A 69697-nucleotide genomic window follows, 5' to 3' on the forward strand; every position below is an offset into this window, starting at 1 on the left:
GGGCTGCTCAGCCCTGGGGCAGCCCCACGGGCGCCATGTCCAAGCTCAGCCCGGCCACCGGCAGAGCCGCCGCCTTCTCACATCCACCTTTGCCAGCACAGGGCGGCAGGGCGGCCAGTCTCCTCCCTGAGGTGACGCTGCCCCGCATTGGTCCCCTGGGCTGTCACTCTGCCCTGCTTTGGGCCGCCCTTCCCTGAGCTGATCCCGGCTCTGATTGGCCCCCAGCTGGTCAGATTCCTGCACTGCAGTGCCCGCCCTTCATCTGAGGTGCTGACCTCTGATTGGCTGCTTGAGCTGTCACTCTGCCCGACACCTTGCCCCTCATGTCATGGCCTCAGCAGAGGAGGATGCGATGGCGGGAAGCGCCAAATTCATCTTCAGTGTCCAAGGGTTTTCTCCTGGTCTTATGCTGACGACTCACACTGGGACGTGCATAATCAGCCTGTGTTCTGTCACCTTCAGCAGCTGCTTCTTTGGCGGAAATGGCTTCAGAAGCTGATGGAGTAAAAAGATTCTCCCCCTCTTGGCTCAAGTTGGAAGGAACCTTCCTGGATTCTCCACAGGCAAGCAGAGCTTCCATCACTGCGGGTCCCATCACAAGATTTCTGAGGTCCAGGGGCACTGCACAAGATAAAACCACATTTTTCACTTGAAACAGTCCATCTAGAAGATGAACGTCAGGAGTAAATGCCCTGGAGGAAAAAATGGGTGGCTACTGGAAAACTCTGAGTCATGTTCCCTTTAGAAACTCAGTTCCCAGAGAAAGTGTTTGTTTGGGTTTTTTCCTCTTGATTCTGCAAGTCCTGCATTAAAAAGCTGCTCGCAGCGCATCTGTCTGATCTGCTGCTCTGAATCACATCAATAGTCAAAACCGCTGTATTTGCTTCCCTCCCAACTGGAGCAAAGTAAACACCTGGATTTCACGCTCTTTCCCAAAGAGCTGATCGTAGGAAGTATTAATAGATTAGTATTAATAGACAAGTAAAACAATGATAAACTTTTATGTAACCTTGTTTCCATCAGAGTGCACTCACTTCACCTTATTTCCTCTGACAAGCTGTTCAGCTGGCCATATGTGAGAGATTGTAAGATAATGTCTTGAGGACCCGTGTTGGAACGTAAAATATGGGAAAGCAAGATGTGTGGTTCAAGCCACCTGGATGATAAATGAAGATCAATACTGACATGACCATCTGGATGGTCAAAGACATAATACTAACATAATAATATATAAAGGACCTTGGACAGATTACTTAGAAGTATGTTTCTCATAATTTTAAAAAGTTATAGCCCAGACTGGCGAGAATGGTATCTCAGGCTGGATAACCGTCCCAAGTGCATGGGATGTGTGAATGTCCTTGGGCCTGGTCTGTGAATGAGTGGAAAAACAAGTGAGACAAACATCACATGAGTTTAGTGTGTTTTTAATAACAATTAGTGGAAAAACACCTTTTGTAAACATCTTAGTCCAGGCCCGTAGCTGTAAATCCTAGAAATTGTGAATGGTGAATAAAGAAGGCAGCCTAGGCCTAGGTCAGGTCTCTGCTTGGCCAGGCTCTGCGCTCCTTCCTGAACAAGATCTCTGCCTCTGCGTGAATTTCTGTCCGCGTCCTGCAATGCGTCATTTCTAATTGCCGCAAAAAATCCTGCAGGTGATCTGGAACTGTGAGCAGCACAGACCACACGGCACCGTCTCAACAGCAGAAGGAACTTTCCTGCCCAATAGGGTTTGTTCCTTCCCTTCACGGCTTCTCCCCTCAGTGTTGTCTTTATCTCCCTGGGCAGGCTGAGCGCTGACCCTGGCAGGCGGCAGAGTCTCTGCCCTGGCACAGCCCTGGGGTGCAGGGACCCTGCTCTGCAGGACAGCCCTGGGCACCCCTGCCTGCACATTTACATTTACAGCCCACAGCCATCCTGGGGAGAACGCAGCATTCACGTCTTGTCACTCTGACAGTGCAGAAGGCAACCCCTGCTCTGCAGCTCATCCTCTCCTCTGCATCAGGGAATCTCTAAGAGTTGTCCTTACGTCTCTTGTAGGCTCTGCAGTGTGACAGCTATCAGAGTCTGCCATGATTTGCAGATGCAATGTCCTGCAGCCACAGGCTTAATATTTGTGAAGATTTCTCTCCCAGTGATGTCTCAGCATCCTCCACCCCATGTTGTCTTTAACCTCTCTCTGCCTGTCTCTGTGCCCTCGGTGCTGCAGGCAGAGCCCTCAGCCCTGCTGCGTGTGCAGAGGAGCTGCTCCTGGGCAGAGCTGTCTCTCTGCAGCGCTGCCGCTGCCATGAGCTCCCTGTGTCCCAAGAGTCTCTTGTCCTCCTGCAGGTAAATAATGGAAAGGGGCTCAGTGATCCCCTCTGCCAGTTCCCTCAGAACCTTTGGGTGTATCCCATCTGGCCCCACAGACTTGTGGTATAGCAGGTTGCCAACGATTTCCCCTTGGATTATTGGGGCTTCACTCTGCTCCCCATGTCTGTCTTCTGCTTCAAGGGGCTGGGTATCTGGAGCACAACTGTTCTGACTGTTAAAGACTGAGGCGAAGAAGGCATTTAGTACCTCAGCCTTTCCACCTTTTTCACCCCCCACCACCTGGATTCCTCCTTTTGTGCTCTGCCCGCTCCAACAGTCTGTCACTTGGTTATATGGCCAGTTTATCCTCAAGCCACTGAGAGCTTCTGTAAGCGGTGAGACAGCACACAAAGCACATCCCCTCTGCTGCCCGCCCTTGGAATTCCCTAGAAATCTCTACAAAGCCACTAAAGGAGCAGCTTCACTGCTGTTGAGATCAACCAGCAGGTGAACATGGGGCTCTGGAACATACCACAGGGCAACAGGGCAGTCCCGAGGGGACAGGAGGGCAAAGGGGGACGTGGAGACACGTGAGAGCGCCCAGGTGCCCAGGGCTGAACAGGCCTGTGCCTCCCAATGGGACATGCTGCCCCTCGCTCCCCAGGCGCAGGGTCACAGTGGGGCCCTTTGTGACCTCACATTGTGACACCCACTGCCCTGCATGTGCTCAGCGCAGCTGCAGCCCCAGCCCACACTGTCCGGCAGGACGGTGACGAGACAGGGTGTGAGCACGGAGCTGGCGAGAGCCCCCGAGCGTAGCCCACGTCTTTGATTGAGTTTGCGATTTAGAGAATCTTTTTGGTTGGAAGCGAACCTTTAAAATCATTGAGTCCAACCATACCCCTACCTGAGCCGCCCCTGGCAGACTCCCCTCTGCCCCTGGCAGACTTGTGCCGAGCACTCCCCAAGTGCAGCCCACGTCTTTGCCGGCTGCCCTTGGCAGACTCGTGGTGTTTCACCAAATCTTCCCCATTCCTCACCTATACCTCCTTCCCAAACCCACGAGATGGCAGACAAACACCCCACCTGCCGCATGGTGGCCCTGGAGGAGGACAGGGCTCCCCAGGAGAGCAGCTCTCCAGCAGAGCCCCAGGAGATGTGCATGGCCCAGCACCTGGAGATGGGTGAGTGAGGGGCCCTGAGTGTCTGGGCAGGGCGGGGGCCAGCGAGCGCTCCCTGCTCAACACCAGGATCACGTTTCCCTGCACGCTGGCAGGGGGGTTCCACAGGTGTTGGCCATGATGCTGCCTCAAGTCCAGGGCTGCTCCGAGCTGGGAGCCGGCCCCAGCACAGCCTCTGCGGGCAGAGGGGACCCAGCTCCTGCTCCAGGGCACGGGCAGCGAGAGGCAGCTGGGCGGGCAGGAGGCATCCGTGCTGTGGGACGGGGACCTTTCCTGCCCATCTCAAGCGAGTTCCTCACCCGCTGCACTGGGGGCTTTCCCCGTCCTGCCTGGCTCCAGCACCGCAGCCCGTCTGCCGGGCACCCTCCAGCCCTGACACGCACGGGGAGACTGTGCCGGGAGTTGATCCAGGTCAAGACTCCAGAGGGAAAGGAAGGTTGCTCAGAGCACAGAAGTCAGAGTGCGGATTTGTTGCACTTTTGGCAGAGTGAGCAGAGGGACACGCTCTTTTCCAAAACTGTTCCTTGACCAGGAACTTTCAAGAGCAGTGTTAGGCTTCCCCCAGTGTTTCTGCATGGGAGGTTAGAGCATGTGTTCCTGGGTGCTCTGTCCAGAACTCAACTTTTCAATCTGCTTTTGTGCAAGAACATGGACTCATCTCTCTTCCAATGTGGTTTCTTGGCAGTCATTGCTGAGGGAATGGCTCCGCCGCAGAGGATCCTCTTTCCCCCAGAGAAGATTTGCATGGCCTGGCAGCACAGCCAGAGAGCTGGAGCGGGACTGCACAACCTGGGCAACACGTGCTGGCTCAACTCCATCCTGCAGTGCCTGACCTACACCCCCCCTCTGGCCAATCACCTGCTCTCTGGGGAGCACAGCTGGGCCTGTCAGTACTTTTGGGAACATTCCTTGTACATCTGTTGAGCAGGGCCCAAGGGCTGCCAGAATCTGGAAGCTGATCTAGGAGAAAAGTGGCCCTTCTTTGTCAGCTCCCTGAGTTGGTGTTGTCTGAACACTCAAGCCTAGAAGCAGCTTGTTGTATCTGGATGTGTCCACTTCAGAAAGGCACCTCTTTCTATCCCAGGCTCTTGGTCCCTGTTCCTGCAAGTTAAACTCCTTTGCTTACTGCACAGAAAGCTTCCGTCAGTTCAGCATCCCTCTGAAGAAAGCTTTCTGTGCATTAAAATGTCCTGGGCTTGTTGGGACTTGGGCACCTTGGGAGGAATGGAGAATTCTTAGAACTGCAAGACCCCCATTAGGTTTCCCATCCCTGTGCATATTTTGCAAACCTCAGGAGCTTCCCTCTCCCATTCCTCCCTCCCTCTCCAGGTCGCCAGAAAGGCTTCTGTGTGATGTGCAGGATGGAAGTGCACGTTCAACAGGTCCTGCATTCCTCAGCCAGTGCCATCGAGTCTTGGGCTGTCATTGATTTTCTCACAGGTGAGTCAGTGCAGGTGCTGTGACATGATTGATGCCGTTCTTGTAGGAGAGAACTAGTAATTTCTTCTTTCGTAGAAATAGGAGAAAATTTCCAGCATGGCAGGCAGGAGGACGCCCACGAGTTCTTACGCTGCACCGTGGATGCCATGCAGAGAGCTTGCCTGAGCGGAAACAGCGAGTAAGTGCAAGCAAATTGTGTTTCCAGCGTTCCCAAACCCTTTGGAGTCCTTGATGTCCTCCCCTCAAGGAGAACTATGGCCAGGGCTTTCAGACAAAGCCAGACTCTGGGAGGAGATAACTCCACCTTCCCATTGCTTTGCAGCTTGGACATGTCCTCTCAAACAACTACCATCGTCCACCAGATCTTTGGGGGCTTTCTGAGATCCAGAGGTACTTTTCCACTGCTATTGCTCTCCTTGGAATCGTCTGTGCCCTCCTGTTCTCGCATGCCTGCGATAACAGCCGATGGTGTGACTGGCGCAGTGGGTGTGAAGAGCGTAACCCGGCACAGTCAGTCGACTTCCCCCGTCACTGAGCATTTCCATTTGCCTTCCAGTCACATGCTGGAGCTGCCAAGCGGTTTCTGATTCCTACGAGGCCTTCCTGGATGTTCCTCTGGATATCAAAGTAAGAGAGTTTGTAATTGTGCTTGAAGACGTCCCAAGGCCCCTGTAGCTTTCCAGATCCCAAACAGTTGGCTTAAAAACGTAACTGACAAGAGAGGTTGGTGGTGGGCGGGAGGTGGAATGGCCTGTGTTCTGCAGAGGCCATGGCAGTGGTCTCACTGTCGGTGCTGGTTTCAGCTGGACAGGCAGACGTGCCCCTCTCTGCACTGTGACGTACCCACCTCCTTCTTCCCTTGCCCTCCCTCAGCACCCGTCTGGCTCCCAGGCTCGTGGGGGTGTTGTTTCCATCACTGGTGACACCCATACCATCGTAGCTGAACTGTGCGGTGCCACAAAGAGGTGGCTCTGGAGGACTCTCGGAGTCCCTGGGAAATGAGGGAGATGTTCAGCATCACACCCTCTTTCTGCCTCCTGGGCACTGCTTGCGGGTTCACAGTGGGTCTCCTCAGCGTCATCAAGCTCGTTTTTTTGTGTAAACTTCTCGTAAGTGTTTGGGTGTTGGAATTTCCCAGAGCTCAGGGCTCTCCCTTCTCACTCCTCCAGGCAGCCGCATCTGTCACCGCAGCTCTGGAAGACTTTGTGAAACCTGAGCACCTGGATGGCGAAAACTCCTTTAAATGTAGCAAGTAAGGCTATTATTGATGATGTATTCATACTAGATCCTGTGCAAAGGTGTCATTGAGCAGAAGTCAGCTTTTCACATTGGATTAAGGCACAGTAATGAGACGCAGGCTTTTTAACAGGGCGTTATGGTACTGAATAGCTTTAAAAGAGTGAAAGGATGTGTGAGACAGGAAAGGCTGTCTGGCCTTTGGGGGAAAAAATGGTGTGTTTCAGCCCTTGGCTCTGTCCTGGCTTTCAAGGTGTGACAAGATGACTGCCGTCTCCAAGAGGTTCACAGTCCATCGTGCGCCCAAGGTTCTCACGGTGTGTCTGAAGAGGTTTGAAGCTTTCACCGGCGACAAGATCAGCAAGGTGTGTGCACAACTGGAGTGCAACGTTCTCTTCCTGGAGCGGGTTTCCCAAAGCCGGACGCTCTGTCACAAGCTGCTCATGTTGAGATTTTCACGTTCCCTTCTGGGGACAGTTCCCGTGGGAAGACAAGTGTGTCCTCTGCTCCCACAGAGCTGCTTTAGTCCATATGAGTTTCCTGCCACCCAACTCGGGACATATTGCTGTGTCCTGAAGTGTTCCAGGGTCAATGCTGAGCCCTCCTGGTCTCTCCGTAGGTTGTGGAGTATCCCCAGTACCTGGATCTTCACCCGTACATGTCTCAGGCAGCCGGAGAACCGCTCCTCTACTCCTTATACGCCGTCCTGGTGCATGGAGGTGGCAGCTGCCGTGCAGGACACTACTTCTGCTACATAAAGGTGAAAAGTGACTTCCTTCTGAACAAAGGAAAAATGTATCCTGGGGAAAACTGACTTTCCTGGCCGTGTTACTGACAGCCAAGGATTTGAGGGGAGAAGGTTTCCTCAGGGGCTGGAATGCATATGTTTTGAACACCGCTGGTTCGGCAGTTTCTGGCCTGTGTTTTGTGGAGAAGCCGTGCCATTCATCTCCAGATATCGACTCTTTTCTTTGCAGGCCAGTGATGGACTGTGGTACCACATGAACGATGAGACTGTGGATCTTTGTGACAGTGACACAGTCCTCATGCAGCAAGCCTATTTACTGTTTTACATCAGGTAATCACAAGTTTTAAACTGTGTTCAGAACACATTTCCTTTTCCTGGCTTTGCTATTTTTCTTCTCATCCTGTGGAGTGTTTCTGTCATAGCATGCAATTACCACCTGCATCCTTCAGCCCAAACACATTTCCCATTTGTGGTCCTAGTTGCATCTTCTCTCTGTCATATAAACTGTTCCAAGAAAATGCCGGAACCCGGAGGAGGCTGCAGGAACAGCCCTCAACAGAGATCCCTCTTTTTTTCCCCAGGTGCCCTGATTTGGAGGTTGGACAAAGGGCTTCTTCCTCACCAGCACCATCAGAAGCCCGTTCCCTCCTCAGTCAGTGGGCAGCCGGCAGCAAGCAGGTGGGTTCTGTGGGACAGCAGCATCTGCCCCGTAGGACTAAGGTGGCTGTGGGGAGGTGGTCAGGGCAGCAGATGGACAGTGGATTTCTTTTGGGGATCTTGGCAGCGCTCTCTTTTCCCTCCCACACGGCAGCTTTCTGCACAGTTGCAGCACGGCTCCCACTCCCAACATCCTCCTGAATCCATCCCATTTGTCCTCCTTGGCCCCTCTGCAGCCTCCAGGGGCCTTTGAGAGGCCATTAGCTGTTCCCTCCCAGCTTCTGGGGGTTCCCCACTGGTGGGTCCTGTCAGGAGGAAAGGGCAGGAGCTTCTCACAGCTCTCTTTGCAGGACATGGCGGGGGGCATGGAGGACTCTCCAGAGGACAGCAGCTCATCCGCACCAGCCATCACCAGCCAGCAAAGCCAGGCAGGTGCCCAGGAGGCAGCTGCGGGCTGGCCGTGCCCCATCTGGCCAGCAAGGATCAACAGCAGCTCCTCCGTGGGCTCCTGCTTGCGTCGCTTCTTCCATGGCTTTCTCAGGCTGGTGTCCACAAGGAAAGCTGCGTGCCCGCTGCGCTGTCACCCCCGTGACCGTGTGCTCCACTCTGCACGAGAGGACAGCAGCAAAGAGGAGCGGGGATTCAGCCCTTCAGCCCCCTGCCAGGAGAACAGTGCCAGGGAGAGGCCCAGGAGCAGATCCCCGCACTGGGGCAACGATCTCCGCAGCTGGGTTGTGGAGACCGCGGACTATGAACATTCAGACGGGAGGAGGGGGAGAAGCAGTCCCCTGAGCTGTGACCGCACTCACAGGGACAAGGCAGCTCCAAGACCCTCCAATGGCAGCTCCCAGTCTGCACCAGCCCCTCCAGTGCCCTCCAGCAGCAGCTCCCAGTCTGCTCCTGCCCCCAGAGCTGCTCAGGGGCAAACCCGGCCAAGGCGGAGAGATCGGAGCAGATCCCCGCGGCGGGACTATGATCTCCACAGCCGGTTTCTGGAGATCACAGACCAGCATCACTCAGCAAGGAGGACGAGGAGCTGGAGAACAAGTCCTCCACAGTCTGACCGAGCCCTAAGGGGTGATGCGTCTCCAGGGCCCTCCAGCGGCAGCTCCCGGTGTCGTTCCTCACGCAAAGCTGCTCGGGGGCACACCCAGCTGAGGCAGAGGGAGCGGAGCAGATCCCCGCGGCGCCGCTATGATCTCCACAGGCAGTTTGTGGAGATCACGGACTGTGACCCCTCAGCACAGAGGAGGAGGACGAGCAGGAAGGCTCCAGTGCCCTGCAGAGGCAGACGAGGAAAACGGTCGGTGGTGACGGGGGCAGATTGCAGCCTGGATGAGGGAGGACACAGCATCTGACGCCTGTGATGCTGGAGAGGAGGAAGAGGAGGAGGAAGAGTCCAGGAAGCAGCAAAGCTGCCTCAGCAGGACCAAGCTGCCCCAAGGGCACCAGCAGCCAGTGCTGCCTCTGGCAGGAAGAGCTCAGAGAGCCCTTCCAGAGCCACGGGCAGCTCTGCCGGCCGGCCCGCCTGCCCACAGGCCCCTGGAGGAAGAGCTGCAACCTGCGTGCCACGGCTGGGACTGCTGCTCAGAAACACTCACTGGGCACCAGCGGGCAGAAAAGCCAAAGCCACGATTAAAAACAAACTCCTGTTGGCCTCGTGTGTGTCATTCATGGGGTGTTTGCTTCTCTGTGGGTTTTGAGGCAATTGGAGAAATCCCCATTCTGAGAAGTCTCTGTGGTGGGTTTTGGGAGCAGTGTGTTGTGTGTGCCCATCTTGTTGTTTTTGGAACTGCTCTGGCACCTGACCCCAGCAGGGGAAGGACTCCGAGACAGCAGCCTACGAATCCTACGACAGTGGAACAAACTGGGCAGCCATCAGGGGCGGGCTGTGCTGGCTGAACCAATCACACCTGGTGGGAGTGCGGCACATGGATGATTGACAAATGCTCTGACCAATCATTTGGTGGGGACAGCAAGTGGGAAATCCCAGACAGCCAATCAGAGGAAACAGTGCACCAGGGAAGGCGGACACTGTGGAGGGAGTGACCCCTCAGGCAGCCAATCAGAGAGAGGATTGCCTCAGGGCAGGGTGAGCCCCAAACCAGGGCGGAGTCACAGCCCAGGCAGCCAATCAGCTGCAGGATCAGCTCAGGGGAGGAGACTGACAGCCCTCCCGACCAATGGTGGTGCAGCGCAGGCGGTTGCTCTGCAGGCGGCCAGGGTGAGTTTTGCCATGGGCCTGCGGAGCTGCCCCAAGGCTGAGCAGCCCCCGGCCCAGCCCTGGGGCCCTGGGGATGTTGTTGCTGCCTCTGGCTCAGGTGTGCGTGGGCTGCTCTGGCCTTGTTCTCCTGGGCGGGGGAGGGGGCAGGGGGCACTTGCTGGAGAGGAGCTGCTGGGGCTGGAGCTGGAGAGAGCAGGAGAAGGGGAAGCAGCTGGAGGGTGAAGTGCAGGGGATCCCCACAGCTGCTGCTGCAGCTGCACAGAGACAGCTGCCCCTCTGGGTGAGGAAGAGTCCCTGTGAGCAGCCTCAGCAGAGCAGATCACACACCTGCACCGCAGGGTCTGTGTCAGTGAGGAGAATTACTGTACGGCCGTATAGTGTGTGTGTGTGGTGTGTATCCGGGAAGCCACGTGCTGTAAGAGCTGTCAAACACCGATGTGTTCTCTTGGGTGCAGGATGGGCGAGCGACTGCAGCTACAGAATAGGAGGGGAGGAAAAGACAGACGGACAGAAGTGCCTGAACTCCACAACTTGCCTGGCAGTGCAGAGAGCAGGAACTGTGGTGAGTCCTGGGCCCTTGGGGTCATTTCATCCTGTTTTGTGTTCCAGTTCTCCCTGCTCCCTCCTCTTTCCTGCTGTGTCCTTCTTCCTCTTCATCTCTTCTCTCTCTGTCCCTCTCTGCTGCTTCCTCACCGTTTCCCCACCCTTCTCCATCTCTGTGCAGGGTTTCTCGTATCTCCCTCTCTGTCTCCACCCCTCTGTGTTTCTCATCATCCCTGGTTTCTCTTTGTCATCATTCTGGTCTGTTGCTCTGTCCTGCTCCCTGCCCCATCATTTCTCACTGTATGTCTCTGTCCTGCTCCCTGCACCTGTCCTGGTTTTCTTTCTGTCTTCCTTGCCTGTTCCCAGTCCCATCCTTTCTCACTGTATCTCCCCTATCCAGCTGGCTCTGCCTTTTCTTTGTCTTCTCTTCCTCTTTCCTGCTCCTCAGCCCTCTTTTTCTCTTCCTCCAGCTCATTTCTACATGTTTTTCCTTTCCAGTCTCTTCATTTTCGTCCAAACTTTGCTTTATTTCTCAGACTTTCTTTTTGTCTCTCCATCTGTACATCCCTCTCCCTGTCTTTCTCTAGCCGCTTCCTGCTTCTCCTCCTCCTCCCTCCCCATCCCTCTGTCCTGCTCATCAGCCCTGCTGTTTCTTCCTCCCTGTTTCTTCACAGCTCCTTGTCCCTTTCTGCCTTGATCTCTCCATCTCTCCATCCTTTTCCCTGTGTGTTTCTTTCTCTCTCAGCTCCTCTGTCTTCTCTCTTGTCTCATTTGTCTCTCTCTAGTCCTCTGTCCTTCTCCCCAGCAGCTTCAACTGAATGACCAGGGGTCCCTGCACTCTGGTGTTTCCTCATCCCTGCCCTGGGGAAGATCTGTGTCTGTAGGGCTGGGCATCATTTAGGAGCTGGTCTCCTTCTGGGGACAGCAGAGCTGGGTGCAGCTGCAGCAGAGGTTGTTCTCAGCTGCTGCTTATGCAGCTTGTTGGAAGAGCGGCTGTGGGCCTTCTTTGGAAGGGAGGTTTCTTGTTCTGTGCTTCCTGCTCCTTGGGACCCTGCACAGGAGCAGTGCTGGGGTCTGCAGGGATGGGTGCGACCTGCTGTGACTCCTGGTGAATGTGAACTCAACTTGTCCTGATGTCCTTGAATGAAACCTGACTGATCGTAGATGGTTTTCTTGCCTGTTTCAGTTCTAAACTACATGTTTGGCACTGAAGAACATGAGAGTTTGTGCTGTTTTCCAGATGTCAGTGACTGTGAATCAGCTGAGAACATCACTGCCTTAGGTACCAGGGCAGGTGGTCTGTGATCAGGGATGTGGACTTGTATGGCAGTGCTTTTATAAACATTTTAGGGTCTTGCCACTTGAAAGCCCTTCATTTTCCTAGAAATTTTAGGATGATATTTCTTATTCGGAGGTTCAGACTCTGGTTGGACTTGATGTTGAATGGTCCATATAATGGGGTCCATAAAATAAGAATCTCGCTTCCTTGTTGTTTTCTTACACTGTCTGAATTTGGTAAGCGAGAGCAAGAGTGGTTGACAGTGTCTGTTTGTTGAGAGTAACGTATTCCTGACTCTCCCTCTTTGTATGGTGAAGGTTTCTGCCTGCACTATGATTTTGCTGGGCTGTGAGGCTGTGTTGGAGCAGCAGAGGTAAGAAGTGGTGGCTTTAAAGGCATTGAAGCTGTGGTAAAACTAGCAGGTAAAGCTCGTTTCTTCCTAGAGAGCTGCCTAACACAAATAGTTACAAGTAAAGATCCTTGAAGTTGGCCTTTTTTTTTTTTTTTTATATTTACTCTTAATATGCAGCTTTTGGTATTGATTGTTTGATTGATTAATTGATTGATTGATTTCTGGGAAGCAAGAAGTGAGAGCCTGTGCACTCCCATAGGCAGCGCTGCCTCCCAAAATAGGTTCACCCTTCTCCACTTCTGTTCCTTCCATGCTCATGTAAAACAAGGCCATGCAGTCGTGTGCAGATGTGGTGATTCCAAGGTGACTGTGAGGTCACAGCCCCAAGGTGACGTGCTGTGCTGTGTCTCGGCAGCAGCAGCATCCTGGTGCGAGCGTGGGGGCCATGGTCCTCACCCTCGTCCTCCTGCTGGTGTCCCTGCCAGCCCGGGAGGCCCAGGCTGCTCCAGCCGAGCGCAGGGAGCAGGTGGGCGGGCAGGGGCAGCACCCAGCCCCGAGCAGCTCAGCAGGGCAGCAGTGGGGCCAGGGCTGGGGCTGGGGCCGGGAGAGCAGCCGGGCTGGGCCGGGCAGGGCGAGCCAGGCAGCACCAGGGTGTGGGCAGGGGGCAGACGCCCCGCAGGGAGGGGAGAGGGGCTGCGGCTGCTTCAGGGGCAAGTTGTGGGCAAGCGGGGGCTGGGAGTGGTGGCACAGGGGCAGAAACCAGCACTGAGTCCCTGTGGGGCCCTCCCTGCCCCCCAGCCTCGTGCCACACGGCCCCATCCCAGGGCACGCTTTGAGCCTTTGGGCCTGTTTCAAATCAAAGCTGGGATTGCTTTGGCCCTTTGGGCCAGTTTTGAGCTAAATCTGGATACATTTGTGCCCTTTGGGGCCATTTCTGCCTAGATCTGGGAGCTCTTTGGCTTTGCAGTCCAGTTTATACCCAAATCTGGGGGTGTTTGGGCCACTTTTTTACCCAAATCTGGTCATACTTTGACTTTTTGGTCCAATTTCACCCCAAATCTGGAGATGTTATACCCCTTTTTGGCCAGTTTTGATCCAAATCTAGTGGTGCTTTGGTTTTTCTGGCTCTTTTTACCCAATATACGCAGATGCTTTTGCCCATTTTTTCCCCTAATGGAGGTGCTGTGTTCCCAAATATGGGATATTTTCACCTTTGCCAGCAGTTTTGCTCCCAAATGTGGATGTTTTTGCCGCTTTTGGCCACTTTTTGCACAAATACTCAGAATCTTTTGCCTATATTGGCCAATTTAGCCCCCAAATATTTGGAATACTTACGCATTTTTCCAGTTTTCTCCCTAAATAGGGCTATTTCTCTGCAATATATGGGCATTGTTGTCCTAAATATGCTGTGCTGTGTTTTGTTTTGTTTTTTCTCTCTTCTTTATATCCTCTTTTACCCGAAATGCAGGAGTATTGCTCTGTGAGCCTGGAAACCTCTCTGATCTGTGATGACTCCAGCCCATGGCATTGGCAGAGCTGATCGAGCTTCTCAGCTGGATCCTGGTTATGAGCCTTGGGCTGTCCCAGGGGTAAGTTGTCACTCTCTGTCTGCTTGAAGGAATACACACTCATGTTTTAATAGGTTATTCACGTGTGATTGTACCCAAGATCATCTCAGAGGCTTTTCAAAAGCTTTTTGTGCCTTGGTGGTGTTACACAGACAAGAAAACCTGCTAGGTCTCAGCAAAAAGTCACCCATGTTCCATTTCTAGCTGTGGGAACGTACACCTTTGTATGTGTCTTGTGTCATTACCTCACCCCCTCCCATCACTGCAGGTGACTGAGGAAGAAGGAGATCACAACATGCCATGGAAGCTCCTCCCCTGTGTTTGACTCTCTGTTTGGTTCCTGCAGTCCATGGTGATCAAGCCTCTCGGTGTAATCCTGGTCCTGAGCCTGGGGACAATCCCAGGAGTAAGTGTTCAGTCTTCATTGGTCACTGGCCTTTTGCATTTGTTAATATTTGGTTTATTATTTGTTAACATTTTCCTGCAATAGTTGTGCCTTGCAGTAGCCAGCAGGCTCTTTGCTAGAAGAAACATGGATGATCATTTTTTGCCCTGGTGCTCCATGCTCCCACCTTAGTGTGGGTTTTCTTTTGTGCGTGTGCGAGGTGTCCTGGTCAGAAGGCCCTGAGAGCCCCCATGTTTGTCCATCTGGTCCTTGAGGGGTGTTGCATGTGGCCTGGACACAGTGGTTTGGAAGCTGCCAGGTCCCAGCCAAGGGGTCTGCAGCCCCTCTGCAGCTTTGGCAATTTCAGCGTGCGTCTGGGTCCCATGTTATTGCCTGACCCCCGTCCAGGCACTGCAGGTCACTGAGGACAAGGTAGATCACAACGTGAAATGAAAACTCTTTTCCTTTCTGCTTGATTCCAGCCATCCCTGTAGGCAGCGGCTACTTGACTTCTTGACTTGAGTCTGTCCGTGAGCCTCGGGGCGATCCCACAGGTACGACCTTGGAACAAATGAGCGTTTCCATGTTAATTTTCTGTTCCTGTGAAATTTAGCTTGCTTCTTTCTTGGCTGACGCTCGGTCACGCAGAGGGGAAGTGGGTCCGCCTCAGTGCTGTGCCTCAGAGGGCTCTGCCTTGCAAAGCTCTTTGCCAACCGCTCCATCTCTGTGCTGCTCGCAGTGCCGGCTGCCGAGCCAGCGGCAGGTTGGGTCTGAGTTTAGAGCTGGGTGAGCTCCAGGGAGTCCTTTCTCCTGACAGCTCCAGGCCTGGTCAGTGGCCACTGCAAGGGCTGGATAAATGTTGGCAAGATGCTCCTGACGGGAAGGGAGAGAGGAGCTGCCACTGGGATGGGTTTGGATCCTGAGGACACAGCGGTGGGTGACAGGGGTGGCCATTGCGGAGGAGCAGTGTGAGCTCTGGTGCTGCTGTCTCCAGGCTGGCTCACCAGACCCAGGCCACCATGCTGGTTCACCAGATCTTTGGCGGATCCCTGTGGTTCCGTGGTGAGCGCTGGCTGCCAGGTCCTGGGCCTGTGACTCTCAGGGCAGCGGTTTCCCTGAGAGCCTTGCAGTACAAATCTTTTGGGAAAACTGCTGAGTGTGTGTAACTTATCCAGAGGTGCAGCTGGTCAGTCTTGTGGTTCCTGTGGGTTGTGGCGTGTGTTGTAGTGATGGAAAAAGCTTTTGGCTGGGGGCCCCCAGCTCTTTGCCACCAGTTGAGGAACCCATGTTGGCAGTTATGTAGCAGCACTTGCTGTCCCAGCACACAGTGGAATTACACGCTGTGAATCCTGGTGCCGACATCCCAGAGCCCAAAGCTGGAGAGGGCGCACACGGCAGCTGCCTGTGCTGTGCTGGGGTGGTGTTGGGTGCAGGTGTTGTGCCAGGGTGTGCTTCCTGCTCTTGCTTTTGCAGTGAAGTTCTGAGTGTGCAAGAGCATCTGGGAGAGCTCTGACCCTTTCCTGGACCTGGTGCTGGAGATCAGATAGTGGGGCAGGGTGTGGGTGGGGGAAGCTCAGCTCTCACAGGGGATGTTCCTGCAGCTGCACCGTTACTGCTCTGGAGGCTGCTTAACTGCCATTGTCAGGCAGGGTGCAGGCAAGAGGGAAGCAGCTTCTGTTGTTGTGCTGCCTCTGTCTGGCAGAGCAGAGCCTGTTGCCTGAGCACGAGCCACGACTCCTCCATTGAGGCTCCATGGGACTGGGGACAGTACAGCCGTCCCTCATGGCATGCTGGCCAGTGCCTGGCTGGGGGCAGGCTCAGGGGTTTGGTGCAGTCTGTGGCCCTGTGCTCATGCTCTGTTTTATCTCTTGGGGCCAGCGTCTCTGAACAGGTGAAAAAAGCTGTGACCAACAGACCCAGGTCTTCACCAGTGACAGGCCAGGTGAGTCCTGAAGGCTGTTCTGGGCCAGAGCTGCAGGAGCTGCTGCCCCTCTGCCTGCTCTGCGAGGGCAGGTGGGCTGCAGCTTGGCAGGGAGGCAGGCACTGCACCCAATGGACAGGGGTGAGGGAGGATGACTTGCAGGAAGGATCCTGCTCAGTTAAGAGTTGCTGTGTGAGCTTGGAGGGGATGGGATTGTAGTATCACCCTGTGTCCTTGGCACAGTGATTCAGCCTGGAGGCCCAAAAAGCTGCTCACCCTCCTGCAGCTGCCTCCTGTGCCCAGAACAGTTCAGAGCTCCTGCAACAGCAGCACAAGTAGAGCCAAAGCAGAGCTGTCCTGGCAGAGCTCCTGGGAGAGCAAGCAGCCACCTACCTCAGCCAAGCTGCTGCTGGAGCCCATCCCCAGCCAGGAGCCCAGGGGCAGTGGGGAGAATGCTGAGACCCTGGAGAGGGACTCCTGCAGCAGCGGTGCTGCCAGCCCAGCGCATGGCACAGCGTGGATCTGCCCAAAGCGTCCCAGAAGGCCCAGGGTGGAACCAGCAGCTTCTGCACATCTCAGGAATCAGGCTGTGGCATGGACCTCCCTACTGGCTCCAGCACCAAGATGGCTGCACCCAAAGACTCCAAACTGGCACAATTGAAATAGTCCCTGTTGGCCAATGGTGCTCTGGAGCTGAACATCACCATGTCACCACCACCAGCCATGAAGCTGGTGCATTGTGCCAAAAAGTGAGCCTGAGCTTCTGCCTGGAGTCTTCGACAGGTGCCTTGTGTCTTCTGAGCTGAAGATTGTGTTGGGTAGAGTGTGGACTGGATGCTGGGTGTCTTGCTAAGCTGGAGGCAGACAGGGAGAGCCCCTCAGCCCCAGGGCTGCAGCAGTTGCTCTGGTTTGGGGTACAGGGCCAGGTCCCCGCTGTTGTTCCCGTCCCTGATTAAGGCTGGCGAAACGCCTCCTGTCTTCTTGCTCAGGACAGAGGGGCGGCTGTGCCAGTCCCTGGAGCGGGGTGGCCTCACCAATCTTCTCTGAGTGTCTTGTCCCCTGGGGCCATGGGAGCAGGTGACTCCCCAACTGGAGGCTGCAGAGTCTCCTCCTTTCCAGGCAGGGGCTGGGACCGGCCCTCTGGGCGCCGCTGTGCAACCAGGGCTCAGGACAGTGCGCTGGGGTTTCTGTTGTTTAAATTTCCTTACCTCCTTTTTTCGTTTCTGCTTCTAAGAGAAAACACTTCTGATTTGTTGACCACCCCCCACTTTCCTCTCCCCTTCTGTGTCTTTACCCTGCCTTTTTCTCTGGGCTCACCTTCTTATTTTCTTCTCTTGGCTCATGGAAACCTCTTTTTTTAGATCACCAAGTTTGTTGTTTTTTTTTTTTCATGTCAATAACTGCAGCGCAGCATCCTGTGGAAGGCAAGCAGAAGTGACCATTGCACACCACCTCATTCACAATTTTCCACCCACACCTACCCCATGGACACCACCCACCCCAACTCCTTGGCCTTTTGGCAAGTCGAGGTAAGTGGTGCCAGTCGCTCCCAGGCTCCTACACGGCAGCAATGCCAGTAGTCCACGAGGCAACTGTCTGACATGGCAGGTGGCCCGCGGGAGTGATTTCAGCAGCCACCTCTCCTGTTCTCTTGGATTGGCTAAGATGGGAGCAGTTGGGTGCTGTGCTTGTGCACTGTGCAGTGTGGAGGAAGAGGGGGTCTTCTGCTCCTGACCTGGCCTTCAGATCATGTCAGCCTCTTTTCCTGTTCTGCAGGCTGTCCTCATCTGCTCTCCGTTGGCCAAATCATGAAAAGCTGACCTTCAGCTTCATCCTCAGCTCAGCCCTTTGGCTCCCAGCCTCCCCGTGACCACCTGTTCCACTGCCCACCCTTCGCACCACCTTCCTTCCTGCAGCAGCGAGAAGGAGCCCAGCCAGGTCACCCCTGGTTCCTCCAGAAAGTGTCAGTGTAAGCAGACCCGTGGAGCAGACAGCAGCCCCTGTGCTCTGGCTCTGAAGGAAAAGGATCAAGTCTCCAGCCCCCAAGGAAGAAGAAGAAGAAGAATCTCGCAGGAGGGCTCAGTGTCCCCTGCGGGGAAGGAGGTGGCAGGCAAGGGTCCCAACGGTGGCAGGGAGGCACCCAGCTGTCAGCACCGAAAGATCAGGCCCGTGGTGCAAGTGTCAGGCCCCAGGACCTGTCTGGACACAGAGCCCATCTGCCCCCTCAAGAGGAAGAAAAAGAGGAGAATGGAGGAGACAGAAGAGTGCTGCTCAGGGTTAGAATGAGGTTTAGCATTAGGGTTACAGATTGTGGGTAAGGGTTAGCATGAAGGCTTGGGTTTAGGTTTACTGTTTAGGGTTTGAGTTAGTGATAGGGTTAAAGTTAGGTTTAGGGGTTTAGATTAGGATTAGAGTTACAGTTTGCTGTTAGGTGCTAGGGCTAGACTTGGGGTTAGTGAAGAGTATTATGGTAAGTAGTTAGGGTTAGGGGTAGGGACAGAGTTAAGGTTGGGTTTTGGTTAGAGGTAGGTTTATGGTTTAGGTTTAGAGTTAGTGGTTAGGATTAGGATAGGATTAGGGATGAGGAATTGGCATTGTAGTTAGTGGTATGGTTTGTGGATAAGGCAAATGATTAGAATTTGGGTTTGGGATTAGGATTAGGGGTCTGGTAGTGCTTGGAATAGTGGTTAAGGTTAAGAGTTAGTGTTAGAGTGATGAGTAGAGTAAGGGTTAGAATTTGGGGTAGATCTGGGGTTAGCGGTTAGGACCAGGATCAGAGTTTTGCTTAGGGTTATCATTTGTTTGTTATGGTTTCTTGACTAGTGTGTATTAGGTAGCTTTAGAGTTAGGATTAGTGTTTAGGGTTAGGTTTCAGTGTTAGGGTTAGGGGCTAGGGTTAGAGGATATGTTAGATTGAGAGTTAGTGCTACAGGTTAGAGTTAGGATTAGGTTTGTATTAGCGTCAGAGGGGGCTAGTGTTTCGTCAGATGTAGGGATAGGGCTTTGGGTAAAGCACAGGGTCAGGATTAGTGTTACCAGTTAGGGATTAGGAGTAGTGTTAGGTTGAGATAAGGTGTATGGTGAGGCTTAGATATGGGTTAGGGATTAGAATTAGAGTTAGCATTAGGTAAGGTTTCAGGTTAGGTTTAGATTACAGGTAGGTTTAGAGGTTAGGGTTATAGTTAGGATTAGAGTTTGCGGTTAGGGTAGTGGTTAGTTTTTGAGTTCTAATTAGAGGTAGGGTTAGACTTAGCCTTAGGGAAAAGAATTAGTTGTAGGGATAGGATTTGGGTTAGTGTTAAGGTGTAGGGGTTATTGTTAAAGTAAGTATGAGGTTTAGAATGAGGCTTGCAGGCTAGGGTTGGGGTTAAGGTTTAGGAGTTAGGTTTAGAATAAGTGTTAGGGGTTTGTTTTCGTGGTCAGAGTTAGAAGTAGAGTTAAGGGCAGGGTTATAGTAAGCAGTTAGGACTTAGGGTTATGGTTATAGTTAGGCTTAGGGTTAGATTAGGGTTATTGTTAAGGTTTGGTGTTAGGGCTTTGGTTAGGGCTAGAGTTAGCATTAGGTTTCAGATTTAGACTTAGGGTTAGGATTTACAGTAAAGTTTAGAGTTAGGGTAAAAATTAGGGCTTAATTTAAGGGTTAAGTTAGAGTTAGATTGAGAGGGTTAGAATTTGGTTTAGGTTTAGCATTTAATTGAGGGTTAGGTTTTAGATAAGGTTGAGGGTTAGTGTTAGATAAGGTTTTGGGTCAGGGGACAGAGTTAGGTTTAGAGTTTGGGATAGGCTTAGGGAGCATGGTTAGGGTTAGTGTTTGGGGTTAAGGTTTTGAGTGGGGGTTATGGGTCAGGTTTTGGGTTAGAGTTAGTCTTAGAGCTGGGATTGAACTTTAGGCAAGAGGTTAGAGTATAGCATTAAGAGTTAGGGTTAGGAGTTTGTGTTTGGGTTATATGAGGTTTAGGTTAGGGTTACGTGGTAGGGTTAATGTATAGGGTTAGATTTAGGGTAAAGGTCAGTGTTAGGAGTTACAGGTAGGGTTAGGCTTAGGAATTAGGGGGTTGGGTTAGATTTTGGGGTTAGGGGTTTGAGCTAGGGTTAGGGGGAAGGGTTACATTTAGGGTTAGAAATAGGGTTAAACGCAGGGCAAGGGGTCAGAGTTAGGGTTAGAATTCCTGTGTTTGAGTTAGATGAGGTTTAGGATTAGGGTTATGTGTTAGAGTTAGGCTTTAGGGTTACGAGTTATGGTTAGTGCTAGAGTTAGGAGCTAGGGATTAGTCTGAGAGGTAGGGTTTAAGGTTCGGGTATGTGTTTGCATTGGGGTTTGGGTTAGGTGTTCAAGTATTAGGGGTAGGATTTGATTAGTGTTGGAGTTCGAAAGTAGTGTCAGTGGAAGTGGTTAGGGTTAGGGGTTAGTTTTAGGAGGTAGGGCTAGGGTTATGTTTAGAGTCAGGTTTAGGGTTAGAGTTAGGGGTAGGGTCAGGGTTTGATTAGGATTAGGGTTAGAATTAAGGTCAGGACTTTTGGGTTTGGGTTAGGGGTAGAGTTTGGTTTTAGGTTTAGGCTTAGATTTGTGATTACAGTAAGAAGGCTAAGCATTAGGTTTAGAGTTGGAGTTTGAGTTAGGGGTTTGCATTAGTGTTCCATTAGGGTGAAGAGAATTGGGTAGAATTAAGGGTTAGGCTTAGGGTTGAGGGAGTAGCATTAGTGGACATAGTTAGGAGTAGCTTAGGTGTAGGAGTTGGGGCTTGGGGTAAGATGTAGGGGTTGAGGTTAGAGTTAGGGATAGGAAATATAATTAGAATTAGAGTAAGGGTTAGATTAAAGTTCAGGGGTTAGGCAGTAGTGTTAGAAAAGGTGGTTAGGCTTAGGTTTTAGAATTCTGTTGGAGATAGGGGTTCGGGTTCATGGTTAGGGAGTACCGTTATTGTAAATGGTTAAGATTAGCATAGGAGATTAGGTTTAGGGGTGAGGCTAGAGTTAGGGTCAGGATTCTGTTTAGAGGTCAGGTTAGGGTGAGATTTCATGTTAGGGTTAGTGTTGGGTTAGGCTGGTTTAAGGGTTGTGGTTAAAGTTAGTTTAGTGATAGGGTTATGGTTAGGTTAAGGTTAGGGTTTAGGTTTAGTGTTAGGACTAGGTTTCAAGTTAGGGTTAGAGTTAGTGTTAGGGTTTAAGCTTACCGTTAAGGTTATAGTTAGTGTTAGGCGTCAGCATTAGGGTTATCATGTTTATATTAGGGAGTAGTGTTACGGTTAGTGGAACTGGTTAGGGTTAGGTAGGGTTAGTTTCAGGGTTTAGGGGTTATTGCTCAAGTAAGGGTAAGGTTTAGATTGATGGTTACTGGCTAGGGTTAGGGTTAAAGTTTAGGGCTGAGCTTTAGAGTCAGCTTTAGGGGGTTGGTGTTAGGCTTAGGTATTAGGGAGAAGAATTAGGGTTAGATTGAAGGATAAGATTATGGCTAGGATAAGTGGTTAGGACTTAGGTTTAGGGTTATATTTCCTTTTAGGGTTAGATTGGAGTCAGTGATTGGGTAGCGTTACCAGTTAGGGAGAAAGGTTAGAGTTAGCGTTTGATGTTGGCATTAGATTTTGGGTTGGGGGTATTGTTAGGTTAGGGTTTGGATTTCTATATATGTGATGTTGGTCTTAGGGTTAGAGTTAGGGGTTTGACTTAAATTTTAGGATTAGATTTAGGATTGGTATTTAGGTTTACATTTAGGCTTAAGTTTTAGGATTTGGTTTAGGGTAATGGTTGGATTAGGGTTAGTGTTAGGGGTTCCGGAGTTGTCTTAGCGGTAGAGTTAAGTTTTGGGGTTAGATTTAGGAGTAGGGTTAGATTAAGGTTTAGGGTTAGCATCAGGGTTAGGGCATTGAATTCATTTCAGAGTTAGGGTTAGAGGTTGGTCTTAGATTTAGCCTTTGCTTTAGGATTACAGTAAGTGCTTGGACTAACATTAGAGGTTTAGATTTAGGGATAGGTGTTAGGGGTAGTGTTAGAGTTTGATTAGGATTAGGTTTAGGGTTTATGGGTAGGGATGTGTTTAGTGGTAAAGGTTAGTATTAGGGTTAGTGTTAGAGGTAAGGATTAAGGTTAGGGGTTAGGGAATAGTTTCAGTATAAGCAGTTAGACTTCATGTTTAGGGGGAAAGGGTAGGAATATGATTAAGGTTAGCCCTATTTGTAAGTATTACAGTTACAGTTAGGTTTAGGTTAGGGGTTAGAGTTAGAATTAGGGTTAGGGTTAGAGGTCAGCTTAGGGGTCACTGTTGTAATTTTGATTAGATTTAGGGTTAGAATTAGGCTTAGATTTTAGACTTAGAGTTAAGATTTGAGTTAAAGATAGGGATTAGGATTAGGATTGGGGTAAGGGTTGGATTAGAGTTAGATGTTGGGGTTAGGAGTTTTGTTATTTGGATGGTCAGGTTTAGGTTTTAGATTTATATTGAAGGGTTAGGGCTAGGACACTGGGTTAGGGTTAGAGGTAGTGTTAATGTTATTTTTGGGATAGCGGTTTAGGGTTAAAGTTTATCTTAGAATGATGGGTTAGGATTTAGCATTAGATTAGAGAAAGGTTTAGGTTAGGCTTTAGGGTTAGGCTTAGAGTTTGAGTTAATGGTTACGGTTAGATATTAGGGTTGGGTTAGTGTTAATTTTAGTCTAAGTGCTTACGGTTGGTGGCTGGGTTCATGAGCTAGGGATATGAATGGGACTAGGATTAGATTAGGGTTATGTTTAGGTTAAAGTTTGGTTTAGAGGTGAATTTAGGTGTTAGGTGTAGATTTCAGCTTAGAATTAGGGTTAGTGTTGGGTCTGGGTTAGGGTTAAGTTAGATTAGTTTCAGCTTACCATTAAGGTTAGGTTAGTGATAAGGTTAGTGTTAGTTTAGGGTTATAGTTTAGGATTGGGGTTAGGGTTTAGGGTTTCTGTTAGGGTTAGAGTCAGGGTTAGGGCTCAGTTTTAGATTTATGGTTAGAGGTAGTTGTAGAGGTTAGGGGTAAGTTTACGGTATGGGTTGGAATAATGTTCAGTTTCGGGGTTAGGATGTAGTTTGGATTTACATTTAGGGTTTGGTTAGTGTTCAGGTTAGAGTTAGGGTTAGTTGTTAGTTCTAGATTTACACTTAGGGTTAGGTTTACAGTTAGGATTAGATTAGTGTTAGGATATAGTTAGTGTTAGGGCTAAGGATTAGGTTTCAGAGTTAGGGAATAGTGTTAGTGTAAGCAGTTAGGGTTAGGTTTTAATATTAGGGTTGAAGGGTAGGACTAGGGTTAGGGTTAGAGTTAGGATTATGGGTAAGTATTAGATTAGGTTTAGAAGAGGGTTAGAATATAGGGTTGGAGTTAACGTTAGTGGTTAGTTTGGTGTTTTGGGTTAGATTTAGGATTATGTTTTAACTTTAGATTTAGGTTAGAGTTAGGGATGGGGTTAGCACTAGGGTTAGGGTTAGTGTTCGGCAGTAGTGTTAGTGGAATGGTCAGAGTGAGGTTTTAGATTTATACTGGAGATGGAGGTTGGGGTTAGCATTAAGGGTTGCAATTCTGGTTAGTGGTTAGGGGGCAGGGTCAGTGTAAGTCGTTAGGATTAGTGTAAGGGGTTAGGTTTAGGGGTTAGTTGTCGGGATAGCTTTAGGGTTAGGATAATGGGTTAGGGTTTGAATTAGGGTTAGTTTAGGGTTAGAGTAAGTTGTAAGAGTTGCAGGTTAGGATTTCGGGTTAGGGCTTGGTTTAGTGTAGTGTTTGTTTTAAGGCTGGTGTTAGTATGATGGGTTAGAGTTAGTTTCAGGGTTAGGCCAGGGTTATGGGTAAGGGTTAGAGGTCACATTAGGGTAAGCTTTCAGTGGTTTGAATTAGGGTAAGGGTAGCGTTAGGGTTAGTTTTAGTGTAAGTGGTTAAGGTTAGGGGTAGGGATAGGCTTAGGTTTAGGGTTATACTAGGGTTAGTTTTTGGGTTGAGGGGGTTTGGTTTAGGTTAGATTTTGTGCACGAGGTAGGGTCAGGGTTATGTTTGGGTGAATGTTATGGTTAGGTGAATGATAGGTGTAGGGTAAGTTTTAGGTTTAGGGGTTAGGATTATGGTTAGGGTAAGGGATGAATGAGTGTTAGGGTTACGGCCTAGGGAGTTTTGTTATTTGAATGGTCAGTTTTAGGTTTTCGATTTATATTGAAGGGTTAGGGCTAGGACACTGGGTTAGGGTTAGAGGTAGTGTTAGTGTTATTTTTGGGATAGGGGTTTAGGGTTATAGTTGGAAAGATGGGTTAGGATTTAGCATTAGATTAGAGATAGGTTTCGGTTAGGCTTTAGGGTTAGGCTTAGAGGTTGAGTTAATGGTTAGGGTTAGATATTGGGGTTGGGTTAGTCTTAATTTTAGTCTAAGTGCTTACGGTTGGTGTCTGGGTTCATGAGCTAGGGATATGAATGGGGCTAGGATTAGATTAGGGTTATGTTTAGGTTTAAGGTTTGGTTTAGAGGTGAATTTAGGGGTTAGGTGGAGATTTCAGGTTAGAATTAGCATTAGGTTAGGTTAGTTTAAGTTAGTTACAGCTTGCCATTAAGGTTAGGTTAGTGATAGAGTTAGTGTTAGGTTAGGGTTAGAGTTTAGTATTGGGGTTAGAGTTTAGGGTTACTGTTAGAGTCAGGGTTAGGGCTCAGTTTTAGATTTATGGTTAGAATTAGTGGTAGGGGTTAGGATTAAGGTTAGGGTATGGGTTGGAATACTGTTCGGTTTTGGGGTTAGGGTGTAGTGTTAGGGTCAGTTGAAGTGGTTGGGTTTAGAGGTTAGGTTTATGGGTTAGGGACAGGAATAGGTTAGGGTTAAGTTGAGATTTAGATTTAGGTTTATGATTAAAGTTAGAGGTAGGGTTAGGGTTTGAGTTTAGGCTTAGACTCAGGCTTTGTTTTAGGATTAGAGTGAGGGTATGGGTTAAGCATTATGGTTAGATTTTTTTAAGGATAGGTGTTAGGGGGTAAGCTTATAGTTAGGGTTAGGTTGTGAATAGGGTTATGGTTATGGTTTAGAGGTTAGGATCAAGGTTGAGGTTTAGCAATGAATGTTCATATATGTGGTTATGGTTACGGATTAGTTTTATGGGTTAGGGGAAGGGTTAGTGATTAGGGAGATGAGTTAGTTATATAGTTAAGGATAGGGCTAGGGTTAGCAGTTATGACTTAGGGTTAGGGTTTCAGCTAGGGTTAGATGATGGTTAGCGTTAGAGTTGGCATTACCAGTTGGGGGAAGGGTTAGAGTTAGGGCCTGGTGTTACGGTTTTATTAGGGGTAGAGTTAGCGTTAGATGTTTAGGGTTAGACTTGGAGTCAGGGTTAGGAATTACAGTTAAGGTTAGTGTTAGGGTAAAAGTTAGGGCTTAGGTTAAGGGTTAAGTTAGGTTTATGAGTTAGGATTGCATTTAGAGTTAGGGTTAGAACTAGGGTTATCATTTAGATAAGGGTTAGTTTTGGAGAAGATTTAGGGTTAGGTTTAGATTAGGGTTAGGGAGTAGAGGTAGAGTCAGGGTCAGGGTTAGAGTACAGGTAAGGTTTAGGGGTAAGGGCCTATGGTTAGTTCTTGGGGTTAGGCATTTGAGTTAGGGTTAGGGGTTAGTTTTCAGGTTAGGATTAGGCTTACTGTTAGGGTTAGGAGTTAGGGTTAGGGTTAGAATTGGGGTAAGGGCTTGGGGTTACAGTTAGATTAGTTTTAGGTTAGTGTTAGGGTTTGTGGAAGGGGTTTATTTAGGGTTAGGGGTTAGGGAGTAGCGTTATTATAAGTGGTTAGGATTACTCTAAGGGGGTAGGGTTAGGGGTAGGGATAGGGTTAAAGTTAGAATGATGGGTTAGGGTTGCAGTTAGGATTTGGGATTAGGGGGTAGAGTTAGGTTTTTGGACAGGGGTTTGGGGTTTAGATTAGAGTCAGGGTTAGGGTTTAGGATAAGGATTAGGCTTTTGGTAATTATTGGGTTAGTGTTATGGGTTGGGGTTATGGAGTAGTGGTAGTGGTTAGGAGTGGGTTTAGGTACTAGGGTTAGATTTCGGGTTAGGGTTTGGACTTACCTTTTGGGTTTGGTTAGTGTTCAGGTTAGAGTTAAGGTTAGTGGTTAGCTTTAGATTTACAGTTAGGGTTAGGGTGATATTTCAGGTAAGAGTTAGGGTAAGGCTAGGATTAGGGTTAGTTTTAGGGTTAGGGGGGGGTTTGGTTTAGGTTAGATTTTGGTCAAGAGGTAGGGTTAGGGTGGTTGGGTTAATGTTATGGTTAGTTTTAGGTGAATGATAGGTTTAGGGTAAGTTTTAAGTGCAGGGGTTAGGATTAGGGTTAGGGTAAGGGATGGATAAGTGTTAGGTTAGGGCTTAGGCAGTGGTGTCAGTGGAAGTGGTTAGGGTTGGGGTCTGGCTCAGGGTGCCAGGGGGATTTGTCAGGTACCAAGGCCTGGATGAAGAGCTCCCTTCTTGGTCGCACACGTCCAAAAGACAGGGACACGTCTGTGACTGATCTGCCTGGCGCTGTCCCACCAGCAGTGGCAGATGCATCCTGGAGAGGAGTGGAGCTGCCAGGCACTGTCAGAGGATCTCCCTGAGGTGCCACTCGCTGCCCACCCAGACTCACACACTGTCCCTGGCTGGGACAGATACACCAGCTACAAGCTCTGGACACAGGACACAACAGTCCAATTGCAAAGACCATCCCTCCTGTCCTGAAAGACTCTTATGACCCCTGGAGCCCAAAGCCATGGACCACATGAACTCATTGGACATTTTAGAGGCGTGGCCTATAGACTGAGGAATGAGATCTGTGTGTATATCCAGAGATAGGAAAGTGCTGTTGATTAACTGGAATGTATTGGAGAGTGTGGGACCCGGGCACAACACAGATGGTACAGAAGAAGGGGGGGGCACTGTCCTGGTTTCAGCTGGGAGAGAGTTAATTTTCTTCCTAGTAGCTGGTAGAGTGCAGCGTGTTGGATTTAATCTGAGAAGAATGTTCATGGCACAGGGATGTTTTGGTTGTTGCTAAGCCATGTTTATACCAAACCAAGGACTTTTCATCAAGGAGTCTGGACATGCACAAGAAGTTGGGAGGGGCACAGGCAGGACAGCTGGCCCAAGTGGCCAAAGGGATATTCCACACCATATGATGTCATGCTTGGTGTGTAAACTAGAGAAAAGTTATCTGGGGGAGCGCTGTTTGGGATCTGGCTGGGTGTCACAAAATGGGTTGTGAGCAATTGCATTGTGCGTGACTTGGTTTATATCTCCTGTTATTATTATTACGATTTTTGCAATCACTACTATTACTATTACTATAATTATTTTATTTATTATCATTATTATATTATATTTATTGTAGCTGTTGTACCTATTGTAGCTATTGTAACTATTGTTGCTATTGTTGCTGTTGTTATTGTTTTCCCTTTCTGTCTCATTATACTGTCTTCATTTTAACCCAAGATGTTTCTTTCTTTCCTGATTCCCTCTCCCATCCCACTGGGCTGGAGGGAGGAAGAGAAGGGCTGTGTGTGATGTTCAGCTGCCTGCTGGGTTAAACAAAACAGTCCTGGTGAAAGGAGTGATCGTGCAGGTGTCCCAGAGGAAGAGGTGAACCTGAGGAGGGCACAGGGTAACAAGGGCCCTTCAATGCCAGGACAGGCTGTGAGGAGCCAGGATGCCAAAAGATGTCAGACTGGAGAATGTTTCAGGACACCATCCTGGTTCAGCCCTCCCCTGCCCTTTGTGCCATGAGAGACACCCCATGGTCCTGCCCAGCCTTGTCCTGGGCTCCTGAGCCAGCTGGGAAGATGGAAAGGGCTCAGCAGCAGTGATCCTCCTCCAGCTGGGTCTGTTTCCCAGCCCAACCAGCGTGGCCAGAGCAGAGTCACCCATGGCCCCAGGGCACCACAGCCCCTCGCTCTGCAGAGCAGCATGGCCAGCTCAGGGCCCTGTGGGGAGCACAGGGAGGGAACCAGGACCAGCCGGCCAGGCCAGGCTGGACACCCTCACCTGGGGAAAGGGATGTCCCTGGAGAAGAGCAAGGCAGCATTTCTGTGCCTGCAGGGAGGAATCCAGGAGGAAGAGAAACCTCTTTCTGCACACACTCATTGGGGTCAGGCTGCTCTGTTGCTGGAGCAGGACTCTTGTTCTGGTCTGAGGAGAGGGGCTGGCACTGATGGACACAGGTCATCTGTGGTGGGGACCTGCTGGAGTTGAATCTGCTTTTCCTGTCTGTCCACACCTCCTCAGGAGACCCTCTGCATCGGTATCCATGGGGGAATCCTTCTATCGCAGTTTCAAAGTGCTCACTGCCGAAACAGTGTCATCCTGACCAACTTCTCTGTCATCCTCACTCACACAAGATACATCAACCTGTTGCCCATGTCATTGAGGAGCTCCATATATCTGAGCTGATCCTTCAGACAGGGGGATCCCTCTGTCCTCACTCTCCCTGGGACTCTCTCCAGCAGACCCTGTATCCTTCAGCTGAAACACCACAGCTCAGCAAGCTGCCCCACCTCACCTCATACAATCCAAAAATGTCACAGTGCTTTGACAAGACATGGGGCTCCTCCTGGCAGTGGATGTTCGGAAGCTTGTTCACTGCTACAAAACCTGGGTTTCCACCATCCAGAGGGACACAGATTGCCTCTGTGATACCCCTCGTGTAGAGCCAGACCTAATGAACAGTATTTGAAACAATACCTCAGAGTCTCAGTCCATTTCTTTCTGGGTTCATACCAGACCAGCTGGTATGAAAAAACTGGGGAAAAACACTCTCCCAGCACTCTTGGATGCAAACCCTCTGGTCCCAAGGGCTGGTAAGGCTGCAGTTTGCTCATGAAACCCCTGGCTTGATCCCCATCCACCACAGCTGTTGCCCTCCAGAGTCCTGCCTGGAAGCACAAAGGCCTGGAAGACTTTGCTGCTGACAACTGAGGCAAAGACACAGAGACATCTTAGGTCTACCTACACCTTGTCTTACTAAATTCAGTAGTAGTCTCACAGTATTTAGGATTCTTCTTTAGCTGTTTCTGGAATAGCAACAGCTTATCTTGATGACCTTCAATTCCTTTTGGAGTTTTAATTGTGTTTTGATATGAACCATTGCTGTGCCTGGAGGACGCTGTTCTTGAAAACAAGATGTATCCAGACATACTGTGAAAGTATTTGGTCTTTTCATTGATTGTATCATCAAGAGACTGAGTGAAGATCCCTGTGTGATGTGCTGCTTGTCCATGCAATGCCTGCAGCTGTTGGGTAGAGAAGAGACCAACCTTGCTTTTCTGATGACATCTGATACCTTGGACTGATTGTATCCGTCAACGGTACACAGGCAATAAATCACATTCTGCAATGCTGTCTGGGGCAGCTGTGATGCACCTGCCCTGAATGGGAATGGATTTTCTGTAGGTCCTGTGTGGTCCATGTCAGCCTTGGCTTCTCATGTGGGCCTGAATTGGAACATGAAATGGAACATCTACCCTGTGTTCTGTCAGGCAATGTCGGGATGACCATGGGACAACTGCCAATGTAGTCACTGGAGAGCTTGGAAATTCATCTGATGGACATGAGAGAGAACGAGCTGGCCCTATGGTACAGGACTGCAACCATTCCTATGCATACCAACATAAACTGCCATAACAATAGTGAGCAGGAAAAGGGCCTTTTGACTTTTACTTGGACATGAGCTGTCATTTCATTTGGCCAAAGGACTTTCCCACCAGGCTCATGTATGACCCCCAGGATGTCATCCTGTCTCTATGAACTTGTCCATAGCACCTTTCAGTTACCTGCAGTGTATCTGGTACCACCTCTGGAAACACAAATGTCACCAGTTACTTACAACATCTCACTCCTGCCTCTGTCTCCCTTAATTAGCACAGGAGTGGAGAAAAGAGGCTGACATGCTTCTTTGTGTGTCTATTTTGAGAGCTCCTAAACAAAGGCAAGAGGAAGGAATCCCACCGCATGTAGGTGTGTGGCAGGGATGGCAGAGCTGAGTGTCCTTCAAGTGCTGGGAATAGAAACGCAGGAGGAAAAGCCTCCACCGACTCAGCTGAATCCCTTCCTTCAGCACGGGTAACGATGATCCCTCCCTGTCACTTTCTGGGTGTCCTGACTAATAATAAGTCAAAACAAAAGTAAAAAAAAAAAAAAAAAAAAGATGATAATTCGAGGTAACTTTGGGAGGGAAAATACACTGTTGGAAATAAGTGTTTCTGCCCAGCATAAGGAGAGAACATCAGTGATGACTTGAGGCTGTTTCACAGCAGGTGCCCCAGGGACACCTGGAGGAGCCCAGAGGGGACAGAGAAAGGGACATCATGGGCTGCTCCTGTGCTGTGAGCTGGGCTGGGCTCCTGGGACACAGGGAGCTCATGGCAGCGGCAGCGCTGCAGAGAGACAGCTCTGCCCAGGAGCAGCTCCTCTGCACACGCAGCAGGGCTGAGGGCTCTGCCTGCAGCACCGAGGGCACAGAGACAGGCAGAGAGAGGTTAAAGACAACATGGGGTGGAGGATGCTGAGACATCACTGGGAGAGAAATCTTCACAGCCCTGAAAAGAGTAAGTCTCTGGCTACAGCCCAATTCAACTACAGTTCCTGGAGAGAAGCTAAAGCTGGAACATTCCACAAGCTGTGGCATCTGTCAGGAGGGATTTTGCAGTTTCTCTAGTGCAGAGAAAACATGTTATATAGAGATGAGTTTCTCTGCTGCACCTTCAGAGGGACATTTTTAATGGGCTTTTTCAAGGAGAAGGTAAAGGAAGGGATTACAGTAAAGCTAAGGAGCTCTCCCAAGTCCTTATTTTCAATTTGTTTCTCTTGGGGAATTTGAGAGGAGAAATGGAAAAGGAGCTCTCATACTTGAACAAGTCATGGAGACCACTCAGCTGTAACTTCAAGTAGTCAGTAGGTGTGATAGGAGCCTCCTGATGAGCCTTCATCCACTCCTCTGCCCATGGACAGATGCAGCATCGCCTTTGCTGGACCCAGCAGGATCACCCACCTGTCTTTGTTTTCAACAGGAAGATGCTCCCAGGCGGTGCCCTGCAAACAGGCAGGTGTCTGTAGGGCCAGGGTGAGCGCACAGAGTTTGGGATGGGGTCTGTGAGCACTGACAGGGAAAAGACATGGGACAGGGAATCACCTCCCAGGAGGAAAATCTCCTGGCAGCAGGGACATGATCTGGGAAGGAGGAGACAAACCAGAGCTCTTGTGGGAGGGAGGATGTAGAAATCTCTGACTGACCCCCTGCAGTGCAGATCCCTCCTCTGAGCAGCCCCCTCGCCTGCTCTCCCACCCAGCAAAGCCTCTGCCCTCAGGGCCGGGGGCTCCAAGGCATGAAGCAGCTCCTGTGCAGCCAGAGCTCCAGTTCCTCTGCAGAGCACAGGGGCTGAGAGCAGCTGCCCGGCACTGTTGGTGTCTGGGAGGTGGCTGCACAGCTGGGGAAGGGTGACGCTGTCTGAGGGCCCGGCTGCCCCTGCCCTGGCCTCTCTCACCCCCACCCTCACCAGATTTTTCCTTCTTGCTCCCCTGCTCTGGGTCACTGCTGTTGGGATCTTGTTCTTGCTGTCAGGCTCTCTGGGGATGGCAGTTTCAGCTGCAGAGTCACAGCCTGATCTTGTGGGTCCTTTCCTGCACGTGTGTCCATGGGCACACGTGTCCCAGCTTTGCTCTGACCTGTGGGGTGTGGGCAATGAAGTCTGTGGGGCTGAATCTCCCTGAATCAAATGCCATCATTAGGACTCTTGGCTATCTGCATGAGGTTTCCATCCCAGCTGTGAGCTCCCCTCTGGGATGCAAACCCATCCTATAGCATCTGTGTTATCTGAAAGTCTCAAGGAGAAGCACAGAAATGGTGCGACAGTCAAAATGCTGTTTGGTTTGTGAAATGAGCTACTTCTGCCCTGGGCTAAATGTGGGCTGCTGAGACCTTAGAAAACAGTGAGATGTGTAATGGTCTGAGGTGGATCCCTCTGCTCTCAGCAGTGTCTGGTGGCTTTTCAGGGTAACATGGGAGTGTGATCACCCTCCATCTCAGAAAGGTGCCAGCCCAGGGCAGCTGGAGCAAGGCAGAGGGACAGACCAGCTCCCCTCACTCTGCACTAAGCCACAGGCAGCCTCTTGCCTTGCAGGACTCGCTCTGTTCTCCCTGAGTGCAGCAGAAATGCTGATGGTTTCTGACATCCAAGAACATTCCCCAGGGTGAGAGGGGAGAAGGAGCTGTAAAAAACCCCAGACCTCTCAAAACTCCTTCTGCCACCTCATTTCCTTATCCCTGGGAGTGCAGATGCTGACAGGTATTTCTGCACCAGGAGCAGCTTCATGTGACAAAGCTGAACCCCAGGACTGTCCCCTGCCCCCGTTCCCATGACCCCACTGCTGCAGAGCAGGGCTGACTCCTCAGCAGCCAGCGGGCACAGGCCCTGCTCCTCATGCACCTCCAGCCAGCACCACCCAGGGCTCAGACACGGAGCTGAGGGAAGGTCTGGAAAAGGACAAGGGGGTGTGGAGCAGGGGGTGTGTGCGAGAAATGGCTTAGACTTTGCTCAGAGAAATCTCCCCAAAAATTCTCACTGTCTTTTTCTTCTGTGATAGCCCCCATAGCCAAAATCAGCAGATGTCCAACAGCAGCTCTATCACCCAGTTCCTCCTCCTGGCATTCACAGACACACGGGAGCTGCAGCTCTTGCACTTCTGGCTCTTCCTGGGCATCTACCTGGCTGCCCTCCTGGGCAACGGCCTCATCATCACCACCATAGCCTGGGACCAGCACCTGCACACCCCCATGTACTTCTTCCTGCTCAACCTCTCCGTCATTGACCTGGGCTACATCTCAACCACTGTCCCCAAGTCCATGGCCAATTTCCTCTGGAACACCAGGGCCATCTCCTACACAGGATGTGCTGCCCAAGTGTTTCTCTTTGTCTTTTTAGCTTCAGCAGAGTATTGGCTCCTCACCATCATGGCCTATGACCGCTATGCTGCCATCTGCAAACCCCTGCACTACGGGACCCTTCTCGGCAGCAGAGCTTGTGTCCACATGGCAGCAGCTGCCTGGGCCACTGGGTTCCTCTATTCTCTGCTGCACACGGCCAATACATTTTCACTACCACTCTGCAAGGGCAATGCTGTGGACCAGTTCTTCTGTGAAATCCCCCAGATCCTGAAGCTCTCCTGCTCAGACACCTACCTCAGGGAAGTCTGGCTTCTTGTGATTTCTTTCTCAGTGGCATTCGGCTGTTTCGTGTTCATTGTGCTGTCCTATGTGCAGATCTTCAGGGCTGTGCTGAGGATCCCCTCTGAGCAGGGTCAGCACAAAGCCTTTTCCACGTGCCTCCCTCACCTGGCCGTGGTCTCCCTGTTTATCAGCACTGTCATATTTTCCTACCTGAAACCCCTCTCTTTCTCCTCCCCATCCCTGGATCTGGTGGTGTCTGTTCTGTACTCAGTGGTGCCTCCAGCAGTGAACCCCCTCATCTACAGTATGAGGAACAAGGAGATCAAGGATTCAGTGTGGCAACTAATGAATGGCTGTTTGATGAAGCAATAAACTGCCCATAATCTTCTGCATGGCATATATAATGTAAATAATTTTCTCACTGAGTGGTTGTGCCCGTGTCCACTGGACACCCTAGAGAACCTGCTGCAGGTCAGTTGTCATGGAGCAGCCTCTCACAACCATCATTTCCAGCACTGGCTTCTCACTTCAGCTTGAAGAGGTTCTTTGTCCCTCCCTGGCAGCACAACTAATGAGTAGGTCAGATGTCCATGTTTGCATTGTGTAGACAAGATGCAAACAAACGCACAAAGTGCTTCTGAGGTGATGAACCCAAGTGAGCAGAAACACCATCAGCTATTCCTTGGGGTTCCATGAAGGTCAGTGGGACAGACAGTGTCTTGATGCGATTTCATGTTGAGAGTAACATCCTTTGGGGAACCACCTGAATGTAGCACTGGGATGTGCTTCCTGGAACTGAAGATCCCCTGTCCATTCTTTATGCCACGAGGCATCTCATGTAAGTGCAGAGAAGGGTGACAAATGGCAGGGCTGAGGTGCCTCCCAGCCCCCTGGAGTGGCAGCAGGAGGTCAGAGAGACACAGTGACTCCTGCATCTGTGTGTACAAGGGAAACACTCTGTCTCTCAATATCCATTGGTGCATAAGGAGTCCATGGTGAGGTTACTTCTCTCTGGTTCAGGCTAAAGACCACAAGAAGTCTGACGCGTTGGGGTCCCTGCCTGCAGAGCAGTTTCTGAGATAGTCGAGCTTTCCATGGTAGTGGGAAGACGCCGGAGAGGGGGAAAAAAATAATAACTGAAAAGGACAACTTGGGAGGTGCATTCTGGATATCAGGAGGAAGAAACGTCAGTGGAAGGGCAGTGCTGCGGTGCAGGAGGTCACCCAGAGGCAGTCGGGATCAGCCCATGGCTTTGTGTTTCAACAAACAGCCAGTGAGGGTGCAGTGAATGAGGCACGGACTCTCGGGAAGGTGCAATGAGAGACATTTATTACAAACTCAGGCTTCCATTTATACTTGCACATATGCACATATAACTTCCTGTGCTCCATATGAGCACGTGTAAAATTAATCCTCGCAGAATCGCGGGTTTATTTTCCTTCCATGCACATATGCACATGTAACTTTCTGTGCACATTTGCACGTGTACTTTATTTCCTCGCACAATCGCGAGTGTATTTTCCTCCCGTGCTTCCACGTAAGCACGTGTAATATTCTGTGTGCATTTGCACGTGTAAGTAAATTAACCCTCGCAGGATTGCGAGTGTATTATAAATTTACCCTCGCGGAATTGCGAGTGTACACTTCCCGTACTTACTACAAGTACGTGTATCTCTTTAAAAATAATCCCGCACCATGTTCAGGCAAGTGTGTACTTCTCCGGGACTCAGGGCCGGCTCCGGCATTGTTTTGAGTGAAGCCACGTGCATGCACTCTGTGGACCGCCCGTTGTATTAGTTGCTGCCCCTCAGTAATTTTCTTCAACTGATATCCGAGCCTTTAATTAAGTCACTTTTGGAGTGCTAAAACTCTGTTTCTCACCGGTTTAATAAAAGTTGGTTTTGGACTCTGTTGTCCCTTAAATTAACCTATGGGGTGCCTCCGTGACATGCTCTCAAGAACATGTGTAAGGAATAGACTCTCAAAAGGCTTTGTTTTCTGTGTTTTCTGTGGGCTCAGTGGGATGAGATCAGGATGTGTGGAGAGCCGGCGAGGAGCTGGGCTGGAAAGTGCCCCAGAGAGGAAACCACCCGTGAAAAGATGAAGCGTGTGAGCGTGCATGGTGGGGGCACACAGCAATGTTCTCACACAGCCAGGCCTCCTGGGAGAGACATGAAAGACCAGCAGAGCAGGGTGTGGTCTGTGCCCAAGCTCCTGGACATCATGGGGCACCTACTCCAGGACAATTGTCACCAACCAGCCCCTTGCAACCACCTTGTAGGTCATTGTCCTCTCACCACAGCTGAGAGAGGTTGTTCTTTCCTCCATGGAAGGAGACCGAGTGACTAGATCAGAAGTCCAGGTTTGCATTGAGGCAAGATATGAGCATGCACATCATGTGCATGTGTTGGGAGAGATGAACCTGAATGAGCATAAATGCCATCAGCGATTGCTGAGGAGGCCATGGAGGCTTGTGGGACAGTGTATCGAGGTCACTTCATGTTGAGAGTAACTTCCCCAATAACCACCTGAATGCAAGAGTCATGCACTGGATGGTCTGTCTCCAGAAGGCAGCTGCGCCTTGGCTATGGGGATTTCTATTCCCTACATTTCATTCTTGCCCCAGAGTTCTGTGACCCCAATGGAGCCGACAACTTCTGTGATTCTGCTTCATTGCTGGAGATCTCCTGCAGTAATACTGTGACACTCATGTTTTCATAATCACCATTTTAGAGCCAGTTTTCCCCTCCAATTCACATGGGCATCCTGTGAATGCATCGCTGCTCTTCACCCCAGTGCAGACAGGCAGAAGACCTTCTCCACCTGGCCCTCTCACCTCACCAGTGCCACTGTTTTCTACAGCACCCTCACGCTTGACTGCATGATGCCAGAACAGCACTCCTGAGACAGTTTGACAAAGCCTTTTTCCTACACCATCCTCACATCCCTGCTCAACCTGCAGCCCAAGAACCAGGAAGGTTGAGCAGAAGTGGAGCACTGAGAAAGAATTTTAAGAAAGCTTTGATGTTCACACAGAGACCATCAGAGTTGCTGACCTCCCGTTGCCTTCTGAACAGGCCCAGAGGACTTGGACAGCATTTGCTGTGTCCCAGAAACTCACCTGGAAGGACAGGATATAGAGAGAGCCTTTGGTGTGGGAAGGGGCAGAGAGTTGCTGGTGGAGCTGGCTGGTGTCTCTGTCTCTCAAACACCTCAGAAAAGTTGTGGCTATCAGGGAGGTTCCATGGTCCTCTGAGAAATAAAATATCAAAATTGTCTTCAAGTAGGTTAAAAAGGAAGATGATTGGTAGAATTACAGGCTGGGCAGCTTCACCTCAGTCCCTGGGCAAGTGATGGGGCAAATGCTTTCCAGACATCTCCAGGCACTTGAAGGAAACAAAAAAGAGTGCAGAACCTGCATGGGAGGGGAAAGCAGGGAATGTTGTGTACCTGGACTTTAACAAGGCCTTTGACATGTTCTACCACAGTCATATTGGTGATATCTGGATGGAAAATAGAGATGACAACAAGTGTGGCAGTTTGGCTGGATGGTCAGGCCCAGATGCCATCAGTGGAATGGACTCCTCCTGGCAGCCAGTCACTGATGGCATCCCTCAGTGACCAGCACTTGAGCCAACACCTGTGAACATCTTCATTATCTGCCTGTATGATGGTTTAGAGCTCACCTTATGGTCCTTTGTGGATAAAGGCAAACTGCGGGGAGCCCTTGAGCTACCCCATCGAGTTCACCTGCCTCAAGCAGCACAGTCAGGATGACATTCAGGTGTCTTCCAATCTGAGTGAATCTATGATGCAAGGAATCTTCCCTTGGAGAGCTCTTTGAAGACAGAAAAGGGAGAGGATGGAGAAACGCCAGTGAAACAGAAGTACATAGACAGAATGTTACACTCTAAATACAGCAGAAAATTTGTTTTCATAAGTGGCTGCCTAAAACTATTCACATAAATCAAGAGAACATGACAACATGGGTTGTGAGCAATTGCATTATGCGTGACTTGGTTTATATCTGCTGTTATTATTATTACCATTTTTTGCAATTACTACTCTTACTACTGCCATCATCATTATTATAATTACTATTACTATAATTATTTTATTTATTATCATTATTATATTACATTTATTGTAGCTGTTGAAGCTATTATTGCTGTTGTTGCTATTGTTCCTATTGTAACTATTGTAGCTATTGTGGCTATTTTAGCTATTGTAGCTATTGTAGCTATTGTTGCTATTGTAGCTATTGTAGCTATTGTTGCTGTTGTTGCTATTGTTGCTGTTATTGCTATTGTTGCTATTGTAGCTATTGTAGTTATAGCTGCTATTGTTGCTATTGTAGCTATTGTAGCTGTTGTTGCTATTGTTGCTGTTGTTGCTTTTTTTGCTATTGTAGCAGTTGTTCCTGTTGTTGCTATTGTAGCTATTGTAGGTATTGTGGCTATTGTAGCTATTGTTGCTGTTGTTGCTGTTGTTGCTGTTGTAGCTACTGTAGCTATTGTAGCTATTGTTGCTGGTTTTGCTATTGTTGCTGTTGTTGCTATTGTTGCTGTTGTAGCTATTGTTGCTATTGTTGCTGTTGTTGCTGTTGTTGCTGTTGTTGCTATTGTAGCTATTGTAGGTATTGTGGCTATTGTAGCTATTGTTGCTATTGTAGCTATTGTAGCTATTGTTGCTGGTTTTGCTATTGTTGCTATCATAGCTATTGTTCCTGTTGTTGCTATTGTTGCTATTGTAGCTGTTGTTGCTGTTATAGCTATTGTAGCTATTGTAGCTATTGTTGTTATTGTAGCTATTGTTGATGTTGTAGCTATTGTAGCTATTGTTCTAATTGTTGCTGTTGTAGCTATTGTTGCTATTGTTGCTATTATTGCTGTTGTTGCTATTGTAGCTGTTGTAGCTATTGTAGCTATTGTTGCTATTGTTGCTATTGTAGCTATTGTTCCTGTTGTTGCTATTGTTGCTGTTTTAGCTATTGTTGCTATTGTTGTTATTGTAGCTATTTTTGCTGTTGTTGCTATTGTAGCTATAGTGGCTATTGTAGCTATTGTAGCTATTGTTGCTATTGTTGCTGTTGTTGCTATTGTTGCTGTTGTAGCTGTTGTTGCTATTGTTGCTATTGTAGCTGTTGTTGCTGTTATAGCTATTGTAGCTATTGTAGCTATTGTTGTTATTGTAGCTATTGTTGATGTTGTAGCTATTGTAGCTATTGTTCTAATTGTTGCTGTTGTAGCTATTGTTGCTATTGTAGCTATTCTTGCTGTTGTAGCTATTGTTATTATTGTTGCTATTGTAGCTATCGTTGCTGTTGATGCTATTGTTGCTATTTTAGCTATTATAGCTATTGTTCCTGTTGTTGCTATTGTTCCTGTTGTTGCTATTGTTGCTATTTTAGCTGTTGTAGCTGTTTTAGCTATTGTAGATTCCTCCCGCTCTTCAGGGAGGAATCCAGGAGGAAGAGAAACCTCTTTCTGCAGACACTCATTGGGGTCAGGCTGCTCTGTTGCTGGAGCAGGACTCTTGTTCTGGTCTGAGGAGAGGGGCTGGCACTGATAGACACAGGTCATCTGTGGTGGGGATCTGCTGGAGTTGAATCTGCTTTTCCTGTCTGTCCACACCTCCTCAGGAGACACTCTGCATCGGTATCCATGGGGGAATCCTTCTATCACATCTTCAAAGTGCTCCTTCAAAATGTCCTCTTTATCTGCTCTCCTGAAACCTCTCTAATTAACTCTACAAGCTTTGTAGAGCTTGAAGAAAATTATGCAAGAGACATGGCTTGTGAGAGCTTGGGGCATTTTAGTGAGCTCATGCTGCATTTGATGCTGAGTCCATGAGCCTCAGGTACTGAGAACAAACAAAGCTCTCAAGGAGGCCAAGTCAGAAACAAAACTTCAAAGCTCCTTGAAGCATTAATGGGCCCCACTGAGGCCTGTTACTGACAAAGGCTCCCCAGGGATTCGCTGGACGCTCTGATGACAGGTGGGCCAAGGCCCTGTGCAGGTGGCTCTGATGCTGAGAAACTCCTTGGTTTGCTTTCTGAAGCAGAAAGGAGACCCATGAGCTCCAGGCAATGGGAAGGGGGATCCTGTCCCTCACACACGGCTCAGGGCTCTCCGAGAAAAGGACAACACTGAAACAACAACTTCCAGCTTCCCCATGGGGCTGCAAGGAGGCAACGAGGCCCCAGTGCCATGAGGACAACATGTTTTCTCATTGGCCTCAGTGGCAGAGACAACTGCCAAGGCCAAGGGGACAAAGACCTGGGTTCTATTGGTGCCTCCCAGCCTCGCCAGCGCCCTTTGCCATCTCCACCACCGGCTGCTCCACACAGTCCTACACCTTCCCCTCTTTCCCTGCAGGCTATAGACGCCCATCTCGCTTCCCCACCTGCTCTCACCCCGGCATTTCTGCACCTTCACTGATGTGTCTGCACCCTCACTGGCTGTTCTTTGGAACACAACCATGGGCTGATCCAGACTACCTCTGGGCGACCTCTTGCACCACAGCACTGCCCTTCCAGTGACATTCCTTCCTCCTGATACTCAGTCTCTATCTTCCAAGTTGCTCTTCTTGCCTTTTTTTCTCCCTCTCCCGCATTTTCCCACTACCATGGAAAGCTCGACTATCTCAGAAACTGCCCTTCAAGCAGGGAGCCCAACCTGTCAGGCTTCTTGTGGTCTTTCACCTCACCACACAGAAGCAACCTCAGCGTGATCTTGTAAAACCCATGAGTGCCTTTCAGCTTCTCTGGCAGACATGACCATATACCAGCTGCTGTCCTGTCACGTACTCAGGCAGAATGGACACGACAACCCATCTCCAAGTCCTCTTCGTGGACAGGGCCTGTCCTAGTGCAGAGGTTCTTTCCCAGCCATGTCCCTGCTGCTGGTCTGTCACCTCCAGAGTCAGAACTGACCCCATGGTCCCCTTCACAGCCACAGGCTTTTTCCTGGATTAGGAGTTTCTGAGACACAAATTACCTCATAACACCATGCCCATCATTCGCCCAGTAAGGAAGGGGTCTTAGGGTTAGAGTTAGGGCTTTGCCTTAAATTTTAGGATTAGATTTAGGATTGGGTATTTAGGTTTACATTTAGGCTTAAGTTTTAGGATTTGGTTTAGGGCAACGGTTGGATTAGGGTTAGTGTTAGGGGTTCCGGAGTTGTCTTAGCGGTACAGTTAAGTTTTGAGGTTAGATGCTTCACGTGCTTCACCATATGTAGAGGCGTTCCTGGAGTCATTATGGATATGTAACACCTTACTGTATTTAAGCACACCTCTTTTGTTAAAAGGTGTGCGCGTTGGGCGGAGCGAATCCCCCGCGTACCCAGCGCTGTTTTGCTTATGCTCTAATGAACACGTGTTTAAGAAATGCAATTAAGGAATTGGATTAAATGTTGTTTATCCATAGAAGAAGCGTAAGTTATTTATTTCAGTTCCTTATTTGGCAAAAATGATGTAATTCTGTGCAGCACAACCTGTCGTCTTTATCTTTCCACCTCTTTCTGGCATTAAGAATGAAATAAATAACTTACGCTTTTTCTATGGATAAACAACGTTTAATCCATTTCCTTGTGTTCCGTAAAAACGTGCGCGGGGGATTCACTCCGCCCAACACGCATACTTTTAACAATAAGAAGCGTGCTTAAATACAGTATGGTATTACATATTCATAATGACCCCAGAAACGCCTCTACATATTCATGACCTTTCCCGCTTTTTATTAAAATGAGTCTCAGATAACCATTTACATATTCCCCTCCTTGACCTTCCCCTGTTGGCCTGCGCAGTGTCACTTGGTGAATTTGAGGAAGGGTCTTTAGGGGTCTTTGGATGAAGCTCCTTCAGCTTCGTCACAGTGGACTTTGTACCTTTGGCTCTTTAGGAGGAACTGGCTGGAACCCGAGCTGCCAAACCGACAGCAACCAGACTGGCGCCCCCTTTTTGCTGTAAATCTTGGCTGTCTTGTTGCAGCTGGTGCTGTAGAACTTCTTATCTCGGCATTTAATGAAGTCCTGCTTTTTTTAGCACAATTAGTTCCATACAGCTCTAAACTAGATATTAATAATGTGGTTTAAAATGTTAGCTTGTTAGTAGGCCCTTATTATATAGTTGCTTAACCCTTAAAATGTTAGTTCCCTCTATCAATATAACTTCCTAAACAAGTTTCATAACTTTTACATAGAACTTAACCACCTTTCCCTTTTCCAAGTTCAGAGTCCGTGCCTCATTTGGTTATACCTGTAAACATTAAACATCTCAGCACGAGTCACAACTGCATTTTTCACAATAACGACCGGATAAAGCGATCAGCACAGACACTGAGAAGTGCAGGCGGCCCACGGTCTGTCAGTTCGTTACAGCTGCTGCTGTTCTGAGATTCCAGGGAGCGGAAACTTCTCTTCAGCGACTGCAAAACGGAGCCTGTTCTCAGCAGCCGAGACTTTTCCGCTGTGACAGGACAGGACGCTCCGGTTCGGAACCCACAGGCCCTCAGCGCTGCTGCCCCAGCGGGTGCGGTGCCGAGCGGCCGCGGACACCGTGTCCGCCCGCGGGACGTGCGGCCGCTCCGTGCTGCGGGTTCCGCGGCTGCGGAGCGGGCAGCGAGGAGTTTGTTTGAGAGCCGAGGCTGATCTGCAGCTCAGAGAGTTTCCACTGCACTGAGCCGCCATGCCGGCACGGCTGCCGGGGACTTTTGTATTTTAATAATGGTTCAGAGCAACCAGATTCCGTATAAACATGTGGCGGGTCAGGCGAATGATCGGACAGCTCTGGCGGGGTCCTGCCGGCAGCGCGGCTCGCCTCGCCCGTCCCGGTGACGCCATTTCCGGCTGCAGCGCTGGGCCGAGCGGAGGCTCCTGAGCGGGTCCGGGGGGCGAGCGGCGGGTCCGGGGGGGCGAGCGGCGGGTCCGGGGGGGCGAGCGGCGGGTCCAGGGGCGCGAGCGGCGGGTCCGGGGGCGAGCGGCGGGTCGAGATGGGGGCGGGAGAAGCGCCCGCGGTCGGGGCGCGCGCACAAAGGTCCGTGTGCGAACGGGCCCTTGGAGACCCCGGTCCCGGGAGCCGCCGGAGCTGAGCCCACAACTGCCGGCCTGTTGGTGCTCCGTGCAGGGGGCAGCGCAGAGGCCGCCGTGGGAAACCCGGGTGTCCCCAGCACGTTCCTGTTGGAGCAGCACGTGGCCTGTGCAGCTTCGTGTGGGACAAGGGAGGCGACTGTGTCCGTGTTGACTCAGGTCGGTGCAGCTGCGCTTGGATTTAGAGCAGTAACCCTGGCTTGTCGAGCCTTGGGGGTTGTTTATTTCTGAGAATCATGGGTCTGTTTAGCAGGTCTTTAATTGCTGTGCACTCTTACCCTGACAAGAAGGATTCGTTTTCAGTGTTATTCATTCAGCGTAGCTCTCTCCATTGTACGGGTAAGTTTTCCCGCTCTCAAAGGTTCCCTCTCCATTTGGTGGTTGAATTTCTCAGCATCTCTACTGCCGTTTGTTTTCCTTCTCCTGCAAAGTGGGGTGGAAAAGAGAAGGCAAAAGGCCCCGCTGCTTCCAGGAAGAGACTTGGTTGCTTGTATAATGCGTGTCTAGTTCATCTCGAGGAAGACAGAGATGAATGGTGTTAGAAATCAATAAGCTGTGTCCTGTTGGAGGGACAAAGCGTGTTGGATTTGAAGCCCTCGGTCAGGACGGGAGGAGCTGCCTTCTTGGGTCAGTGATGGGTGTTGGCATGTATTATCTGAGCTGGAGCTGATGTCTGTCACCACTTGAGCTCTAGAATTACTCTGAGACCCAGGAGGCTCCCGTTCCTTGTGGAGCTTTTCCAGGCTGTGGAATCCCCTTTCTGTCACAGGTTGTAACGCAGCCCATGGAGAAGGGGGCACTGTTTGAGGTTCCTCAGTGTGTGTGTTAGGGAGGTGTCGTTCTTGGGCTCACACTGGGCGTTACGAGGAGACGCTTTGACGTGAGCTGAAGGCAGCTCTGGGTACCCAAAGCTGTTAACCGGTGTTAACAATCGCTGCTGCCGAGATTTGGGGGTGACGGCACCAGCCGGTCGTGACGAGCGTGGATGTTGCTGAACCGCAGACACCGTCTCGTCCAGGCTGCACAGCCAGAGCGTTTGAAGGGCGGTGTCCCAGCTTCCTTTGATTGCAATGAGCACTCGTGTTGGGATTTGCTTTTTAAGGAGCGTGCTCTGCTTGAATCTTTTGCGTTGGGGTTTGTTCTGTTATTTCTGCAATGCCATGAAAGCTCAAGTGCGGGAGGTTGAGAGCTGTTGGAGCAGAGAGGAGCACGTCTTGTATTGCTGGATTTTTGTGGGTTTCTGCAGGAGGACATGGACCCCAGTATCAGTTGGACCCCAGAAGGACATTGTTTGAAAATGTGTGGCCAGGTTCCAGTGACGTGTTGGCCTGGGCGTGAATGACTGGAAGTGCCTGTTGGGAGAGCTCTGTTGGTGTGGACCCGTGGAGCCTTTATGATTGAGCTTCCAGGTGTCAGAATGCGAATGGAAACTTGAACTTGAGCCAGTCTTGCTCTCGAACCAGAATGGTTTTGACTCCTGCCCAGATTTCTGAGAGAGCCGTGACCGTTCCAGGCAGCCGAGGTTGTGGCCCAGGGTGTGTGAGTCGCCCGCTCTGCAGTTGTCCAGCGGGCCCTGCAGGTAATTTCTGAGGTGACAAAGCTCTTGGCAGGCGACAGCGTTTGAGTTCCTTTGCTTCTATCTGGGGATATATGGACCAGCTGAAAAGGTGGTGTTTGTGTTTACCCGCAGCACACAGACAGACCCCTGGAGTGTTCACGTGCTCTTGTCGATGAGTGAAGAAATTGTCTGTGAGACAGAAAAGAGAAGGGTCCGGGGACAGGTTTTAGGTGTTTTTTCCAGCTCCCTGCTAAACCTGGGGTTTTAGTGTTTTCCTCCAGATTTTCCCTGGTGATTTGAATGTGTTCTTCTTGTTCCTGAAAAACTAATTTATTTCCTTTCCTGCAGCTCTGCCTTCCAGGAGAAACAGCTACAACGCTCTCCCTGTGTGCTGCAGCCGTCCCGGCCCTTGTGCTGAGACCGAGCTCATCACTTGCGCAAGTACAGACTGTCCTGGTTAGCGCTGCCGAAGCCTCTGCGGTAACGAGCGTGGTTGGGAGATGCAGCGCACGAGCTGCTGTTGTGCTTGCAGGGAAAACTGGCTGCTCTCGGTGTGGGGAAAGCAGGAGGATTTGTTCTGTTCCCGCCTGAGCTGTGGTGGATGAGGAGGTTCCGAATGCCGCGCAGGACGGGTGAGTGTGTGTGTAGATGGAGATGTTTTAAATGAGCCAGTGTCACACGCTGCCTGTAAGAGTGTCTGTGCGATCCCTGTGTCAGCCGAGGCTCTGGGCACAGCTGGGCTCTTGGTGCTGAGGCTCCTTGGGAGAATGCGACCTGGCCCAGGGCTGTGGTTCGACTTGGAGCTTTACTGTTGTGGGAAGACTTTAGCAAGCAGCGTAGCTTATTGCTCCCCAGAGTTTTCCAGCAGTGAGCACGGCCTTCCGCTGAGTGAAATTTCCATTTCTGGAGAGTTTTCAGCCAGTTGGTGCTGCCGAGTATCCGAGTGACCCCTAGTCCCGGGAACCGCCGGAGCTGAGCCCATAACTGCCGGCCTGTTGGTGCTCTGTGCAGGGGGCAGCGCAGAGGCCGCCGTGGGAAAGCCGGGTGTCCCCAGCACGTTCCTGTTGGAGCAGCACGTGGCCTGTGCAGCTTCGTGTGGGACAAGGGAGGCGACTGTGTCCGTGTTGACTCAGGTCGGTGCAGCTGCGCTTGGATTTAGAGCAGTAACCCTGGCTTGTCGAGCCTTGGGGGTTGTTTATTTCGGAGAATCATGGGTCTGTTTAGCCAGTCTTTAATTCCTGTGCACTTTTACCCTGCAGGAAGCATTCATTTTTGATGTTGAGTCTTGGTCCAAGTGTCTCAGGTAGTTGTTATTTTGTTTGGGCTGTATGCAAAAGGTCAGAAGGTTTTCCTCCTCATCCAGAGACTGACGTGGTGTAGGCCAAGGCAGAGCACGGGGGCTCCAGGCACACACTGGTCTTGGAAGCTTTTCAAGGCTGTTTTCACAGGTCATTTCATTTGAGTCTCTCTGCTCTGCAGAAAGCGAGTCAAAGGAATTCCTGTGCCCCTGGTTAACTCAAACTAGATGTTTAGCTGAACAGGGCAGATACCACTTCAGTTGGAGCCAATTCTGCTCTGCTTGTGAAAGCAAGCTCAAAGAACCCCAGAATGTCTGTGATCCAGATTCTAGCACTGCCTGTTGCATTTGCATTTCCATGTAAAGCACTGGGCAGCTGGAAATTGTGATTGTTGCTGGATTAAGCTCCAAGAAATAGTCAGAGGTGGTGGATGCTGTTCTGTGTTCTGTCCCCCTTGAGCACCAGCAGCACAGGTGAATCGTTTTCAGGTAACAGCCGTGGCAGCAGTGGGGCAGAGTTTTCATGCTTTGACTACGTGGCTGGTTTGTGCCCGGCAAAGCGCATCCGCCTTTAGAATCTGGTTTGTGCAGATGAGACGCCTGGAAAGTGAGTCAATTTTCTCCACGCAGTTAGAAGCCTTTCTTTTTCATAGCTGGCACAGTCATTGTTCGGATTCAGTTTGAGAACAAGAGGAACACCCGGGCAGAGTTAAAGTTTTTAGTTGTTGGTGTCTGAGAGCCAAGGTCTGAGCTCTGCCCGCGGGTGTGAGGAGCTGGGAAGGGGGGTGGATGGGGCAGAGCTTGACTGACGCCCAGACTGGTCAGTGAGAATATTCCATTAGCATCATGCTGTGTCTTTAAGGAGCGTCGGGATCTTCGGGCTGGGGTTTTTTTTCAATGCTGGGACAGAGAATTTTTCACGTATCTCTAGTTCATCTGGAGAAAGAGAAATAAGCTGCATCCTGTTGGAGGGACAAAGTGTGTTGGATTTGAAGCCCTCGGTCAGGACGGGAGGAGCTGCCTTCTTGGGTCAGTGATGGGTGTTGGCATGTATTATCTGAGCTGGAGCTGATGTCTGTCACCACTTGAGCTCTAGAATTACTCTGAGACCCAGGAGGCTCCCGTTCCTTGTGGAGCTTTTCCAGGCTGTGGAATCCCCTTTCTGTCACAGGTTGTAACGCAGCCCATGGAGAAGGGGCCACTGTTTGAGGTTCCTCAGTGTGTGCGTTAGGGAGGCGTCCTTCTTGGGCTCACACTGGGCGTTACGAGGAGACGCTTTCACGTGAGCTGAAGGCAGCTCTGGGTACCCAAAGCTGTTAACCGGTGTTAACAATCGCTGCTGCCGAGATTTGGGGGTGACGGCACCAGCCGGTTGTGACGAGCGTGGATGTTGCTGAACCGCAGACACCGTCTTGTCCAGGCTGCACAGCCAGAGCGTTTGAAGGGCGGTGTCCCAGCTTCCTTTGATTGCAATGAGCACTCGTGTTGGGATTTGCTTTTTAAGGAGCGTGCTCTGCTTGAATCTTTTGCGTTGGGGTTTGTTCTGTTATTTCTGCAATGCCATGAAAGCTCAAGTGTGGGAGTTTGAGAGCTGTTGGAGCAGAGAGGAGCACGTCTTGTATTGCTGGATTTTTGTGGGTTTCTGCAGGAGGACATGGACCCCAGTATCAGTTGGACCCCAGAAGGACATTGTTTGAAAATGCGTGGCCAGGTTCCAGTGACGTGTTGGCCTGGGCGTGAATGACTGGAAGTGCCTGTTGGGAGAGCTCCGTTGGTGTGGACCCGTGGAGCCTTTATGATTGAGCTTCCAGGTGTCAGAATGTGAAAGGAAACTTGAGCTCGAGCCGGTCTTGCTCTCGAACCAGAATGGTTTTGACTCCTGCCCAGATTTCTGAGAGAGCCGTGACCGTTCCAGGCAGCCGAGGTTGTGGCCCAGGGTGTGTGAGTCGCCCGCTCTGCAGTTGTCCAGCGGGCCCTGCAGGTAATTTCTGAGGTGACAAAGCTCTTGGCAGGCGACAGCGTTTGAGTTCCTTTGCTTCTATCTGGGGATATATGGACCAGCTGAAAAGGTGGTGTTTGTGTTTACCCGCAGCACACAGACAGTCTCCTGGAGTGTTCACGTGCCCTTGTCGATGAGTGAGGATATTGTCTGCGAGACAGAAAAGGGAAGGGTCCGGGGACAGGTTTTAGGTGTTTTTTCCAGCTCCCTGCAAGACCTGGGGTTTTAGTGTTTTGCTCCAGATTTTCCCTTGTGATTTGAATGTGTTCTTCTTGTTCCTGAAAAACTAATTTATTTCCTTTCCTGCAGCCCCGCCTTCCAGGAGAAACAGCTGCAACGCTCTCCCTGTGTGCTGCAGCCGTCCCGGCCCTTGTGCTGAGACCGAGCTCATCACTTGCACAAGTACAGACTGTCCTGGTTAGCGCTGCCGAAGCCTCTGCGGTAACGAGCGTGGTTGGGAGATGCAGCGCACGAGCTGCTGTTGTGCTTGCAGGGAAAACTGGCTGCTCTCGGTGTGGGGAAAGCAGGAGGATTCGTTCTGTTCCCGCCTGAGCTGTGGTGGATGAGGAGGTTCCGAATGCCGCGCAGGACGGGTGAGTGTGTGTGTGTAGATGGAGATGTTTTAAATGAGCCAGTGTCACACGCTGCCTCTAAAAATGTCTGTGCGATCCCTTTCTACAGGCAGGCGCAAGTCACTGGAGTGTATTTACATTTAACTCATCACCTCGCCAAATCTTTCGCTATATCCCCATACGTTCCAGCCCCTCGCTCAGGTGACTTGCTTCTGCTGGGGCCAGCGAAGCCAGAGTTGTTCATTTGTGCTTGTGAGGTGTAGCACAGAGCAATTTACAGGGGCACACAGTAAACATACAGAAAAAGGAAAAAACATATTTCTGCAATAATCAGGTGTCCCTTTCATCTTGCCAAGGAATTACACAAGTTATTCAGCCAGGCATGAAAATGCTCCAATGCCCTAAAAGTCCTAAAAAGGCATGTAATTGTTTTTTTGGAGCTGGTGCAGAAAACTGCTGCACTGTGTGCTGTACTTAATCTGGTGTTTCTCTAAGCTGCCTATGCAGAACTATTTCTAAAAGTAGTACAGTGGCACAAGGGCCCTGCGTTTTCGTCAGAGTAATTGCCCAGCCTTGGTCCTGCAAAGGCACCTTCAAAAATTCAGCAGCTGCTTCAGCTTCTTGTTGTGACGCTGCCACAATCAACAGATCATCAATCTCATGGCAGTCAGTAACAGTACCCGACCACAGTGCTATATCAGCTACTATCATCTGGTGGCAAACGGAGGGACCGTGTTTTTATCTCTGAGACAGTACTCGGCTAGTACATTGCTTTTGTTGCCAGGTAAAGGCAAACTGGTCTTGCACTGAGGTGGCAGGGGGTGGAGGGTGGGTGCAGTGTGGGCGGGGGGGCTGGGGCTGGTTGGCTTTTTTGCATAAGCATTAACTTTTACAAGCGGCAAAAAATTTGTGATGGTATGATCCCGCTTATTTCTGATCGTAGGATACCAGCTTGTACTAAGTCATTCCGCACTGGTGTTCTCATCACCTGTGCTGTAACTCTGCTCAGTGTTGCCGGATTTCCATTATCCACCACCCAAACAGAGGGTCCTGAAATTACAGCCCCAGTTCCCCTCAAGGCATTTGCCAGAGTGCTGCATTACCTGTAGCACTTGTCACTGCTACCCTGTCCGAATCGGATCCCATAATCAATGCATACACCACCCCCATCTGCCGCACTAAATCAATACTTTCCTCCATTGTGCACCAGTTTCCACGGGACAACACAGATTCAACAGGTTCAGCATATGCTGTTGAAATGGCTGCACACAAACATTGATATAGCGTAGGTGCAATAATATCTTGCCTGTCCGGACCTCTGACAGTTTGCAGCTGAGCATATTGTTGTTGTATCTGATCACCATAGGCTATAGGGCTTAAGAAATCTTGTTCATCTGCCAATAAATGGATAGACACAGCTCCACTATCCCAAGCTGGCAAAATCTGTGCCGGAATTCCTTCCCCGCTCGTCTGCTGAGAGATCTCTGAAAATGCCGTTAACTCCTTCGGAGAGTGAGTTTGTGCGATCTGCCCCCCTCATCTGCTTGTTCCTGCTGCAGCATCATTTGTATGGGGGTTGTGCTCCCACCACCTCCCTGCCATTGAAGTCAGGATCAAGTTCAAACTCAATATTGGAGTCTGAGGATCCACTCCAAATATTTCCATCCCGTTCCTTGGGATTCCAAGAGTGTTTTGTGGTAAGAGTACAAACCTGAGAACACAAGAACTCACTTTTGGCATATTTTTCCTTTTGTTCCTTAGCAATACATGCTAGCAGCCGGTCTACATTATCTTGCAGCTCATAGCACCGCTCCGCTTGAACAGTAATTACTTCTTGTGTGATGGCCTTTGCATCCTGTAAAATCTCAACCTCCTTTTCCAGTTCTCTTCTTTTACTCTGCAATGCAACAACGTCACCATCAAGAGCTCTGAGACCGGTAACAAATAACCATCCCAACCTCCCTTGGATTGCCTGAATTTTCTGGATTTCTGCAGGAGAAAATCGACCCCAGCATCAGTTGGACCCCAGAAGGACATTGTTTGAAAATGCGTGGCCAGGTTCCAGTGACGTGTTGGCTTGGGCGTGAATGACGGGAAGTGCTGTTGGGAGAGCAAAGCTGCCCGGTGTTAACAAACGCTGCAGCTGGGATGTGGGGGTAGAAGTGCCAGAAATGTGATTTCTCAGGGAAAACAGAGAAATTTGTCAAGGCCTGATTGTAATGTGGCACATTGTAATTAAGCACAGTGGTAATTTTGCATCGATTTTACACAGGATTACTGGCTGTAACAGACTGGTTGCATCAAATAAATGTTGACTTGCTGCACTGGTGGCCTTGGGAACAGCCGATGGCTTCTGGAGGTGGTGACATCTCCTGTGAGCCCAGGAGTGCTGAGCCCATCGTACAGGGAACAACCTCCCCTCCCTGAGCAGGGCAGAGGACCCAGGGGTCCGGGCTGCCCGTCCACGCTCCTCTCCTGCCCCAACACCAAAATATGTTCCTTGAGGGATGGTTCTCACCAGAGCCCCACGAAGAATCTGTTTCCAAGTCAGTCATGAATATAGTGAAAAGTACTGGCCCCAGCACTGCCCCCTGAGGCACTGCACTGGATACAGGCCTCCACTGGACTCTGCCCCATTGACCACGACTCTCTGGCTTCTTCCCTTCAGCCAGTTCACAGTCACCTCACTCCCCGCTCATCCAGACCACACTCCCTCAGTTCAGCTGTGAGGATGCTGTGGGAGACTGTGTCAAATGCCTCACTCAAGTCAAGGTAGATCACGTCCACCGCTCTGCCATCATCCATCCGTCTTGTTATGTCCTCATAAAAGTCAATGAGCTTGGTTAAGCACGACTTCCCTTTGGTGAAGCCATGTTGACTGCCCCTAATGACCCCTAATCTCCTTGATATGCCTTGAGATGGCACCAAAGATAAGTTGTTCCATTGTCTTCCCAGGGATGGAGGTGAGGCTGACCAGTCTGTAGATACCCAGGTCCTCCTTCTTGCCCTTTTTGAAGGCTGGAGTGACATTTGCTTTCCTCCAGTCCTCGGGCACCTCTCCCGTTTCCTATGACTTAGCAAAGATGATGGACAGTGGCCTAACAGTGACCTCAGCCAGCTCCCTCAGCACCTGCAGGTGCATCCCACCCAGACCCATGGATTTATGGATGTCCAGATTGTTTAACTGGTCCATAACCCAGTCCTCATGAACCAGCCTCCTCCAGCCTCATGGGGGAACACTCCACCTTCCCCTAATCTGCCCGTATCTGGGGGCACATGGCAGGTGGGAAGGAGGTGTCCTTTACAGTGACACCCCGGGTGTCTGGGCTCCCTCAGCCACTCCGCTCATGGCCGTGGTGTGGCCAGAGAGGACCCAGGCGTCCGAGTGCTGGCACAGCAGTGGGAACATGGACACAGACACACCCATCCACACGCAAGCGTAGCTTTGCTGAAGGGATGCCCCTACATCTTGCAGAACCCTGCCCAGCCCTCAGGGTGATCCTCGGGGTCTGTATGGCCCCAGAGCCCCTGCCTGGCCTGCATGGTGACCCTCTGGGTCCGTAGAGCCCCACTGGGTGCAACAAAAGTCATGGGGGCAGCTCTGTCCAGTGTGGCCTGGGACACAGGTCATGGACAGTCCCCTCTGTTTTCTTGTCCTGGATCCACGTTCTGCCCACCCAGACAGCTCAGGGATGCCCCGGGGTCCAGGACCCTTGGTGGGGCTGGAGATGCCCTGATGCTGCTCACCTCGAGTTCAAGAGGTCGCAACAGCGTATTCTGCAATTCCAAGTCAACAGCTGGAAGATCTGGAACCTGGCGTTTCTGCTGCAAAACATCATCCACCCTGACAGACAGAGGGAGCTGGGGAGAAAGGTTGGGTGAGGGGCACACTTGGGTGCATTGGGAGGCAGGAGAAAGCGATGGGGTCCTTGGGGAAGGTGACTCCAGGGAAAAATGGGGTACGTGAGCTTGTGTGGTGGGGCACAGAAAGCAGTGGAGGTCCTGGGGAAGGGGCTGTGTCCTGGGCTATCCTGGGGTGCACTGGGGTGTAGTGGGTTGTGATGGGATGGACGGGAATGCAATGGGAGCCCTGGGCAATGGGGCATCCCTGGGAAAACACTGGGGAGCAGGGATGTTCTGGGGGGCTGCGGGGGGTGCATGGGAGTGTACTGGCGCACACTGGCATGTTCTGGGTCACACTGGGATGCCCTGGAGTCTCGTGGCCATGGGAGGGAGGGTGTGGGGCCAGCAGAACTTGTGACACCTACCGCAGCCCTCTTCACTCGCCCGAGTTTGAGTCCCCCCTGTAGAGAGACCATGAGACCTCAGTGGTCACTGGGATGTCCCAGTCCCAGCAAGGGAGGGGAGGACCAAAGTGCCCTCCAGTTCCCCAGACTGGATGTCCTCCAAGTCTACCTCACTACTTACATGCAGGAGAGAACCTCCACTTGCTTCCAGCAACGCTCCTGGATATGCCTATGAAAGAAGAGAAAGGGGTTGGTCTGGCTTGGAGAGAAATGGGGCTGTGGGTGGGACACAGGTGACACCAGCCCCACCCAGGCCCGTGGATTCTCCCTCATCTGAGCCTGAAAATCCCTTCTGCTCCCCCCAGCCTCATTCCTCCAAGTTTCACCGGGGATACCTGTTCATGCAGGGACCAGGGCTCGGGTCGGGGAAAAGGATAACAAGGGAATTTGGGGCCTCCAAGGAGGACGGGGGTTGAGGGGGACCCAGAGACAGGGCACTGTTGTGAACTTGCAGAACCCAAGGGACCGGGCTGGGGGTGCTGGAGGGACAGGACTGCATGGGATGCAAGTGGGGGGTAAAGGAATTCAAGGGGAGGGGACACGGGGAATTCAAGTGAGGTTGGTGGTGGGGGCAGGAGGAAGAGGAGAGCAGAGGAACAAAACGTGGGGATCGGGAAAGTGTTTGGGAGGGGATGTTCAAGGAAGGAGATCTGAGGACATTACCGCAGTGGACAGGATGAAAGGCAAAGGACGGAGGGGAAAGATGGAAAGAAAGGCATTGGCATCCATCAAAGGGAGGGCATTTGGGGACCCTATATAGGACACAGAGGAGATCCTGAGGAGGAGATACCTGAGGGGCCCAAAAGGATGGAATGGGGAGGCCCAAAGAAGAGGGCTGTGGGGGCACCAAGACAAGAAACCGGTGGGGGCCCTCACTGGAGCCTCACCTGCGCATCCTCGCGGGTGCACAGCAGGATGGTGAAGAGCAGGGCCACGCTGAGCACTGCGACCTTCATCTTCCTCTGCGGTGCAGGGAGTCCTGGGTGATGCCGGAGAAGGTGAGGGCACCTTTATCCCTCCCAGGACGACTCCTTGCCCCTCCCCACCCCTCCAGCCCCCAGGGCAAAGCCAGGCTTGGCAGAGACAGCGCCCTGGCAACCCAGCCTTGGCACAGAGTCACCCCCGCCTTGAGCACTGATCCGGCTGCCTTCCCTGGCACCAGTGCAGCTTCCTGCATGGGGCAGCTGCACGGGGAAGGGCCCAGGCATCCACGGTGGCGAGGGGGGACAGGAGTGTGTCCCTGACAGCCAGACACCCTGTGCTGATGACCCACTGCTCCAACTCGAAACCATCCTGCAATAGCCCCAAAAGCCAGATCCCCCCACCTCCCAGTGCCCCTCACCTCCCAGCACCACCATGTCCCAGCGCCCCTCAACACCCAGGCCAGTCTTTCCCTGTGGAACCCCCCTCAGAGATGACACCAGCCTCAAATCTGGGGTCTCTAAGCACAATTATCTCTGAGCCCTTTCCAGCCCCTTAAATAAATGAGGGGCTGGGAGTCACTCCTCTTGTTGGGGCACCAGGGACCCCAGGATTCGGGAACTCTGGGAGCTGGGAGGACAGCTGGGGCAATGGGCAATGTGGACAGCTGGGGACTGGGATCCTCAGTCACTGCTGGCACTGACAATGGGGAGCACTGGTGAATCCTGGGCTCTGGGAGAGGAGGGCTGGGCTTGGGGGAAGCGCTGGGGTGGTGTCAGTGCCCAGCTCCAGCCCACCCCATTTCCCTTGCACCGCCAGCCCCCAACTGGTCCAGTCTCCAGCCACAGCTGAGAACAGAGCAGAGGGAACATCCCCTGCCCTGGCTCTCACCTGCCCCTGCCTGGGGTCACTGTGCCCTCCCAGACAACCTGGCTCCCACTCTGCAGAGCTGATCCCGCATGGTGGGTCCCAGTGTCCCTGTTCCCAACAAGGCTCTGGCTCCAGCCCCGTCCCTTCCTGGGACTTGGCCACAGCTCACCAAAGGCCCTTGTCCCCACCGAGTGTCCTTTCAATGCCCCCATCCTCGGCCCAGGCCAGCGCTGTCCCTGAGCAGGATGTGGCCATCCAGAGGGACGTGATGAAGCGGGCGCTTGTTCCCAGGCAGCTGCTCAGAACTAATTGTTGACGGAGCTGCCCTGGCACGAGGAGGGATGTTTGCTCCCACAGCGGCTCTGATAAGCTCTGTTTGCCCAGGGCCCATGGCACAAGAAGCCCGTTCACCAAGATCGGTGCCTCACAGAGTGACCGGTCGGGGGATCCAGGGCAGTTAAAGCAGCCTGGCAGCCTGGGCTCCCCCAGCCCTGGCAGCGGGCAGAGCCCACAGAGAAGGGCAGTGCTGGGGCAGCGGGGAGGAGCAGGTGCTGGGGCACCCACACGCCTGGGGCTCCCTGGCTGCCCTGGCACAGGCTGGAGCCCAGAGGCCGGGGGGTCCCAGGGGAGCAGCTGGACAGCCGGGGTGCCGCTCTGCTTCGGGACAGCCTGTGGGCAGGGGAGTCCTGCCGGAGTGGGGCTCAGAGCAGCTGGGGGATGGAGCTGTGTCCCCAGGGGCACGGCCTCCCTGCCCTCTCCCCCGCCTGCCTTGCAGCTCTCCCTGGCTTTTCGGGGGGCGGGGGGTTCCCTTCACTGCACCCCTGGCCCAAGCATCCCCATCCTGGGGGCCCTGGTCAGCATCCTCTGGGCACTATGGGGCAGTGTGAGAGTGGGGGAATCGGTTTATTACTGCAGTCTGAGTGGGCTGCTCCCCAGGTGACCTGGATGTTGAGCGGTTTCCATCACCAGTCCGTGCTCACTGACTGGAGCAGAAGAGGGATCTCAGATTCCCAAGACCCGATTTCTGTCCCCTGCAGAGCTGGCAGCCCAGGGACATACCTGCTGTTTGTTCTGAGATTCTTCAGACTCTTGGGTGTGTGAGCATCTCCGTGATGTACTTTTACAACCATGTTCTCCATACAAACAGCAACCTCTTGCCACAGTACAGCAGCCTATTGGAAAGTAAAATGTGGGAAAGCTAGATGTGCGGTTCCAGCCACCTGGATGATAAAGGAAGATCAATACTAACATGACCATTGGAGGGTCAAAGACAGAGTACTAACATAATAATATATAAAAGGCCTTGGACAGATTACTTTGAAGTACGTTTCTCATAACTGTAAAAAGTTATAGCCCAGGCTCGTGAGAATGGTATCTCGGGCAGGATAACCGCCCCCAGGTGCATGGGATGTGTGAATGTCCTTGGGCCTGGTCTGTGAATGATTTGGAACGTAACTGAAACAAACCTGAGTGTGGTGTGTGTTTAATAACAATTATTGGAAAAGCATCTTCTGTTGCATCTTAGTCCAGGCCCGTATCTATAAATCCTATAAATCGCCTCGCAGAAGTGACTGCAAGAAAAAAACCAAACACACAGAACAAAAAACGTGGAAGCTTCCAGAAGTGCTTTCAGTCCTGCTCAGAGAATGTGGAGGGAGATGGCACACAGGCAGGATTAGCTGCACTTTAGGCCAACCTGGTAAAGTCTCTTCCATCTATTTGTCAAACCAGCAAACTCGTGACATTTTACTTTTCCAATACACTGCTGTCACAAAAACATGAGCACAGCTTTTTATATACCACTAAACCAGCAGATGGCATCTTCCTGAATCACACCTGTAATGGTAAGTGGTTGTCAAATGTCATCCACCTGATCCATGTCTATCTCAGAGGCAGCCTTGACCTCTCCTAAGTCAATATTCGTCAATTAGGACAGTGACACAATTCATCAGCTCTTTTCAAAATAACTTCAGAATACAAATAACGTCACAGCATATTTAAATATGATAAATAATTCAACACCGCATAACTTAGCTCTCTCATAGATAACACACAAAACAGAAGCAGTCAAAATTAACATCTTCCAGGTGACTGCTTGCTCTTTGGGCAATTTCAAAGCAAATATTCAAGTCAATTGCCTTAAACCTTTTCACAACTGATCCACAACAGATCTCTTATTTGTAGTCAATGTCCCATAAAGATATAACCTTAGCCATAATCCATAAAAATAACATGTAATGTCAGTGAATATTCTGAGCCATTTACAGTTCCCATGAACCAGTTACTGGTGTATTTTTATTTGTCTTTTTTCATGCAGATAAAACCAGACAGGCTTTCTTTGAAGCAAAAGTAGGAGTCTGTTTCACCATGGCAACAAAACTAGTGACACCTTGGCTTCACTGGAAGTCAGGCAAACCTCCCATTGACTTCAAAACCTAAGCCAGATTTTTACCACCAGCCTTGGATTCCCAGCTCGTGCCTCATAACAATCAGTTTTCCTCGCACCCTCATGGACAGAGGACTGAAACAGAGCACTATGTTATTTTCAGACAAGTGACATGGACTGCTGGATGGTTTTGGAAGTGAATTGTGATTGGGAAGCACAGTGTAGTAGCTTGAATTACTGTGGCGTGTAACAGAGGATGACTTCGCAGATGAAGGTGCCAGCCTTATGAACTGATTCGTGTCTTACTGTCATAATTCTGATGTCCCATGGACTCAGTACAGGTGATGAGCCCAAAGTATTCAATGCTGCTGCTGAGCATTTGCTGGTCATTGCATGTGGTTACTTCCGACTATCAGCTATTGAATGAGACCAGTAAATAGGTGCTGCATCTCCTGATGGAGTCCCAGTGCTAACTCACACCACCAGTAAAAACACTGCTCATCTCGTTCTGCAGAAATAAGTAAGTCTGTGTCCGGTTATCTATCTTTTCTGATAATCGTGGACATTTGCAGGGAGGCAATACAGGGTGCCTGAGCTAGTTCATCCAAAATCTGTCCATATTGTTAACGAGTATGTCATTTCTATGCTGAGGTGCTGTTTGGGGCAATTGCATCCTTGAAGAGAGTAGTTATGGTCTGGATGTAACATGAGCCGGCAATGTGCCCTTGGAACCCAGAATCACAGAATCACAGAATCTACTGGGTTGGAAAAGACCTCAGAGATCATCCAGTCCAACCCTTGGTCCAACTCCAGTCCGTTTACTAGATCACGGCACTAAGTGCCATGTCCAATCTCAGTTTAAAAACTTCCAGGGCCAGTGAGTCCAGCACCTCCCTGGGCAGCCATTCCAAGGCCTGATCACTCTCTGCACAGAATTGCTTTCTAATCTCCAGCCTAAACTTCCCCTGGCAGAGTTGAAGCCCATGGCCCCTTGTCCTATTGCTGATGCCTGGGAGAAGAGCCCAATCCCCACCTGGCTAGAACTGCCCTTCAGGTTCTAGAGAGTGCTGAGCTCAGCTCTGAGCCTCCTCTTCTCCAGACTAAACAAGCCCAGCTCCCTCAGCCTCTCCCCATAGGGCTTGTGTTCAAGTCCCTTCACCAGCCTTGTTGTTCTTCTCTGGACCCGCGCCAGAACTTCAATCTCTTTCCTGAACAGAGGGGCCCAGAACTGAACACAATACACAAGGCCAACTGTATCTGGGGCTGCATCCAAAGGAGTGTGGCCATCAGTTGGAGGGAGCTGATTCTGCCTCTTCTGCCCTGCTCTGGTGGGACCCCCCTGCAGTGCTGCATCCAGCTCTGGGTCCTCAGCACAGGACAGACATGGACCATCTGGAGAGGGGCCAGAGGAGCCACAGAAATGACCCGAGGCTGGAACAGCTCTGCTGAGAAGAACAGCTGAGAGAGTTGGGGGTATTCAGCATGGAGAAGAGAAACTCTGGGGAGACCTTATTGTGGCCTTTCCGGACTTACAAGGGGCCAATAAGAAAGTTGGGGACAGACTTTTCAGCAAGGCCTGTTGCGATAGGACAAGGGGTGATGGTTTTAAACTAAAAGAGGAGAGATTCAGGTGAGACCTGAGGAAGGAATTTTTTACAGTGAGGGAGGTAAAATCCTGGGAAAGTTTTCCAGGAGAGGTGTTGGATGCCCCGTGGCTGGAGACATCCCAGGCCAGGCTGGATGGGGCTCTGAGAAACCTGAGCTGGATGAAGATGTCCCTGCTCATGATAGGGGTTGGACTAGATGAACTTTGAAGGTCATGTCCAACTCAAACTATTCTGCGATTTGATGATTCTATGACAGGAAAGCCTGGATGTAACGATGATTGATTGCTGGAAAAGGTCTTGCCTGGCTTGTGCAAGCCAAGCTGGCAGATTCACCCGTCAGCTCTCCCCACTCAGACTAGAGTAATAAACCGATTCCCCCACTCTCACACTGCCCCACAGTGCCCAGAGGATGCTGACCAGGGCCCCCAGGATGGGGATGCTTGGGCCAGGGATGCAGTGAAGGGAGCCCCCCGCCGCTTGAAAAGCAGAGGAGCAGAGCAGAGGAGCGTCATTTCTAATTGTCGCAAAAAATCCTGCAGGTGATCTGGAACTGTGAGCAGCACAGACCACACGGCACCCTCTCAGCAGCAGAAGCAACTTTCCTGCCCAATAGGGTTTGCTCCTTCCCTCCACAGCTTCTCCCCTCAGTGTTGTCGGGATCTCCCTGGGCAGGCTGAGCGCTGACCCTGGCAGGCGGCAGAGTCCCTGCCCTGGCACAGCCCTGGGGTGCAGGGACCCTGCTCTGCAGGACAGCCCTGGGCACCCCTGCCTGCACATTTACATTTACAGCCCACAGCCATCCTGGGGAGAACACAGCATTCACGTCTTGTCACTCTGACAGTGCAGAAGGCAACCCCTGCTCTGCAGCTCATCCTCTCTTCTGCATCAGGGAATCTCTAAGAGTTGTCCTTACGTCTCTTGTAGGCTCTGCAGTGTGACAGCTATCAGAGATTCTGCCATGATTTGCAGATGCAATGTCCTGCAGCCACAGGCTTAATATTTGTGAAGATTTCTCTCCCAGTGATGTCTCAGCATCCTCCACCCCATGTTGTCTTTAACCTCTCTGTGCCTGTCTCTGTGCCCTCGGTGCTGCAGGCAGAGCCCTCAGCCCTGCTGCGTGTGCAGAGGAGCTGCTCCTGGGCAGAGCTGTCTCTCTGCAGCGCTGCCGCTGCCATGAGCTCCCTGTGTCCCAGGAGCCCAGCCCAGCTCACAGCACAGGAGCAGCCCATGATGTCCCTTTCTCTGTCCCCTCTCGGCTCCCTCCAGGTGTCCCTGGGGCTCCAGGGACACATTCTTTCAAACAGCTTCAAGTAATCAGTGATGATGATTCTCTCTCCTCTGCACAGACACTTCTTGCCAGCATTATATTCTTCCTCTTAGAAAATAAACTGGTATGAAAATCACCTCTTCTTGTCCCATCATTAGACAGGACGCCAGGAAGGTTACAGCAAAGGATCTAATTTCTCCAAGCTGAAGGAGGAATATCTTCAGTTGAATGGATTTAGTAATTTTATTCTGGTTTTATACTCATAGGTCTACAGAGACATTCAGCAATATTTGGCCATGTCATGTCTGCGCTCTGCAGCAAAGCCTTTGCACACATGGGCTCTTGGACACTCGGTACCAGGTTTCCTTGTGGCAGGTCAGAGCTGGGCTGGTGCCACAGCTGGGGTGGTTCAGCCCAGATGTGAGGCCATGTCCTCAGCCAGGGACCTGACTGGGGCAGCTGGAGCTGTCAGTGCTGCAGACAGAGCTGTGACACGGATGGAATGAACTGCCAGGCAGAGTGGCAGAAGTTAGTTCATCTGGTCTGCAAGGACAGCAGCCGCCAAGCACAGCAACAGTCCAGATCAAAACTCAGCCCAGACCTGTAAGGCAATTCAGGGGCCCCATAATGAGCTGTTACTACTGCAGGAACAGTTAAATGAGAAAGAAAGACACTGTGTGGCCACTGATGAATTTAATAAGGGAAAGCAGCAATATTCTCTGTGTCTCCTGTCCTCCTGCAGGTAAATAATGGAAAGTGGCTCAGTGATCCCCTCCGCCAGTTCCCTCAGAACACTCAGTGCACTCAGAGCACAACTGTTCTGACTGTTAAAGACTGAGGCGAAGAAGGCATTTAGCACCTCAGGCTTTCCACCTTTTTCACCCCCCACCACCTGGATTCCTCCTTTTGTGCTCTGCCCGCTCCAACAGTCTGCCACTTGGTTATATGGTCAGTTTATCCTCAAGCCACGGAGAGCTTCTGTAAGCGGTGAGACAGCACACAAAGCCCATCCCCTCTGCTGCCCACCCTTGGAATTCCCTAGAAATCTCTACAAACCCACTAAAGGAGCAGCTTCACTGCTGTTGAGATCAACCAGCAGGTGAACATGGGGCTCTGGAACATACCACAGGGCAACAGGGCAGTCCCAAGGGGACAGGAGGGCAAAGGGGGACCTGGAGACACGTGAGAGCGCCCAGGTGCCCAGGGCTGAACAGGCCTGTGCCTCCCAATGGGACATGCTGCCCCTCGCTCTCCAGGCACAGGGTCACAGTGGGGCCCTTTGTGACCTCACATTGTGACACCCACTGCCCTGCATGTGCTCAGCGCAGCTGCAGCCCCAGCCCACACTGTCCGGCAGGACGGTGACGAGACAGGGTGTGAGCACGGAGCTGGCGAGAGCCCCCGAGCGTAGCCCACGTCTTTGATTGAGTTTGCGATTTAGAGAATCTTTTTGGTTGGAAGCGAACCTTTAAGATCATCGAGTCCAACCATAACCTCACTTGAGCTGCCCCTGGCAGACTCCCCTCTGCCCCCGGCAGACTTGTGCCGAGCACTCCCCAAGTGCAGCCCACGTCTTTGCCGGCTGCCCTTGGCAGACTCGTGGTGTTTCACCAAATCTTCCCCATTCCTCACCTATACCTCCTTCCCCAAACCCACGAGATGGCAGACAAACACCCCACCTGCCCCATGGTGGCCCTGGAGGAGGACAGGGCTCCCCAGGAGAGCAGCTCTCCAGCAGAGCCCCAGGAGATGTGCATGGCCCAGCACCTGGAGATGGGTGAGTGAGGGGCCCTGAGTGTCTGGGCAGGGCGGGGGCCAGCGAGCGCTCCCTGCTCAACACCAGGATCACGTTTCCCTGCACGCTGGCAGGGGGGTTCCACAGGTGTTGGCCATGATGCTGCCTGAACTCCAGGGCTGCTCCGAGCTGGGAGCCGGCCCCAGCACAGCCTCTGCGGGCAGAGGGGACCCAGCTCCTGCTCCAGGGCACGGGCAGCGAGAGGCAGCTGGGCGGGCAGGAGGCAGCCGTGCTGTGGGACGGGGACCTTTCCTGCCCGTCTCAAGCGAGTTCCTCACCCGCTGCACTGGGGGCTTTCCCCGTCCTGCCTGGCTCCAGCACCGCAGCCCGTCTGCCGGGCACCCTCCAGCCCTGACACGCACGGGGAGACTGTGCCGGGAGTTGATCCAGGTCAAGACTCCAGAGGGAAAGGAAGGTTGCTCAGGGCACAGAAGTCAGAGTGCGGATTTGTTGCACTTTTGGCAGAGTGAGCAGACGGACACGCTCTTTTCCAAAACTGTTCCTTGACCAGGAACTTTCAAGAGCAGTGTTAGGCTTCCCCCAGTGTTTCTGCGTGGGAGGTTAGAGCTTGTATTCCTGGGTGCTCTGTCCAGAACTCAACTTTTCAATCTGCTTTTGTGCAAGAACATGGACTCATCTCTCTTCCAATGTGGTTTCTTGGCAGTCGTTGCTGAGGGAATGGCTCCGCCACAGAGGATCCTCTTTCCCCCAGAGAAGATTTGCATGGCCTGGCAGCACAGCCAGAGAGCTGGAGCGGGACTGCACAACCTGGGCAACACGTGCTGGCTCAACTCCGTCCTGCAGTGCCTGACCTACACCCCCCCTCTGGCCAACCACCTGCTCTCTGGGGAGCACAGCCGGGCCTGTCAGTACTTTTGGGAACATTCCTTGTACATCTGTTGAGCAGGGCCCAAGGGCTGCCAGAATCTGGAAGCTGATCTAGGAGAAAAGTGGCCCTTCTTTGTCAGCTCCCTGAGTTGGTGTTGTCTGAACACTCAAGCCTAGAAGCAGCTTGTTGTATCTGGATGTGTCCACTTCAGAAAGGCACCTCTTTCTATCCCAGGCTCTTGGTCCCTGTTCCTGCAAGTTAACCTCCTTTGCTTACTGCACAGAAAGCTTCCGTCAGTTCAGCATCCCTCTGAAGAAAGCTTTCTGTGCATTAAAATGTCCTGGGCTTGTTGGGACTTGGGCACCTTGGGAGGAATGGAGAATTCTTAGAACTGCAAGACCTCCATTAGGTTTCCCATCCCTGTGCATATTTTGCAAACCTCAGGAGCTTCCCTCTCCCGTTCCTCTCTCCCTCTCTAGGTCGCCAGAAAGGCTTCTGCATGATGTGCAGGATGGAAGTGCATGTTCAACAGGTCCTGCATTCCTCAGCCAGTGCCATCGAGCCTTGGGCTGTCATTGATTTTCTCACAGGTGAGTCAGTGCAGGTGCTGTGACATGATTGATGCCGTTCTTGTAGGAGAGAACTAGTAATTTCTTCTTTCGTAGAAATAGGAGAAAATTTCCAGCATGGCAGGCAGGAGGACGCCCACGAGTTCTTACGCTGCACCGTGGATGCCATGCAGAGAGCTTGTCTGAGCGGAAACAGTGAGTAAGTGCAAGCAAGTTGTGTTTCCAGCGTTCCCAAACCCCTTGGAGTCCTTGATGTCCTCCCCTCAAGGAGAACTATGGCCAGGGCTTTCAGACAAAGCCAGACTCTTGGAGGAGATAACTCCACCTTCCCATTGGTTTGCAGCTTGGACATGTCCTCTCAAGCAACTACCATCGTCCACCAGATCTTTGGGGGCTTTCTGAGATCCAGAGGTACTTTTCCACTGCTATTGCTCTCCTTGGAATCGTCTGTGCCCTCCTGTTCTCGCATGCCTGCGATAACAGCCGATGGTGTGACTGGCGCAGTGGGTGTGAAGAGCGTAACCCGGCACAGTCAGTCGACTTCCCCCGTCACTGAGCATTTCCATTTGCCTTCCAGTCACATGCTGGAGCTGCCAAGCGGTTTCTGATTCCTACGAGGCCTTCCTGGATGTTTCTCTGGATATCAAAGTAAGAGAGTTTGTAATTGTGCTTCAAGACGTCCCAAGGCCCCTGTAGCTTTCCAGATCCCAAACAGTTGGCTTAAAAACGTACCTGACAAGAGAGGTTGGTGGTGGGCGGGAGGTGGAATGGCCTGTGTTCTGCAGAGGCCATGGCCGTGGTCTCCCTGTCGGTGCTGGTTTCAGCTGGACAGGCACACGTGCCCCTCTCTGCACTGTGACGTACCCACCTCCTTCTTCCCTTGCCCTCCCTCAGCACCCGTCTGGCTCCCAGGCTCGTGGGGGTGTTGTTTCCATCACTGGTGACACCCATACCATCGTAGCTGAACTGTGCGGTGCCACAAAGAGGTGGCTCTGGAGAACCCTGGGAATCCCTGGGAAATGAGGGAGATGTTCAGCATCACACCCTCTTTCTGCCTCCTGGGCACTGCTTGCGGGTTCACAGTGGGTCTCCTCAGCGTCATCGAGCTCGTTTTTTTGTGTAAACTCCTCATAAGTGTTTGGGTGTGGGAATTTCCCAGAGCTCAGGGCTCTCCCTTCTCACTCCTCCAGGCAGCCGCATCTGTCACCGCAGCTCTGGAAGACTTTGTGAAACCTGAGCACCTGGATGGCGAAAACTGCTTTAAATGTAGCAAGTAAGGCTATTATTGATGATGTATTCATACTAGATCCTGTGCCAAGGTGTCATTGAGCAGAAGTCAGCTTTTCACATTGGATTAAGGCACAGTAATGAGACGCAGGTTTTTTAACGGGGCGTTATGGTACTGAATAGCCTTAAAAGAGCGAAAGGATGTGTGAGACAGGAAAGGCTGTCTGGCCTTTGGGGGAAAAAATGGTGTGTTTCAGCCCTTGGCTCTGTCCTGGCTTTCAAGGTGTGACAAGATGACTGTCATCTCCAAGAGGTTCACAGTCCATCGTGCGCCCAAGGTTCTCACGGTGTGTCTGAAGAGGTTTGAAGCTTTCACCGGCGACAAGATCAGCAAGGTGTGTGCACAACTGGAGTGCAACGTTCTCTTCCTGGAGCGGGTTTCCCAAAGCCGGACGCTCTGTCACAAGCTGCTCATGTTGAGATTTTCACGTTCCCTTCTGGGGACAGTTCCCGTGGGAAGACAAGTGTGTCCTCTGCTCCCACAGAGCTGCTTTGGTCCACATGAGTTTCCTGCCACCCAACTCGGGACATATTGCTGTGTCCTGAAGTGTTCCAGGGTCAATGCTGAGCCCTCCTGGTCTCTCCGTAGGTTGTAGAGTATCCCCAGTACCTGGATCTTCACCCGTACATGTCTCAGGCAGCTGGAGAACCGCTCCTCTACTCCTTATACGCCGTCCTGGTGCATGGAGGTGGCAGCTGCCGTGCAGGACACTACTTCTGCTACATTAAGGTGAAAAGCGACTTCCTTCTGAACAAAGGAAAAATGTATCCTGGGGAAAACTGACTTTCCTGGCCATGTTACTGACTGCCAAGGATTTGAGGGGAGAAGGTTTCCTCAGGGGCTGGAATGCATATGTTTTGAACACTGCTGGTTCCGCAGTTTTTGGCCTGTGTTTTGTGGAGAAGCCGTGCCATTCATCTCCAGATATCGACGCTTTACTTTGCAGGCCAGTGATGGACTGTGGTACCACATGAACGACAAGTCTGTGGATCTTTGTGACAGTGACACAGTCCTCATGCAGCAAGCCTATTTACTGTTTTACATCAGGTAATCACAAGTTTTAAACTGTGTTCAGAACACGTTTCCTTTTCCTGGCTTTGCTATTTTTCTTCTCATCCTATTGAGTGTTTCTGTCATAGCAGACAATTACCACCTGCATTCTTCAGCCCAACCACATTTCCCATTTGTGGTCTTAGTTGCATCTTCTCCCTGTCATATAAACTGTTCCAAGAAAATGCCAGAACCCGGAGGAGGCTGCAGGAACAGCCCTCAACAGAGATCCCTCTTTTTTGCCCCAGGTGCTCTGAATTGGAAGTTGGACAAAGGGCTTCTTCCTCACCAGCACCATCAGGAGCCCGTTCCCTCCTCAGTCAGTGGGCGGCCGGCAGCAAGCAGGTGGGTTCTGTGGGACAGCAGCATCTGCCCCGTAGGACTAAGGTGGCTGTGGGGAGGTGGTCAGGGCACCAGATGGACAGCGGGTTTCTTTTGGGGATCTTGGCAGCGCTCTCTTTGCCCTCCCACACGGCAGCTTTCTGCACAGTTGCAGCACGGCTCCCACTCCCAAAATCCTCCTGGATCCATCCCTTTTGTCCTCCTTGGCCCCTCTGCAGCCTCCAGGAGCCTTTGGGAGGCCATTAGCTGTTCTCTCACAGCTTCTGGGGGTTCCCCACTGGTGGGTCCTGTCAGGAGGAAAGGGCAGGAGCTTCTCACAGCTCTCTTTGCAGGACATGGCGGGGGGCATGGAGGACTCTCCAGAGGACAGCAGCTCATCCGCACCAGCCATCACCAGCCAGCAAAGCCGGGCAGGAGCCCAGGAGGCAGCTGCGGGCTGGCCGTGCCCCATCTGGCCAGGCAGGATCAACAGCAGCTCCTCCGTGGGCTCCTGCTTGTCTCGCTTCTTCCATGGCTTTCTCAGGCTGGTGTCCACAAGGAAAGCTGCGTGCCCGCTGCGCTGTCACCCCCGTGACCGTGTGCTCCACTCTGCACGAGAGGACAGCAGCAAAGAGGAGCGGGGATTCAGCCCTTCTGCCCCCTGCCAGGAGAACGGTGCCAGGGAGAGGCCCAGGAGCAGATCCCCGCACTGGGGCATCGATCTCCGCAGCTGGGTTGTGGAGACCGCGGACTATGAACATTCAGATGGGAGGAGGGGGAGAACCAGTCCCCTGAGCTGTGACCGCACTCACAGGGACAAGGCAGCTCCAAGACCCTCCAATGGCAGCTCCCAGTCTGCACCAGCCCCTCCAGTGCCCTCCAGCAGCAGCTCCCAGTCTGCACCAGCCCCTCCAGTGCCCTCCAGCAGCAGCTCCCAGTCTGCTCCTGCCCCCAGAGCTGCTCAGGGGCAAACCCGGCCAAGGCGGAGAGATTGGAGCAGATCCCTGCGGCGCGACTATGATCTCCACAGCTGGTTTCTGGAGATCACAGACCAGCATCACTCAGCAAGGAGGACGAGGAGCTGGAGAACAAGTCCTCCACAGTCTGACCGAGCCCTAAGGGGTGATGCGGCTCCAGGGCCCTCCAGCGGCAGCTCCCGGTGTCGTTCCTCACGCAAAGCTGCTCGGGGGCAGACTCAGCTGAGGCAGAGGGAGCGGAGCAGATCCCCGCGGCGCCGCTATGATCTCCACAGGCAGTTTGTGGAGATCACGGACTGTGGCCCCTCAGCACAGAGGAGGAGGACGAGCAGGAAGGCTTCAGTGCCCTGCAGAGGCAGATGAGGAAAACAGTCGGTGGTGACGGGGGCAGATTGCAGCCTGGATGAGGGAGGACACAGCTGGGATCGCTGCTCAGAAACACTCACTGGGCACCAGCGGGCAGAACAGCCGAAGCCACGATTAAAAACAAACTCTTGTTGGCCTCGTGTGTGTCATTCATGGGGCGTTTGCTTCTCTGTGGGTTTTGAGGCAATTGGAGAAATCCCCATTCTGAGAAGTCTCTGTGGTGGGTTTTGGGAGCTGTGTGTTGTGTGTGCCCATCTTGCCGTCCCTTCTGTTTCAATGTGGAGTTGTAAGGAGCCACTGGAAGGGGGAATGTTGTTTTTGGAACTGCTCTGGCACCTGACCCCAGCAGGGGAAGGACTCCGAGACAGCAGCCTACGAATCCTTAACGTAAAACAAAGTCCATTGGAAATAATCCCGGAATCCAAACTGATTACTGTATTTAAAAAGTTAATCTAGGGGGAAGGGTAACCAAAGAGCCAGGAATCCATATTTTAAATAAATCAATAAGGTTAGAGGGTTGTTAGAATTAGATGGATGAGACAGGTAAACTGAGGCAGGCAGTGGGTAGTCTGTAAACCCTGCAGCACCAGCCGATGGGAGCAGGGGGGGGATGTGCAGCTGGGATCGGCGGATCTGTAAGCGGGGGCTTTTTGTCCTGTTCCCGGTGCCTGTCTTTGGGCAGAACACCTGGTCTTGCAAAACCGTTTATAAAATACGCTTTGCTGAGAGATGCTGCCCAGGCCTGTTCCATTGGCGAGGTGATTGTTTCCTACAGCAGGATCTGCAGCAGCAGTTTGGCAGGACCAGAGGGCCCATGCGGTCAGAAAGCGCAGCAGACAGCTGGGACGTGGGGTCACGGCACCAAACCCAGCTCGGGTGGAACCAAGAGGGTCCCCTCGTGTTCAGGGCCCAAAGCGCCATCCGTAGCATCTGCCCGTCCTTCTGAGTGCCCAGAGCCTCCTTCTTGCGGCCAAATCCTCATGTTTAGGGTCCCCACGTGTCTTTCATCACCCGTGGCCTTTGCTCAGGGCCCACAGCTTCATTTTCAGGTGCAGCTCGCTGCCTGGCAACAGCCGCCCGGAAGTCTGGGGCCAGTCAGGAGATGAAATGCAGCCAATCACATTGGAGGAGGCGGGGCAAGTCATGTGATTGAAATGTAAGCAGCCAATCAAGCTTTGAGACCTGCAGGACAGTTGGCGACAGTGGAACAAACTGGGCAGCCATCAGGGGCGGGCTGTGCTGGCTGAACCAATCACACCTGGTGGGAGTGCAGCACATGGATGATTGACAAATGCTCTGACCAATCATTTGGTGGGGACAGCAAGTGGGAAATCCCAGACAGCCAATCAGAGGAAACAGTGCCGCAGGGAAGGCAGACACTGTGGAGGGAGTGACCCCTAAGGCAGCCAATCAGAGAGAGCATCGCCTCAGGGCAGGGTGAGCCCCAAACCAGGGCGGAGTCACAGCCCAGGCAGCCAATCAGCTGCAGGATCAGCTCAGGGGAGGAGACTGATAGCCCTCCCGCCCAATGGTGGCGCAGCGCAGGCGGTTGCTCTGCAGGCGGCCAGGGTGAGTTTTGCCATGGGCCTGCGGAGCTGCCCCAAGGCTGAGCAGCCCCCGGCCCAGCCCTGGGGCCCTGGGGATGTTGTTGCTGCCTCTGGCTCAGGTGTGCGTGGGCTGCTCTGGCCTTGTTCTCCTGGGCGGGGGAGGGGGCACTTGCTGGAGAGGAGCTGCTGGGGCTGGAGCTGGAGAGAGCAGGAGAAGGGGAAGCAGCTGGAGGGTGAAGTGCAGGGGATCCCCACAGCTGCTGCTGCAGCTGCACAAGAGACAGCTGCCCCTCTGGGTGAGGAAGAGTCCCTGTGAGCAGCCTCAGCAGAGCAGATCACACACCTGCACCGCAGGGTCTGTGTCAGTGAGGAGAATTACTGTACGGCCGTATAGTGTGTGTGTGTGGTGTGTATCCGGGAAGCCACGTGCTGTAAGAGCTGTCAAACACCGATGTGTTCTCTTGGGTGCAGGATGGGCGAGCGACTGGAGCTACAGAATAGGAGGGGAGGAAAAGACAGACAGACAGAAGTGCCTGAACTCCACAACTTGCCTGGCAGTGCAGAGAGCAGGAACTGTGGTGAGTCCTGGGCACTTGGGGTCATTTCATCCTGTTTTGTGTTCCAGTTCCTCCCTGCTACCTCCTCTTTCCTGCTGTGTCCTTCTTCCTCTTCATCTCTTCTCTCTCTGTCCCTCTCTGCTGCTTCCTCACCATTTCCCCACCCTTCTCCATCTCTGTGCAGGGTTTCTCGTATCTCCCTCTCCGTCTCCACCCCTCTGTGGTTCTCATCATCCCTGGTTTCTCTTTGTTGTCACTCTGGTCTGTTGCTCTGTCCTGCTCCCTGCCCATCATTTCTCACTGTATGTCTCTGTGCTGCTCCCTGCACCTGTCCTGGTTTTCTTTCTGTCTTCCTTGCCTCTTCCCAGTCCCATCCTTTCTCACTGTATCTCCCCTGTCCAGCTGGCTCTGCCTTTTCTTTGTCTTCTCTTCCTCTTTCCTGCTCCTCAGCCCTCTTTTCCTCTTCCTCCAGCTCATTGCTGCATGTTTCCCCCTTCCAGTGTCTGCATTTGGATCCGAACTTTGCTTTATTTCTCAGACTTTCTTTTTGTCTCTCCATCTGTACATCCCCCTCCCTGTCTTTCTCTACCCGCTTCCTGCTTCTCCTCCTCCCCCCTCCCCATCCCTCTGTCCTGCTCATCAGCCCTGCTGTTTCTTCCTCCCTGTTTCTTCATAGCTCCTTGTCCCTTTCTGCCTTCATCTCTCCATCTCTCCATCCTTTTCCCTGTGTGTTTCTTTCTCTCTCAGCTCCTCTGTCTTCTCTCTTGTCTGATTTGTCTCTCTCTAGTCCTCTGTCCTTCTCCCCAGCAGCTTCAACTGAATGACCAGGGGTCCCTGCACTCTGGTGTTTCCTCATCCCTGCCCTGGGGAAGATCTGTGTCTGTAGGGCTGGGCATCATTTAGGAGCTGGTCTCCTTCTGCAGACAGCAGAGCTGGGTGCAGCTGCAGCAGAGGTTGTTCTCAGCTGCTGCTTACGCAGCTTGTTGGAAGAGCAGCTGTGGGCCTTGTTTGGAAGGGAGGTTTCTTGTTCTCTGCTTACTGCTCCTCGGGACCCTGTGCAGGAGCGGTGCTGGGGTCTGCAGGGACGGGTGGGACCTGCTGTGACTCCTGGGGAATGTGAACTCAACTTGTAGTGATGTCCTTGAATGAAACCTGACTTACCATAGATGGTTTTCTTGCCTGTTTCAGTTCTAAACTACATGTTTGGCACTGAAGAACATGAGAGTTTGTGCTATTTTCCAGATGTCAGTGGCTGTGAATCAGCTGAGAACATCACTGCCTTAGGTACCAGGGCAGGTGGTCTGTGATCAGGGATGTGGACTTGCATGGCAGTGCTTTTATGAACATTTTAGGGTCTTGCCACTTGAAAGCCCTTCATTTTCCTAGAAATTTTAGGATGATATTTCTTATTCGGAGGTTCAGACTCTGGTTGGACTTGATGTTGAATGGTCCATATAATGGGGTCCATAAAATAAGAATCTCGCTTCCTTGTTGTTTTCTTACACTGTCTGAATTTGGTAAGCGAGAGCAAGAGTGGTTGACAGTGTCTG

At 51.5% G+C, this 69697-nt stretch overlaps 1 protein-coding gene and 2 long non-coding RNA genes across 10 annotated transcripts; 2 read left to right on the forward strand and 1 right to left on the reverse strand.

The window, feature by feature from the left end:
- Positions 1 to 32414: 32414 nt before the first annotated feature.
- Positions 32415 to 33347, forward strand: LOC308048908 (olfactory receptor 14A16-like; the record flags this gene model as incomplete). The annotated part of the gene is made up of 1 exon (XM_080358237.1): positions 32415 to 33347. The coding sequence occupies one exon, from the start codon at positions 32415 to 32417 to the stop codon at positions 33345 to 33347; it is 933 nt and encodes a 310-aa protein (XP_080214363.1).
- Positions 33348 to 36118: 2771 nt separating this feature from the next.
- Positions 36119 to 41743, reverse strand: LOC308048843. Its single transcript, XR_013923195.1, has 3 exons — positions 41235 to 41743; positions 36662 to 36813; positions 36119 to 36227 (listed from the first exon to the last, which is right to left on the reverse strand). It is a non-coding gene; the product is annotated as an uncharacterized lncRNA (long non-coding RNA).
- Positions 41744 to 41926: 183 nt separating this feature from the next.
- On the forward strand, positions 41927 to 49806 carry LOC308049081. 8 transcript variants are annotated; one of them, XR_013923229.1, is made up of 6 exons: positions 41927 to 44254; positions 44478 to 44755; positions 46568 to 46900; positions 47228 to 47511; positions 48857 to 49187; positions 49289 to 49806. It is a non-coding gene; the product is annotated as an uncharacterized lncRNA (long non-coding RNA). The 8 variants fall into 8 exon arrangements; XR_013923230.1 differs by having other exon boundaries at positions 49373 to 49806; XR_013923231.1 differs by having other exon boundaries at positions 48857 to 49002; positions 49252 to 49806.
- The last annotated feature ends 19891 nt before the right edge of the window (positions 49807 to 69697 follow it).

This window comes from Nesoenas mayeri (genome assembly GCF_963082525.1).
Source record: "Nesoenas mayeri genome assembly, chromosome: 23".
NCBI classification, from domain to species: Eukaryota; Metazoa; Chordata; class Aves; order Columbiformes; family Columbidae; genus Nesoenas; species Nesoenas mayeri.